Source organism: Schistocerca nitens, chromosome 11, assembly GCF_023898315.1.
Source record: "Schistocerca nitens isolate TAMUIC-IGC-003100 chromosome 11, iqSchNite1.1, whole genome shotgun sequence".
Lineage (NCBI taxonomy): Eukaryota > Metazoa > Arthropoda > Insecta > Orthoptera > Acrididae > Schistocerca > Schistocerca nitens.
This window is the reverse complement of record NC_064624.1, coordinates 166,856,964-166,929,052: the sequence shown is the minus strand read 5'-3', so window position 1 is coordinate 166,929,052 and position 72,089 is coordinate 166,856,964.

The window sequence follows — 72,089 nt, the reverse complement described above, 5'->3', positions numbered from 1 at the left end:
TGCCACCCGCTGCACCGAGCGTCGCTTCCTTGCGCGCCTTCCTGCGTTCCGCTACAAATTTCACAGCGTACCGACTCGTCTGTGTACACCAATGTACGCGTGAAGCCTCATTGAACTTCCGACTTTGCGTACTACGCCATGTATATACGTATTATGAAAAGTAACGGTCCTATAATATTCGGCCGGGCCGGGCGCGAAGGTTCTTTTACGTCTGAAGACTTCTCAAAATCGGTTCAAATAGCTCTGAGCACTATCGGACTTGACATCTGAGGGCATGAGTCCCCTAGAACTACTTAAACCTAACTAACCTAAGGACATCACACACATCCATGACCGAGGCAGGACTAGAACCTGCGACCGTAGCAGTCGCGCGGTTCCGGACTGAAGCGCCTAGAACCGCTCGACCACAGCGGCCGGCCGGGGTTTGCATTTTCTGTCACCAGAGACGCCGCACAGAACACGTTTTGCAACCATAGTTTCAGCACGGGAAGCGGCTATTGTCTTAGCGTTGACTGAGTACAGAGAAATTCGCCGCAATTTATTGTCTCCGTGTGTGGAAACAGTGCAGCAGACATCGCCAGCTTCTCCGGCAGCACGACGGCAGTAATACGGTCCCGAAAAAAAAAACTAAGAAAACGAGGCGGTGGAGTTTCTCGTCCTCATCTCGGTCTGTTACTCAAGTGTAATTCGGCACGGACACGGACAACGTCTGACGCAAGAATGCCTTTGTGAGCAATCCCGTTCCCAGCTGTAACGGAATCCTCAGCGGCAATTTATAAACACCGCCTGATTTTAATTGTTCGTTAATCTGACGCTGATGAATTGCACACCAGCGAACTCGAAAGAAATGCGATTCCAAACATGATTTGGTGAAGGTTTTTTTCTTTTCTATTGGTAAATCGGGAGACTGTGTTTTCTCTGGGTTAAGGGAGAGAAGGCAATGCGCTTCCAGCCTCTTTCGGCAGCACTGAAACTTAAAACCGGAAGATTTAAACGAGGTGGTCAAATGGCTTCATCGCCCTGTTAGCGAGGCGACCTCAGTTACTAGCGACTCTGGTTTGGAAACGGAGATCGACAGCGAAAGTTTGCTGCCGTCACTGAACACAGAGGCTTCCTTAGTTCCCAGGGAAAGCAGAGCAGGCGGCGAGAGGTGAACGAGTGAGACGTCGATATATGGTGATATCAAGCGACTTCTCTCTCTCTCGACTCTGTGTACATCTATGCACAAGAGTAACATGATGTTGTCGTGTACGTGGCGGGATGAATAAGCATATGTGTCGGAACAAATAGGTGCTATCAGTTACTTATGAGCAGAAGGCAACGTAGCTTCGTATATGACCAATGTTAGCTGCTAAGTACTGCCTCCAGACGCATGTGTGGATACGTTCCAGAACTTTAATGTTCGATTTTTACATCGAAGCGCTGATCGGAACGAAACAGAAGAGACGTAGTATCCGTCATTCACAGAAATGTTCAGAGTACCAGAGACGCTCTCCTACATAAAGTCAGTGTACTAAACAGAAATTAAAGATTTTAATAGTACGCAGTAGTTGTAGCATAGCAGTTGTCTTTGCTGTAATTGTCCTGTGGTTTTCAAACTTTATATTCACTCCAATTCCTAGTAGTTTTCTATTACGGAGAATTAAAACACGGCGGAGTGCGGACTCTAAATTCCGCATGAGCAGCTACTAATCATACATCTCTCCTCTGTCGTCATCAAGTCTAACTGTTAAAGTACGTGGCCAGAAATTGTAAGACGTTGCAGGCCTACTTCGCAGAGGAAGAAGCAGCTAGAACGAAAACATTTTGCCAACAGAGGTTGTGCGATTCGCATGCCGAGCAGAAAATAAAGCGGCGGAAATCTCTACGTTTGACGCTTGTAACCCGCGGTGTTCCAAACGATCGATTACGTGTACCCCAATTTAAAGGTTTCGAAAGCGTCTTAGACCTTGTCTCAGTGATAAGGACGTAAGGACAAGCTCTGTCAATTGTAGGGCCGGCCTATGTGGCGCTGCAGAGTCGGTCGTAATAAACACGACGCGAGGTCCGTGTTATGACGTCACAGTTGTTTATCGCAGAACGAGGCCTGAAGCGAGGTGTTTAGAATTCTAAGTGTAAATTTTCTAAAATAGGTGACTACATCTTCATACGCGTTTCCACGGCGGTGAGGTGTCGGGTCAGCTTAAGCTGCAAGTGCTTGCCGACCATCACGAACACACTTGAAACAAAACTCGTTACGATTTAGCCAGTGACGAAAATTTGGAGACTTTCTTTCAAAAGGGAGAATGTCAAGCCAGTTGACTGCACAAGCTATGCAGCAATCCTGTTTCAGAATCCTTGTATGGGTTGAAAGTAGGGATGTACGTCGGTCGTCAGATCTAAGACTCTACGAATGGCGACGATTTTTGACACGACTGAACGTATTCTCTAACTCATTATTAGGATGTCCTGTGGCATAATAGAGCGTGTCACATGTATAGCTGAAGAAATTGCAAGAAAACTATATGCCTCCCGCCAAACCGATATTTGGTATTGTCACTGTGGAAGCGTTCAACTAAATGAGTCACAGTCCACCATGAAAAGGAATTCATCGAATAAGTAAACGTTTGCTGTCGTCCCACGTAAGAAGAATAGCCATCACAATAACAATGCGAGTTTTGGGGAATTTACGATAACTCAGATACTGCATGGGTAACATTAAAACAACAAGGAGATCAGTTCTTGAAATCAGTACTTTATTCCAGCTACAGATGAGATACAACTGTTAAGTGTCGAAAAAAATTTGCTTCAGACCTCATCACAGCAGGGAGAGAGGCATGCACCGTCTATATATGTATCTGTATGGTCCAAGGTACGAGACGTGGTGTGTGTCCAAAGTGTTACACGGGCCAACGAGCAGCGTATAACGCAGTCAGCCACTGCCAACTAAAACTATCCTTGTCTTCGTTCTCGCGCCCGGCCCTGCTCCTCGAAAGATCTTTTCTTTCATCTGTTGCCAGAGTGGAATCTGTCGAAACAGACAACAGCTCGACACATTGCCACTAAATAAAACAGTTTCTGACGCTGTGTTTTAATTGCATATCGGTACAAAACAGGTGATTCTGACCATTACATTACATCTTCACAATCGATGTGTGGTAACAAAATATACGCTAACTGTACGAACGTAATTAGGATTTAACCTTGACCCGAGAGGAATCTTTCCAGCCGTTATGAGTCTCCAAAAGACTGGAGTCAAATGAGTTACACCTTTTACCGCACAACGCGTATGATGCAGGTGAGCATAATAAACATATCACACGCTTTAATTGGTGCGGATAAAAATGTTTCGACGATATTTATTGACGATTTGTACACCTGTGTTCTGGAAGATTTTCTCACTCACCCTCCTCCTCTTCAGGAGTTTATGTTAACACCAACTGGAGGCATCTGAGACACAAGGCATCCCTGAATGTTTGGAGTGCGAAACAGCACTGTCCGGATGCACTGAAATGACGCAACTGGCCAGCAATAGGAATGTGACTCACAAGCGGGGATGGGCACGCATGTCGTAAGTGGTGGGCTACGGTAGGTTCTGCCGTGGGGAGATATAAAAAAAAAAATGTTTCCGTCCTCATTTACGTCAGAATACCGGTGTTACCCGTGAGAGAGCTAGACTGCCGACATTTCTGACCGCTAGCAGCAACAGCCAGTCGCTGAGGCAGTGACAAAGCTCTGTCGGCTGCACGAAACAGACAACTGACGGGCAGATAAATTCGGCTTCTGCATTACAGGGATCTGCATTTGTGACTGAATGTGCTCAAAACCATTACAGTGTCATTATGCGGATGTGATGCTGGTTGGGTGACTTGGTGTGTCGCGTGCTGGCGTTCCAGTGACGTGGCGGAACATGGGCGGAAGACTCGACTGGCAGTCTTGGCTGACACAGTACGTGTGTAACGTACGTAGAAAGAAGAGGCGTGACGTTAGCAGTGCAGGTTGAGCGAGGTTTCCCATGCACCACCGTTATATATTCCTGACGAAACGTGACAGCTTGCCGTGCTAAAAACATCATAATGCAGTGGTAGACTGTAGGTACGCAAAAGGAAACGAGATACGTGTGATCAAGGCAATACGAAATAAGATGTAAAATATATTTCCTGATTACAAAAAGCCCTCCAGTAACGTACTAAATAGATACATGTTGTTACAGAAGCGAGTGTCACGCTAAGATAGGGCACCAAACATGACCCTACAGAATCGGTATTAATGAAAGGAAGGACTATACACCGTTCGTGCATTGCCGAAGTATTGAAAATGAGACAAAACTTTCACCTGTGGTGGTCCAGTCACAATGACGATATACTTTTATAACGTGATTTAGAAGCGACGACTCAGAGACTGTTGAATGCGGAGATATTAACTCTTGTTTGTATCTCGATATGTATCTAAAATACTTGGACAATAATGTTTGTAACCAAGTAGCCCTCTCTTTTTCTTCCGGTCACAAGCTAACACTATTTTACTTACTTTCACTACACTGAGAGGTGGTAAATGTCGCCTCAAGGCCTCCATCAAGGTGCGCTACTGGACCATAACACCTGCTCCGAGTTCCCGCGTGTTTACTGAGCACAGCAGGTACGGCGTTTACACGGGACACAACACTCAGACGACGAACATTTCGGAAACCGTTTTTACCTAGTCACGTTTACATGTTGAACCCTAGTCGGTTCTTTTAGTCCTAACTAGCCTCCACGTTTCGAGAATCACAATTTTTAAACGCATGGCCTCTGCGGTGCAGCTGTCCTCGCTGCAGCGAACGTATCAGTGTCTTCCTAATGCGAGGAGGAGACGTTAACAAATAACGGAGAGAGTGGATTTCCTACTGACGCCAGCGAAATAGGGAGGTGGATGATGATGATGATGATGATGATGAGATTGCACATAAGGGGATATTGGAAAGTGTTATCCACGTCCGTTAAAGCGTTGGCTGCTGCTTTATTGAGAGACGGAAATTACGCTCGTCGTGCAGGAAGAGCTAGCCGATAGCTGGTCTAAGAGATTCCTCACAAAAGTTTAGGCGTTCAGGGGTGGCCAGAAAACACGTGATCGAGTAAGGCCGCATCCGTACCGCTGTGCCCAGGGTCGCGGGACGCCACGCCGTGTCGCCGAGTGGGTGGCTGGCTGTGGCCGCAGCTTCCGGTCTCCTGAACACTTTCTCACACACCGCCTGGACTCGAAGAATACAGACGTGCAATATCAATAACGTTTGTTTCATTTACAGATTTTTAACAACTTCCATGCAAAAAAATCGCAGGCATTACTTTACAGCACGCCCCCGTAGATGAATCTGAGTCAGAGAGACAAAAATACGGAGACATCAAGTCCTCTTGCTATCCTCTAACATACCTACGGCACAAGAATAATACTATACGGAAACAAAAACACGTCATCTATTTCTCCTAGCCAGAGTCTGACTATATGACATATATATATATATATATATATATATATATATATATATATATATATATATATATATATATATTTTTAACTACACTGCCTCACGTCTCAACGTAGGTCAGCTACAAGAATTTAATAAGCTACCCGCTGAAAGTTTCCATGTTCATACTGAGGCACCAGTGTGTACAATAAAACAAACACAACGTTTACACGATCCACAAAACTAGCAAGGTGAAAATTTTGACAAACGTGTTAGACACGCATCGATTTTTTTATATTGGTGTTACTTTTACACCCTTGGTCTCTAAATGACATTTACCCTGGTTGAATCGAACTTTGCAGTAATGTCATAATAATTTTTTTGATAGTTGGACGACAGTGGAATCTTACGGAGGTGGAGCATACGGCACAAGAGCGGTGTCCAAAACTCACAAATACCTCAGTCGATGCGTTCGAAGCCGCCTTATTAACCCCCACAGCACCACCGCACCCTGATTACGAGCGTTTTGTAAATAAATGAACTGGTCACTGGTGGAAGATTATTCGACGCAGGGTTTCCGAGTCCACGAATCGCTGCAAAACCTCCGACTGAGGAGAGGCACATAAACACTCATGTACCCTCGGTTGGCTTCTGCGACGTCACCAGCCACCGGATGCGTACGAGAGCCTTTCCCTTTGCCATTCGGTGGCTGTGGTCGCGGCAATTTAGAAATTATCCAGCGGTGCACGATACAGGACTGCTATGTATCAGATCGATTTCTGTGGTGCAGCAAAAATATAACAATTTCAGTATCTTCCAATTAAATAAAAAGAATAAGTGCAATGTTTTCAGCTAAATGCAATAAATACGAGAGTTGGAACTTAAATTGAGGCAACTATTTATTCACAACCTATACAAAAGAGTTACATGTTTGCACCTGTTACTGTCCTTCAGAATAGTCACCAGCCTTGTGTAGAACCCGTTGCCAGCAATGTGCAAGCCGTAGCAGAGCCTGTTCTGTTGATGGTGCAAATGGAGCGGTCTGAAGATATGGTGATTCTCGTTATCCTCCACGGCGGACCGTCAATGCACGATATTACTGATCGTTTTTGGAGCATCACCTGCGACCAGCTTTGCGAAAAAAGCGGCGACACTTTCTGCGCAAGCCACACATCATTTTGCACGACAATGCGCGGGCGCATACAGCGCAAGGTGCGGCTGCTCTGTTCCGTCCATGAGACTGGGAAGTACTATACCATCCACCGTACTCCCCAGACTTAAGTCGTTGTGACTTTGATTTTATTCCGAAGATGAAGGAACCACTTCGTGACATTCGCCTCAGAACTATTCCAGAGATTCGACAGGCAGTAGACCGCTCCATTCGCACCATCAACAGAAGAGACTCTGCTGACGGTATACTACGCCTTCCACATCGCTGGCAACGGGTTCTACACAACGCTGGTGACTACTTTGAAGGACAGTAACAGGTGCAAACATGTAACTCTTTTGTGTCGGTTGTGAATAACCAGTCGCCACTATTTGGGTTCCAACCCTCGTAATTTCTCGTCCATTGCAGTAGTCATACATCTTCACACTGCATCAAATAACTTTGTCCACATTAACCAACATTTTTGGAAGCAAGAGGGAACGTGACAATGTGGGCATTTCTTAACGCGGTTGAGCGTCTCCGTGCGAGCAAATATCGATTGTGGAGCTGCAAGTCTTTCATCGGTAACCACATTTCCAGAATCGATATAACAGTGTCAACATGACCAACCAGTAGCTGTTTTGTGAGATAGATCTATGGAATCCGCCTAAACAAATCGTACTGTGCGTCATCCACAGAAACGATTTCTGGATTACTTACACTTAGGTACGTGAGTGTCTTCCTGAGATGTTAAGGATTCAAATGGTAACAAATAATTGTAGCATAAGAGACGTGTTTGGCTCTTACTGGCACATGGTTTTCAAATAATTGCAGATACCTCTTTCTGTTACGGCTTTGTGCTATCGACTATCAAACGCGATAGAAGAACGACATCATACTTGACAAGAGGTTATAATAATGATAGCTTTTCTTGTTTCGCAATGTCAACAAGACGAGTTTGGGTCTGTTGCTACATACGACAGCACTGTTGAAGAGATCACCGCACCATTTCCGTACAGGAAATTTAAATGTCACAGCAGTTCCAAAAAAACAATGGCTCTGAGCACTATGGGACTTAACATCTGAGGTCATCAGTTCCCTAAGAACTACTTAAACCTAACTAACCCATCACACACATCCATGCTCGAGGCAGGATTCGAACCTGCGACCGTAACAGTAACGGGGTTCCGGACTGAAGCGCCTAGACCCGCACGGCCACCGTGACCGGCTGTCACAGCAGTGTAAACACGTCGTCTACAGGGCTCGCGTGACCCTTTTGCTGAATCAGAGCGATTGATAATATTATAGTTGGCAGCTGTAACCAGGAGAGTTAAAAGCGATCGGGCCGCGCGGGATTAGCCGAGCGGTCTCAGGCGCTGCAGTCATGGACTGCGCGGCTGGCCCCGGCGGAGGTTCGAGTCCTCCCTCGGGCATGGATGTGTGTGCATGCCCTTAGGATAATTTAGGTTAAGTAGTGTGTAAGCTGAGAGACTGATGACCTTAGCAGTCAAGTCTGATAACTTTTCACACACATTTGAACATTTTTTAACAAAACCGATCGAAGACATTTCCGCCGTTTGCTTTTTCAAGCTGTATCGGGCCTACATTAGAACAAAAATATGAGACACACTGGAAAGTAAAATTTTTAAAAACAGTTTTTCCATAAACGCACGAAACTTTCAGAGTAGTCATTGTATTACTTTAAGGAGCAGAATGTCAGGGCAGAGACACTCGCTTACAGGGGTAGCATATGCGGCAGTGCAGGATCGTTAATAATGAATGAGTCGCGAGTGTCGATGTTATGACGTCACCATAGTGTATCAGCAAGAGGCGTCCCCCGAGACCAGAATATACGTAACGGAACTGAAGCGAAGGGAACAGTTAATCCTGGGAGGCGCGCCATATTTCCAACGTTTTCCGTCGTTTTGTACTTGGCTTACCTAAGTATAACATTTCAAACTAGTGTTTTAGGCAAAAATATTTACATTACTGTTATCAACGCAAAACCGAGGGATACAGATATTTTTTTATATCATAAGGAGGCTTTACATTTTCTGTCATCTGAGGACCATATTTCGCAACAATATATTCAACCTGGACAGCGGCTGTTGTCTTAACGTCGAGTGACCACAGAGCAATTGGCAGAATTTATTAGGTATCCATGTGGGGAAACAGCGCCGCAGACATCGACACCTTACGTGGTAGCAAGGCACCACTGATAGGGTCCCGGAAAAAAAGGCGATGATCATTTTTGAAATTATCTTCATTTGTTACTCAAGTTTGGGGGCAAGAATACGGATAATGTCTGACGCAAGAAAGCCGTCGCGAACAACTCGGTTCCCGGTTGTAACGGAACTTTCGGCCTACAGCTGTTTTCGCGGCAATTTATAAACACCGCGTCATTTTAATTGCCGGTCTATTTGATGCTGACGAATTACACAGCAGTGAACTGGAAAGAAACGTGATTACGATGACGAGATGGGGGCCATTTCTTAGCTGTAGTTTATTCGAAAGAACGTAACATTTCTTATTGTCTTTTCTGTGGATTAAAGGAGGCAACACTATACACTTTCAGTCTGTTCCCCTAAGTAATGAAAGTAAAAGGCAGAACATTTGACGAGTCGGTCCAATCACTTCATCGCCACGTTAGTACGGGCGACCCAGTTTGATAGCGTCTCTGGTTTGGAAACAGAGATTCAGCCGTGGGCAAAAGTCTGCGGCCGTTACCACCTAGAGGCGCGCCCTTACTTCCCAGACACAGCAGTACACACAGCGAGAGCTGAATAACAAACCCAAAAATAAATGTGACGAAGCTACTACAATGATTCTATCATTTTTTTCCTGGTCTCAATGTATATCTACGGCACAACAGTAACGTAATTTCGATGACGTTGTGGTCTACGTGGAGAAAAGGTTAAACATAATCTGTGGGAACAAATGGGCGCTCAGTGCCTTACGACCTGCTAACAACGTAGCTTCATTTGTTACCAATACTGAGTAAACTGGAAGCTGCTAAATATCGCCTCCAGAACGGTATGAGGATACTCTCCAAACCAGCAGCTGCAACATTCGATATTCACATCGAAGCATCGGTCTGAACGAAACAAAAGTAGAATGCGTCGTTCACAGAAATGATCTGAGTACCGGAGAGGCTTTCCTACGTAGTCTACCAAAGACAAATTAAAGCCTGACAACGTTTCAAGCATGATGGAAGCAGCGTCGCAGACGTCGACACCTTCTTTGCCAGCACGGCTGCAGTCGGCTGGTCCAGAAAGAGGCGATGGAGAGATTCGTCCGAACCTTGATTTGTTATTCACGTTTAATACTGCGTCTGTCACAACAATGTCGCTGCTATGCACTCCGGTCCCATTTGTAACGGAATTTTCGGCACAGGTCTGTTTTCACGTCTTTGTAATTGTTCGTTTACGTACTGATGAAGAAACGAAAACCTCTGAAGTAATCACGATAAAGAGTTTACGAAACATTTAGCATTTAAAAGAGAACGATTATGGAAATTACTATAGCTTAAATAAGTTAGTATCATTTTCTAGCGAAGAATACGATGGGTAGTTTCTGTTGGAACGAACGACGACTTTTGCGATTCGCTTTCCACGTCTGCATTCGAGTTTTAACCGCTGTTTCACTGCAATAAAACATTACCACTCCATGTTAACAAACCGCTGCTCGAAGCTCACATAACGTATGTGACTGCCGACATGACAATTAACAAGTAAGAAGACGATAATCTTTTATATCTCGCCCACTACTATTGCGGATTTACTGAAATGCTTTAATATGCGGACGTGTTTAATACAGCACACTATCGTTTGCTGCAGGGAGGTGGAACTGTTATGCAAGCACGACGCCAGAAGTGATTAGTGGAAGTCAGTAGCATTTTTCATTGAAGAATACGACGCGTAATTTCGATTCGACAGAACGATAACTTTTGCGAGTTTGTGTGTGGAAGGCCTAACTTTAAATGTGCGCTTATATAGACGAAATGCAGTTACGGGTACCCCACAGACGTTATTTATCGTTTAAAGGTTTACCCATTTCTAACGCCGAAAAATGTAAAGTTTGACTGGTGGTTGTGCATTTACTCTCATTTTTTCCGTTTTCATTTTCTCCATAAAACCGCCATTATTAGCGAGAAAGTTCTAAACTGCCGATATTGTGGAGCGCCAGCGATAACAATCACTCCCTGAGACAGCGACAAAGCCCTGTGGGCCGCAGGAGACAGAGAATAAACGGAAACTCAGCTTCTATATTTCTACGATTTGCAAGCGCGATTAAATGCATTCAGAGACAGTGCCGTGTCATAATGGGAGTCCGACGCTGGTTTCCCGATTTTGTGAAACCCGTGGCGGCGTTCGGGTGGCGTGGCGGAACATAGGCGGACATCTCTTCTGGAATTCATTCAGTGACGCATGTGAAGAAAGGCAGCCCTAAGCAGTGGTGTCTGAGCGATGTTTTGTCACCCAGCACCGTTACACGTGCCAGACGTCACGTGACAAGGGTGCTGCCCACAATCTCACGAGCTCCGTACTTATTCTTCGATAAAATGAAAGTCCTTAAAACGGGAGACCGAGCGAGGACGACTCTCCAAACCCTTGTCCGGCCATCCTGATTTAGGTTTTCCGTATTTTCCTGAATCGCTACAGGCAAATGCCGAGATGGTTGCTGTGAAAGGACACGGCCGACTTCCTTCCCCATCCTTCGCTAATCCGATGGCACAGATTGCGTCGCTGTTTGGTCCCCTCCCCCCATCCAACTAACTAAAACGGTAAAATAATGGAATGCAGTGGTAGTGTTATTTCCGTTCAAAATATAGTACGAAAACCGGCATCGGTGAGCAGGTTTCGGGAATCGATATGATAGCGTTTACATGACGAACCAGAAGCGGTAGTGGCAGACCGGTTTATGGGAAGCAGATTCGTTGGCCGTATGTAGAGCTGTTAAAGAACGTTTTATGTTTTGTTTGACACAATGAAAGCGATTATTAACATACCATTTCTTTTTCAAAGTGGAAACACAGAGAAGCAAATGCTGCATTTTTACGTTTAACATTTGTCCTCAGTTCGACATGTATAATTTTCTATAAAAAGATATCAGAATTTCCGTGTCTATGTTATGTACACGGTCCTCGATCGTTGTGTGGCAGAACTGCGTCCGCAGACATACTCTTTTTGGCGCTGTTTATTCCGTTTCAACGTCTCATTCCCTATATCAAAGCGTAACACCGCAAATCGAATACTGCCATCTATCGGCCATCGACAACACTGCGTCTTCTGTAATTTCTTTGGCAGTTAACTTCTGCAACACGGGGCGCCATAAGAAGGCGTCTTTCTATACCGCCGGTTCCGATCGGAATCGCGCCCTTTCAAGAAATAGAAACAGAACATCTGTACATCGAAATCTCTTGTTGTGGGCCACGAGGTAAAGCTGTAGCCTATCTGTATGAAAGAAGATGAAATGAGACACTGTGAGCGGACAAGACTGCGACGACAGAGAATGTCGTATAACGCAGTCAGGACGCGCAGAATAAATTTCAGACTGTCTTCGTTCTCAGGAAAGCGTTGGTCAGCGCTTTCAAATAGGTAGTAGCATATTAAGACATGAATTAAGTTCATGTTTTGTACTTTTTTTGTAATAGAATCCAAATAAATACATTATATGTTCCGTCATATTCGAACACTACCAGGAGATATATATATAACTTTTTTTTTTTTTTTTTTTTTTTTTTTGAGAGGAAGCATTTGATTTCACTGATAGGTGCAAGTCTAGTCCCTATGAAGTATACTTTTCAAGTACTTAAAATAATACGATGCATTATTTTTTATTCAGTTCTTCAGTAAAGAGGCACACTCGTGGCATGGAGTGACAGGAGTCAGCAGCCGTCAGATGCGACGCTGGGAGAAACGTTACCTGCATGGAGAATGAGCTAAACTAACAACCGGCGGCAGAATTCAGAGAAAGCGGTCGCGAATCAGTGTGTTGCGAGTGGCCGACTGTCTGGCGGATCTTGGAACGGAAACAGCAGCGGGAGGCAAAGGCCGGGCAAGTTCTGTTACGTAGGAGGACTATCCAGAAATTTGTGGGTGGAGATATCGCACCGTGTGGACAGATTAAAATCGGCGTAGCTGATCAGTGATTGGGACACATTACTGGAATGCATCTTACAACTGGCAGGAGACGCGAAATGATGCTCTGCTTGGAGTTTCGGACATTAATCCGCTAGCTTGAGTAGGAAGGGACTCCAACGTTTCTCTTAATCAGATATACGGATTGACATCTGTCTCATACGTGGAAGATCGCATTTTGCATATACATTGTAAAGATATGTTTCGCACCTAATACTGCTAAAGATGTACCCGGTAAAAGTGGGCCAAGTTTGAAAGGTACACGTAATTTACTGGACACTTACTGTGTGTAGAAAGAGGAAAGGCGGCAGCTAGCGAATAAGTATCCGACAAAAATTGAATGTAAAATTGTTTATGATCATACTGCTCGTAAAAAAGTATTATACAGCGCGTTTAAATTGAGTGAATTGATGCCGAGAAAATATACTGGAGATGAAAGGTGAGTAAATATACAAGTGGTCGATAAAGACGATTAAATGATTAGATACAGCGAAACACGTCCCGCTTTGACTACGGAGACAGGGGTGCCATGTGACGTCAGACGTCAGTGTGGGCTGCTGCTACGTCTGTAGACGCGCCTCAGCCGCTGTGGCCGCCGTTAAGACTTCACGGACGACTCAGCTGTCACTACAGCCCTATGATGGCGGACTTCTGTAGCCAAGTCTTTGTATTTTGTGCCTATTTCTCGCTGTTGCCGCCAAAATTGCAGCATTCATTCACACTATGCAGTACGTAATTCGGTTCGCCCTTTTACTAAATATTCAGTTCATAAAGTTAAATATGAATTACATGTAGAGGTAATTGTCAGATCGTGCCTGTGTCGGAAAAGGAAATGTTCAGGCTGGAGGAAATGTGTCCCGGATGATGGCATGACAGACGCAAGACTGCCATCTCGTGTGAGCATTTTGCTCATTCGTTAAGAAAAATACGAGTAGTACTAGTAATAGCTTCGTCATGAATTACAGGCTCAGTTACGTGTAGTTCCTAAGAAATAGTGTAATTCAGTAGTGTGTAATATGAAAGTTGGCAAGGACGATAACTTTAGTGGGTTTGTCTGTGGAGGGCGCAAATTAAAACCTGGGTTTGTGTAATTGCTGTTAACTCAATCAGCAGGCCGGTGTGGCCGAGCGGCTCTAAGTCCCATAACGCTCAGACCCATTTTTATTAACTCAATCGCATCACGAAAGTTTTTGTTCAAAATTGTCTTCGCATTAAACTACCAGAAACGTACTGTTTGATTCCTATTTGCCCCGTTCGTTACTTCTTTCTGTTTTCATTCCTTTAAAAGAAGACCAATTACTCCGGAGAAAGTCTGAATACAACTGCCATCATTCCGTGGCGCCTACAGCAACAATCGACCGCTGATGCAGCGACAGAGCTCTTGTGTTTTGCAGGAGACGGAGAACAAACGGAAAGATAAATTCGGCTCCTACATTACTATGATCTGCATTTGCGATTAATGTCTGAATGTGCTTACAATCAGTACAGTGTCACTACGCGAATCTGGTGCTGGTTTCGTGATTTTGTGGATGGTGTGCTGGCTTTCCGGAGACGTGGCGGAATATAGGTGGACAACCTGGCTGGGTGTCATTCAGTGACATATGTGTAACGAACAAATGAGGTAAATAATTTAAACAGTCCTGTTCGAGGGAGGTTTGCCATCCAGCACCGTTGTACAGGGTGTGGAGAAATAATTTGACCAAAAATGCAGGGCGGAAGGACAGCACGAAACAGAGGAATGTGTGTATGGCAACTAAGAGTCGTAAATGCGTATTTTCAGCGCTACAGAAACGGAACTGAAATCTGACATACGGAGGTCATTGTTCGAAAAGACAGGTAATTTACAGAAAATGTATAGGTGAACAGAATGTTTGGACTAACCAAGCGTCATGATAAGAACAAGATAAATTTAATCCCTCACTAACACCTGTATCGTATTTGGCTGACGAACCAGATAGTACTTCTTCGCAAATGAGGACAATCAGATGTCCATGCTTCTTGTTTGGATACATGGGCGTATCCAGCGAGGGGCAGGGGCTGGGGGCAGCTGCCCCCTAGAAGATATTCGCAGTTTTTCACAGGTTTGCTGTTTTATTTAATAAGAAGTGCCGTATGTTGTCTCGAGTCCTTGTTTCCTGAGACTGGTATGACCTGCAGCCCCCCCCCCCCCCTAGTTCAGATCCTGGGTACGCCCTTGTTTGGATATATCTTAAAAGGTCAAAATGAGTGAAAAATGAGCCACCACTTAATTAACATGAGTATGTACAGAAAATGCTGTAACTGATCACCGTTTTCATGCTGGCATACCGCCTTAAATATTTAACAGCGACCTGCATTTTCTGTACTCAGATTCCTTCATTTGATACTGTCTTTGTGACCTACACTTTTGCCCAAATTGTTTTTCCCCGCCCTGTATATGCCAAACAGTGCGTTACAAATGTTGTTCGATTTCCCAGGAGTCCAGTACACTTTATCTTTGGTAGAAAGTGCCAACAACGGCAAAATGGCGGAATTCGTTGGTGGAGATTTGTAACTTTACAATTCAGTAGACAGTAACTACTTAAAAGGAAATGTGACATGTTTATCGAAGCGCTAGGGAAGTAGACGTGACATACGTTTCTTGATTACAGAGAGTGCGTCCTCCAGTAAAGAGTGTCTGCCACGCTGTTATGACGCAACGTACGAGACCCCACAGAATCGGCGTTACTGAGAGCGTGCACCGTTGGTCAGTAGCCGAAGCGTTCGAAATTAAACAACACATTTAAATGGGTCGATCACATTGCATTTATCATCGTGAATGAAGACGAAATAAATTTATAGCGTCTATCTGCATCGACATCTGCATCGACATGATTATTCTGCAATTCACACTTAAGTGCCTGGCAGAGGGTTCATCGAACCATTTTCATACTACTTCTCTACCATTCCACTCTCGAATGGCGCTTGGGAAAAAGGAACACCTAAATCTTTCCTTTCGATCTCTGATTTCTCTTATTTTATTATGATGAACATTTCTCCCTACGTAGGTGGGTGTCAACAAAATATTTACGCATTCGGAAGAGAAAGTTGGTGACTGAAATTTCGTAAATAGATCTCGCCACAAAGAAAACCGCCTTCGTTTCAGTGGGTGCCAGTCCAACTCGCGTATCATATCAGTGACACTCTCACCCCTATTGCGCGATAACACGAAACGAGATGCCCTCCTTTGCACTTTTTGGATGTCCTCCGTCAATCCTACCTGGTGAGGATCCCATACCGTGCAGCAATATTCCAGCAGAGGACGGACAACGGTAATGTAGGCTGTCTCTTCAGTGGGTTTGTCGCACCTTCTGCCAACATAGCGCAGTCTTTGTTTCGCCTTCCCCACAATATTATTTATGTGATCTTTCCAATTTAAGTTACTCGTAATTGTAATTCCTAGGTATTTAGTCGACTTGACAGCCCTTAGATTTGTGCGATTTATCGTATACACAGAATTTATAGGATTTCTTTTAGCACCCATGTGGATGACCTCTCACTTTTCTTTGTGTAGTGCCAATTGCCACTTTTCGCACCATACAGAAATTCTCTCTAGATGATTTTGTAATTGGAATTGATCATCTGATTATTTTACTAGATGGTAAATTACAGCGTCATCTGCAAACAATCTAAGGGGCCTGCTCAGATTATCACCTACATCATTTGTCTAAATCAGGAACGGCACAGGGCCTATGACCTACCTTGCAGAACGTCAGATATCACTTCTGTTCTACTCTATGATTTACCGTCTATCACTACGAACTGTGACCTCTCTGAGAGTAAATCACGAATCCAGTCACATAACTGAGACGATAGTGCATACGCACGCAATTTGATTAATAGTCGGTATCAAAAGCTTTCAGGAAATCTAGGAATATGGAATCGATCTGAGATTCCTTGTCGACAGCACTCATTACTTCATGGGAATAAAGAGCGTACTGTGTTGCACAAGAACGATATTTTCTGGATCCGTGATGGTTATGTATCAATAAGTCATTTTCTTCAAGGTGATTCATAATGTTCGAGTACAGTATGTGATCCAAAATCCTACTGCAAATTGATGTGGAAGTGAGGTTTCAGAGACTGATGAATACAGTGTTAGTTCGAAATATATCTACGACACAAGGGCGATACTCCAGGGAACCAAGTAGCTCAAAATGGTTCACAAGGCTCTAAGCATATGGGACTTAACATCTGAGGTCATCAGTCCCCTAGACTTAGAACTACTTCAACCTAACTAACCTAAGTACATCACACAAATCCATGCTCGAGGCAGGATTCGAACCAGCGACCGTAGCAGCAACGCGGTTCCGGGCTGAAGCGTGTACCAAGTAGCCCTTATTTCTTCTCCTGACCAGAGGCAAACAGTATTCTACTTATTAACTGTTTTGACAATACTGAAACGTGGTGAATATTGCTTCTAGCCCTCCATCAAGGTGGGCTAAGAGAATCTGGTACTTGCTGCGAGTTTCCATATTTGTATTGAGCAGTAAAAATGAAGGGCGCGAAAGAGACTGCGACTACGCGGGACACAACATTAAGATGACCAAAATTTCGGAAACCAATTTCCTGTAGTCATGTTTACATGTTAAAGCTTAATCGTTTCCACTAGCGGGAACGCACGTCTGCGGTACGTTGCAAGCTTCATACGTTTTACACCCAGGGTCTCTGCTGAGCAACTGTCGAGGATGAAACAAACTTAGTGGTGTTTTCGTATTGTGAAAAGAGGAAGTCAACAAGTACTGTAGAGTACGAATTCCTTACGGAAGCCAGTGAAAATATAAGATGGAGGAGTGTGAGGAGCAGATCACACGTGAAAGGATGTTCGGAAGCCTTATCCAGGCCCATTAGAGCGTTCGTGGCTGCTTTATTAACCGGCCAGGATTACGCTCGTTGTCGAAAGAAATGCGGGGCGGGCGCTGGTGGAAGCGTTTTGCATCTGAAGAGATTGAGCGTTTAGGGAAGGCAGGAAAACTTCTGGTCGAGTAAAGACACATTCACACCGCCGTACACGGAGTAAGGGGATGTTTTTGTCACAAGTCACTGTTGTGTGCCGGAGCCTCTGCCACTAAGCGAGAGGCTAGCTGTGGTTGTAAGGACATTTCCAGCATCGACATCGCAGTTTTTCCCTGTAAGACTGAACTGCTATTGGCAGATCGATTTGCAAAGACGGCCCTGTGTGGATTGCGTTAACAGACCTGCTATTTTACTGTCACAGAAACGATTTGAAGATCGCGTGCACCTCCCTAAATATGTATATTATTGACAAAACAGAGATTCGAATACTAGATGATAATTGTATCGTAACATACGTCCCGTAGACGTGCTTGTCCCATAGTGGGCAATGATTTAGAAAGAGTACGTAGACATACAAATCGCACTGACTTGTGGGACAACTTTGCCGTGTCGACTGTCAAAACACGACTGATAGCACGTTTGGTAAGAGGAAATCAAAATAATAACTTTTGTTTTACGTGATAGTCAAGAAATTTGTGAGAATGTTTTAATATATCGCAAGCATATGAGGGACACTACGGCAGAATTTCGAGACTGGCCGAAGCTACGAAACATGGTTTGTGTCCAAAGTCTTACACAGGCCGACGACCGGCATATAACGCATTCACTCACCGTCAATAAAGCTTTTGTGGCGTTCGATCTCGCGACCGGCTCTGCCCAGCAAACACGACAAAAGAATATGGATGAGACACATTTTTTGTTTCAATTTTCTATCGTCTTGTCAGTGAATTACTGTTTGACTTGAACGTGTCTCTTTGTCCTCACAGGTGCAGTGTGTGAAGGTCCTGGATAGATATTTTTTTATCTGTTGCCAGTTACGAATGGAATCTGTCGAAACAGAGAAGCAACCGATGGACACACTGCGTTTAAATTCCGCATCGGCACAAAGCAGGTGACATTGTCGACTACTTTTAATACATCTTCACAATCGATGTCTGTTGACAACATACACGCTGATAATGCGTATATGATTAAGACTTGGCCGGGACTCGAGACGAATCTTTCTAGCCGTTACAAGTCTCCATAACCTTGGAGGGTAAATACGTAACATCTCTTACAACGCAACGCGTGTGATCCAGGAGAGCATAATAAAACAGAATCTCGTGCATTAACTGACCCGGATAAAAATGTTTTGACGGTGTTTTTTGACGATTTCTATACGTGTTTCCTGCAAGGCTTTCTCACACAACCTCCTCCTCCTCCTCCTCAGAAGTTTAGGATACCATCAGCTGGAGGCAGCTGCAACAGAAGGCCAGCCATGAATGTGCGGACTGCGAGACAGCACTGTCCGGATGCTTTAAAATGGAGCAGCTGGCCAGCGACCAGGCGTGTGATTCACGAGTTGGAATGGATACGCATCTCGCAAATGGCGGGCGACGCGACGTACTGCTGAGGGTAGATTTAAAAAAAATTTCCCGTTTTCACTCACGTCATAAAACAGCCATCACTCGCGAGAGAGTCGAACCGCCGACCTTTCGGAGCGCCAGCAGCGACAGTCAGTCGCTGAGGCAGTGGCAAAGCTCTGTCGGCCGTAGGAGATGGCGAACTGACGGAAGAATATATTCGGCTTAACTATGTATAATATTTCGCACTTGTGTTTTAAGCAAAAGTATTGACAGTACTGTTATCGACGCAAAACCGAGGGTTGCAGACTTCTGTATTTCATGCAATGGCTTCGTTATGAACGCAAAACCGAGGGATCCAGACTTCTTTATTTCAGACAAAGGCTTCCCGTATCCTGTCATGAGAGAGGGCGCACAGATCAGGTTTCGCAACTGTAGTTTCAACCTGGACAGCGGCTGCACTCCAGAGTAATTCGTCGAATCATTGACGCCCCGACGTGGGGAAACAGCGTCGCAGACATCGACATCTTCCCTGGCAGCACGATGACAGTGATACGGTCCCCCCCCCCTCCCCCCCAAAAAAAGGTAGATGGGCCTTTATAATATAATCCTGAATCGCTACTCAAGTTTAACTCGGCAAGAACACGGACAGCGTCTGACGCAAGAATGCCGTCGCGAGCAACTCCGTTCCCTGTTGTAACGAAATTTTCAGCCCACAGCAGGTTTCGCGGCAATTTATAAACACCACGTCATTTTAATTGTCCGTTTATCTCATGCTGAAGAACTACAAACCGGTGAACGAGAAAGAATTGCGATTACGATGATCAATTGAAGGCTTTTCTTAACTGTAGTTTACTCGGAAGACCGTAATATTTCTTACCGTGTTTCCTATGGGTTAAGGGAGACAACACTATGCTCTTTCAGTGAATTCCACTAAGCAATGAAAGTAGAGAAACAGAAGATTTACCCACAACTGGGAAATCGCTTCATCGCCTCACTAGTAAAGGCCACCTCATTTCATGGCAGCTGTGGTTTGGAAACTGGGTTTCAGCTGTGGGCAAAAGTTTGCTACCGAAACTAACTAGAGACGGTCCTTGCTTCCGAAATGAAGCATTGCGTAAGCCGATAAGTGAATAACGTGCACACAAATGAATGAGCGGACCTCATATATAATGATTTAATCCTTTTTTTTTCCCTTTCTGGTCTCAATGAATAACTGCGGCACAAGACTAACAAACCGTGTGTCACGTCGTGATCCACGTGGAGGAGCGGTTAAGGATAATCTGTCGGAACAAAGGCGTGCTATTCTTAAGACCAGAAGACAGCGCATCTTCATTTGTTACCCACCTTGATTAGACTGAAAGCTGCTACATATTGCCTCGGGAATCGTAGGTGGATAAACTCCAAAACAGTAACTGCAAGTCTCATATTTGCTTCTAAGTATCATTCAGAGCGAAACAAAAGTAGGATACGTCATTCACAGAAATATTCTGAGTAGATGGGACGCTTTCCTATGTAAAGACAGTGTATTAAAGATAAATTAAACATTTTATTAGTACACAGTAGTTTTAGCTTAGTAAGTCTGTTTGCCGCAATTGGGACAAGTTTTTCAAAGATTAGCTACTAGACAATGCGTGCCAATTTGTAGTACAGTTTCCTAATATGGACTTTTCGGACACGTCGGAGAGCGACCACCAAACTTCGTACAAGCACCTAGTACTGATAAATCTCTTCTGTATTGTCATCAAGGCAACTTTCATGCTGATATGACGCGTGGCTGGGATGCGTAAGAAATCACAGCACTACATCGCAGAGGAGGAAGCAAACCACAACGAAAAGTCTTTGGCAACAAAGGATGTGCATTCGACTGTCGATGTATATAATAAAGAGAAGGAAATTTGTGCGTTTGGCACTTGTAACCCCCGTTTTCCTAACGATCGATTAGATGTACTCCATATATATGTTTTTGAGAGTATATTAAAGCTTAACAGAAAAAGAAGTACATCATTTAAATACTAAATATATATATTTTGCAATACTAATCACTTCATCTTCAGTATGAAGACTGTAAGGCCGAGCTCTGTCGATGGCAGGGGCTGCACGTGTGGCGCTGCAGAGTCGGCCTTCATAAACAGGGCGAGTGTGTCCGTGTCATGACGTCACGGTTGTGTATCGCGCAACGAGGCCTGCCGCGATGGGTATAGAATATGTGGAAATTTTCTAAAGCAGGTGTCTACATCCGCATATTATGTTTCCAGGGCTGCGCTGACGGCAGTGAAGTATCGGCACCGCTTGGTATGCAAGTGATTGCAGACCGTCACAACGCACGTGGAACAAAAGTCGTTAGAGTTGGCCCAGTGACGGAGCACTGAGGAACGTTTGAAACCTGTCTTTCAAAAGGGAGAATTGTAACTCGAACGCCTCCACAAGCTACGCAGCAAACCTGTTTCAAAATCCTTGTATTGGTTTGTAGTAGGAATTCGCGTCGGTCGTCAGATCTAAAATGATTTTGAGACGACAGGTTGTTAATCTCTAACTCCATGAGTAACGTATTCGGCACATCACGCTTCATAAGTCGATGCTGTGTCGACGTCTGTACTGGATTAAGCAGAGGTCATAATACGCACATCACGGATGTTACTTCTTAGAGCATAACAACACACGTCACACGTACTCCAGAGAAAACGGCCAGAAAACTATATGCTTCCCGCCAGGCCGATATTTGTTCTTCTGTAGAAGCGGCGAGTTAAATGAGCCACAGTCCAACAAGAACAGGAATTCCATCGTTTGTGAAAATAAAGAATTGTCGGGACAGTGTGTGAAACGTCTGCTGTCGTTCCACCTGGCTAAACGCAACAAGGATAGATACCGGATTAGCACTGCGAGTCTTGGGGAAATTAGCTTATCTGAATTGCTACATGAGTGACACTAATACGACAAGGAGGTCACATGTTGAAATCACTGCTTGATACTGCAACTGTGTGAACCGCTTGGTTTCGAACCTCATCACGTCAAGGATAGATGCATGTGCCGTCTACAAGTGTATCTCTATGGTCTAAGGTATGAAACGTGTTGTGTGTCCAAAGTTCCACACGCGCCAACGAGCTGCGTACAACGCAATCAGGCGCCGTAAAATAAAGCTTTGGTGGCGTTCGTTCTCGCGTTCGGCGCCGCCCAGCGACATGACACAACAATATCGGTGATGTAAGTTGATTTTTTATTTTTGTTGCCTTTCCAGTAAATTAGTTGTTACTCTCAATGAGGTATTCCACATGTGCAGTGTGTAAAGGCCGACGATAGATCTTTTTCCTTATCCGTTACCAGATACGAATGCAGTTTGTAGAAACACAAAGACAGCAGCTGGACACATTGCCACGAAGTAAGACAGGTTCTCACACTGCGATTATATTCCGCATCGATACGAAACAGACGACGCTGTCAACTTCTTTATTGTAGCTTCACAATCGATGGGTGGTGACAACAAATCGGCTAATCCTATGTACTTGCTTAAGGTTTCGCCTTGACTCGAAGGAATTTTTCTAGCCATCATACGTCTTCCAAACCATGGAGAGTAAATACGTTCCACCCCTTACCGCTGCGCATATTACGCACGACGCGTGTCATCCAAGGAGCATAAGTGGCTTGGGTAAGAACATTTCGATGGTATTTTTGACGATATCAATACGTGTTTTCCGGTAGATTTTCTCACAGAATCGACTCCTCAGGAATGTAGAGTAACATCAGCTGGAGACAGCTGTGACCGAAAGCCACCGACGAGCGTGCGGAATGCGAAACAGAACAACTCGAATGCGTTACAAAGGTACAACTGCCAGCGACTAGGAGTGTGATTCACATATGGGAATGGACACGCATCTCGCAACTGGAGGGCTACGCGAGGTTGTGCTGTGCGTAAATATTAAAAACTAAGTCGCTGCGTCCATTAGGACTTCACTATGGTTTCCATGACGAACACGTGCATATAAATTTCTCTGCCGTTTTCGTTTATTTCGGAAAACCGCCATTACTCGCAGGAGACTAGAAATTGCCATTGTTCCGCGCTGCTACAGCAACAATCAGTCGCTTAGGCAGCGACAAAGCTCTGTCGGTTGCAGGAGACGGAAGATTGACGGAAAAAGAAATTCGCACCATACATCACTACTGTTTACATTTGTGATTAACGTTTAAATATGCTCACATTCGGTACAGTGTAATTACGCTGATCTGCTGCTGGTTTCGTGGTTTTGTGAGTCGCTTGCAGGCGTTCCAGTGACGTGGCTAATTGGATTGGCGTGGGAGTCATTCAATGACATACGTGCAGCGTCCGTAAAAAATGAAAAATTTAAGCAGTGCTGATTCAGCGAAGTTTGCCATCCAGCCTCGTTATACAGGGCGCATAGGAGCAATTTGACCTAAATAGTGTGGCGTGGAAAGGCAGCATGAAACACAGAAATATGAGTATAGCAACGACGCATCGCAACTGCACATTGTCGGCGGTACCGGAACGTAATTAATATCTCAGACACGGGCATCTTGGCTCTAAATGATAGTTGATCTACGGAAAATTTATACGTAAACAGGTTGTTTGGACTAAACAACCGTAACGATGAGAAGAAGATACATTTAAAGCATCGTACTTAGCTGACGTACCACAGAGCACGGTTTTAGAGGTTAAGACAGTGAGATGTCCATGTTTCATGTTTCAGTATGTCTTTAAAGTGTCAAAATTAATGAAAAACGAGCCACCACTTAATGAAGAAGAGTGTGTGTAGCAAATGTTGAAAATAACCACAGTCGTCATGTTGGCAAAGCGCCATAAATATTCTACTGCGACCTCAATTTGCAATATTGAAATTCCTTCGTTTGATGCTGTCTTCCTGCTCTACATTTTTGGTCAAATTGTTTTTCCGCACCCTGTTTGTAGCAGACGTGAGACAACAGGGTGATGGTCGAATTCTCAGCAATTCAATACACTTCGTCTTTGGTAGAAAGTGCTAAATACGGCAAAATGACGGAAAGCGTTCGCAGTGATGTGCACCTTTAATATCCAGTAGACGATAACTATGATACGTTTAAGAAAGGCGCTAAGATAATGTCGTAAAATACGTTACTTGATTACAAAATGTCCTCTAGTAAAGTAGTAAATGTATAAGTGTCGTGACAAGAGTGTCAGTGACGTTATTATGGGGCAACTCATGAGACGCCACAGACTGTTGGTCAATTGCCATAGCACTGAAAACGAAGCATTATTTTTAACTGCGTTGGATCACGTTCTTACCATCACGGTTAGTAATCACGGTACTCTTTCATATCGTCTGTGATTCGGTAGACTCAGAGACTGTTAAGTACGGTGACATTAACTTCTCTTTGTATCTCAATATATGCCTAAAACATATGGGCGATGATATGTAGAAGCCGGTCGGAGTGTCCGAGCGGTTCTACGCGCTTCAGTCTGGAGCCGCGCGACCGCTACGGTCGCAGGTTCGAATCCTGCCTCGGGCATGGATGTGTGTGTTGTCCTTAGGTTAGTTAGGTTTAAGTAGTTCTAAGTTCTAGCGGACTGATGACCTCAGAAGTTAAGTCCCATAGCGCTCAGAGCCATTTGAACCATTTTCTTTGATATATGGAACCACGCAGCCGTCGACCAGAATTTAGTGTTTGCTGCGTATTTCCATGTGGCCTGTTTACTGAGGAGGCAAAGTGAACGGCACGACAGATTCGACGTTTGCACGGGACACAACATTCAGAAGACGGAAATTTCGGAAATCGCTTTTTTCTAGTCATCGTTACCTTAATAGGTTCTGCTAGTCTGAAGGAGCCTCCATGTTGCGATCTCCATAATTTTTAGGCGCATGATGTCTGCAGTGCAACTGCGCTTGATACAGCGAACTTGTCGGTGTTTTTCTAATATCGAGAGGATAGGTTAACAAATGGTGCAGGGTATGTATTTCTAATGGACGCCTCTGAAAATATAAGGAGGAGGAGGAAGAGATTGCACATGAAAGGGTGTTCAAAAGTGTTCACGCCCTTTAAAGCGTTCGTAGGTGCTTTATTGAGTGACCAAAGTTACGTTTACTGGTGCACGGTTATGAATGAAGTGTAGATACAGGTTGCGAACCTATTTCTTTTGCGGCTTTGTGGTATCGACTATTCAGACACGATGGAGAATGGACGGCATACTTGACAAAGAGATTACAAAAATGATAACGTGTTTCCACATCGTCAACAAGACGCGTACGGGCCTGTTTTTATATACGACCAAAATGTGGAGGAGACCACTGCACCATTTCGGGAAAGAAGATGTCGCAGCGATGTAAACATGTCGTCTGCGCGGCTCGCGCGATCCTTTTCCGGAATCAGCAGACAGAGCGATTATACAGTTGGCAACTGTAACCGGGAGAGTTGAAACCAGTCGGAAACATGTCCGCCGTTTGCGGTTTCAAGGTGAATTATGTGTGTACTAGAGCAAAAATGAGACAAATTAAGATGTGAAAAAATTGTTTCTTCAGTACTTTAATAATAAGAATGTGAGGCCAGGGTCACTCGATTACAGGGGTGGCGTGTTTGGCAGGGCAGGTTCGTTCGTAGTGAGTGAGTCGCGAGTGTCGAAGTTACGACGTCTCCACAGTGTATCAGCAAGAGACGCCCTCCCGAGACCTGAATATGTGTAACACACCTGAAGCGAAGGGAACAGTTAATTCTGCCAAGCGAGCCATATTTATAACTGTTTCCGTAGTATTCTTCTTGCCTCATCCAAGTGTAATACTTCGCCAAGCGCTTTACGCAAAAATCTTTAGAGTACTGTTATCAACGAAAAATCGAGGAATACAGACATTCTTTTACATAAAAAACGGGCTTCACATTTCTCTGTTAACAGAGAGGCCGCAAAGATCAGATTTCGCAAAAATAAATTCAACCTGTACAGATGCTGTTGTACAGAGCAATTTGTCGAATCATTTGCGTCCCGACGTGGGGGACCAGCGTCGCACATTTCGACACCTTCTCTGGTAGCGTGAGGATAGTGATACGGTGCCGAAAAAAAGGCGATGGACATTTTCAAAATAATCTAGACCTGTTACTAAAGCTTAACTCCCAAGAACACGGGCAGCGTCTGACGCAAGAATGTCGTCGCGAGCAACTCCGTTCCCAGCTGTAACGGAATTTTCGGTCCAAAGCCGTTTCCGCGGCAATTTATAAGCACAGCGTCATTGCAATTGTCCATTTATATAATACTGACGTATTACAGAGCGGTAAACTGGAAAGAACTGCTATTACGATGATGAGGTGAAGGCTTTTCGTAGGTGTAGTTTCATCGTAAAAAAGTAACATTTCTTGTCGTGTTTGCTGTGAATGTTGTTTCGGTCTATTCCCCTAAGCAGTGGTAGTATATTTAAAAATACAGAAGATGTAACCCGAGGTGGCAAATCACTTCATCGTCCCGCTAGTAGGGAGACCTCCGGGTTGAAAACGGAGATTTAGCCGTTGAGAAAAGTTTGCTACCGTTACTAACTAGAGACGCTTCCTTAGTTCTGAGACAAAGAAGTACACATTGCGAGAGGTGAATGACACACACAGAAACGAATGACGTCGTTAAACATACTGACACGAAGCGACTGTTTTTCTTTCGTGGTGGTTCCACATGCAGGGACGGTGAAGTATAATCTGTCGGAACAACGAGGTGCTATAGTTTCTCCTGACCAGAAGAGAAGGTGGCTTCAAATGTTACCAATTCTGAGTAAACTGGAAGCACCGAAATACTGCCTCCATAACCACATCTGCACTGGCTCCAAATCTTTAATAGCAGCTGGATGTTTCGATGTTTACATCGAAGCATCGATCTGAACGAAACAAGAGTCGTAGTATAGAAATGTTCTGAGTACGGGAAACGCTTTACTACAAAAATTCATCGTATCACTGACAAATTAACAATTCTAATAGAACAGAATAACTCTTGTTTCCCGTAATCGGGTCACAGTTTTCAAAGATTACGTACATGTACGATTCCCGCCAATGCTAGTACAGTTTTCTAGTATGGACTATTTAACCGCAGCAGAGAGTGCAGAACACTTTTGGTAAAAGCAGATATTAATTTTATATTTCTTCTGGGTCGTCATCAAGGCAACTTTAATACTGATACGTGGCCGGAAAGTGTAAGATATTGCAGCACTATATCGCGGATGAAGGTGAAACTACAAAGTTAACACTTTGGCAGCAGAAGTTGCGCGATACGATTGTTGTGGTAGAAAACGAGGCGATGGAAATTTGTGGGTGTGGCACTTGTAACCCGCCGTGTTCCAAACGACCGGCTACTTATACGCTATTTATTTGTTATAAAAGTTTATTAAAGCTGTAGCAGCACAAAAAGTACGCCTTTTAAACAGGTAAACTTGATAATAGGAGGAATCTTTCAAAACACTAAACGTATCATCTTAGTGAGAAGAGTATAATGGCAAGATCTGGCGACAGTATGGGCTGAACACGTGGGGTTTGAGAGTTGGTCGTAATAAACAGGACGCGAGTGCCAATGTTGTAACGTCCCGGTTGTCTGTCATGGAACGCGACGCGCATGGAACACAACTACATTCCCTAAAGTAGGTGTCTACACCTGCATACGCGTTTTCACGGCTCGGTTGACAGTGGTGAGTTGTCGGTACTGCTTAAGATGCAAGTGCTTGCCGACCACGACAGATACGCGTGAAACAAAAGTCGTTGCAGTTTGCCCACTGACGGAGCGCTGAGGAATGTCTGGACAGTCTCTTTCCAAAGAGAGAATTTCAAGCCAAGCGACCGCACACGCTACGCGGCCAACGTATTCCAAAATCCTTGGATTGGATGGAAGTAGGGATGTAGGCTATGTCGGTCGTCACATCTAAAACTCTACGAATGGCGAAGATATTTGACACGACAGAAAGTTAATCTCTGACCCACTATTATGAATTTACTCTACAAGTAACGTTTTCTGGTACATCTCGCTACTTATCTCGATATTGTGTCGATATCTGTACTGGATGAAACACAAGTCATAGCTCTTTATTCCGTGTAAAAATCGGAGATTACGGATGCTACTTCTTGAAGAATAATGCCACACGTGAGGTGGCTATGTGCTTCCCGCCAAACCGATATTCAGTCTTCCGCGGAAGCGGCCAGCTAAATGAGGCGCAGTGCAGCAAGAACAGGAATTCCTCGAATTGTTGCAGTTTTGTCGTTTGTTAAAATAAAGAGTTGTCAGGACAGTGTTTGAAAAGTTTGCTGTCGTTCCACCTGGCCAAACGTAACAAGGATAGTTATCGCATTAACACTGCGAATCTTGGGTAAATTAGGTTAATTCAAATACAACAAAAGGAGATGTTGAAGTCAGTGTTTGATTGCAGGCATTGATAATGTAATTGTCTAGTCCACTGGGTTTCGAACATCAGCACAGCAGGGGTAGAGGCAGGCGCCGAGCATATGTGTATCTGTATGGTCGAACGTATGGAACGTGGTGTGTGTCCACAGCTTCACACTCGCCAGCGGGGGGCGGACGGCGCAGTCGAGCACCGTAAAATGAAGCTTTCACTGTCTTCGATGTCGCGATCGGCCCTGATCAGCGGCAAGACACAATAACATCGCTGACGCAAGCTTTTTCCTGTTTACCGCCTCTTCGGTGGATTGACTGTTGACTTGAATGCGCCGTGTCTCCTCTCATGTGCAGTGTGTAAAGGCCCTCAGCGGATCGTTTTCCATCTGTTACCATTTAACGAATGCAGTTTGTAGGAACAGAAGGTGAACAGCTGGACACATTGCCACGAAGTAACACAGATTCTCACACTGGGTTTAAATTCCACATTGATAAAAAACAAACGATGCTGTCAACTGTTTTATTACATGTTTACAAGCCAGTGGCTGGTAACATATCCGATAATTCTAAGTACACGATTAAGAGTTCGCCTTGACTCTAGAGGAATTCTTCTAGGCATTACACGTCTTCAAAACCATGGAGTGTAGACACGTCCCACCCCTTTCCGCTACGCCTATTCCGCAAAACGAATACCCAGGTGAGCATAAAAAAACGGCATCACACGAGTTAACTGGCTTGGATAAAAACGTTTCGACGGTATTTTTAGACGATTTCTATGCGTGTTTTCCGGAAGTATTTCTCACACAATCGCCTCCTTCTCAGTAGTGTAGGGTAACATCAGCTGGAGGCAGCTGTGGCAAGAAGGCCAGGCCATCCATGAATGTGCGGAGTCCGAAACAACACAGTCCGTATGCTTACAATGGCACAACTGGCCAGCGACCAGGAGAGTGAGTCACACGTGGGAAAGGACACGTGTTTCTCGCAACTGGAGGGATACGCGAGGTTCTGCTGCGGGTAGAAATTAAAAATTAAATCGGTGCATCAAGTACGGATTCACTCTGATTTCGACGATGAACATTTGTTTCCCGTTTTCATTTACTTCAGAAACCGTCAAATCTCGCGGGAGAGCTAAAACCGCCAACGTTCCGCGATGTTGACAGTAACAGCAACAGTCGCTCGGGCAGCGCCAGAGCTCTCTCAGTTGCAGGAGGCGGAAGATTAACGAAAAAATAAATGCAGCTTGAACATTACCACTATCTGCATTTGTGATTAACGTCGAAATGTGGTTCAAAAATGGTTCAAATGGCTCTGAGCACTATGGGACTTCTGTGGCCATCAGTCCCCTACAACATAGAACTACTTAAACCTAACTAACCTAAGGACATCACACACATCCATGCCCGAGGCAGGATTCGAACCTGCGACCGTAGCGGTCACGCGGTTCCAGACTGAAGCGCCTAGAACCGCACGGCCACACCGGCCGGCCGTCGAAATGTGCTCGTAATCAGTACAGTTAAGTTATGCGGATCTGATGCTGGTTTCGTGATTTTATGTGTCGCGTGGTTGCGTTCCAGTGACGTGGCGGAATATAGGCGGACGATGGACGTTGGAGTCGCTCAATGACATGTGTGTAGCGTATGTGAAAAAGTGAATAATTTAAGCGGTGTTGGCTGAGCGACGTTTGCCTTCCAGCAACGTTATACGGGGTGAAAGAAAACAATTTGACCAAACGTGCAGGGTGGAGTGACAGTGGGAAACATAGAAATTTGAGTAACGCAACTAAGGGTCGCAAATGCGTATTTTCCGCGCTACAGGAACGTAATTAAAATCTGACATAGGGACGTCTTCACTCAAAATGAATGGTAATTGACAGAAAATCTACCAGGAACACAGACTTTCGACTAACCAGTCTTCAGGATGAGGACAAGAAAAAGTTAAAACACCACATATACGTTTATCATACTTAGCCGACCTACCAGACAGTACTTCTTTAGAAATGCAGACAGTAATATGTCCATGTTTAATGTTTCAAGATGTGTAAGAAAGGTCAAAGTAAATGAAAAGTGAGCCACTACTTAATTAACGTAAGTATGTCGTAGCAAATAACGATAGTCGACTTATCACCAGTCCATAGAACGCGCTGGAAACGGCAAAATGACGGAATGCGTTGGTAGCGCGATATACAACTTTAAAATTTAGTACACGGTAAGTACGTGAAAGAAAATGCGGTACGTTTAACCAAGGTGCTACTATGTAAGATGTGAAATACGTTTCTTGATTACAAAAAGTCCTCGACCGAAGTAGTGAATGTATAAATGTCGTGACAAAAGCGTCTGTCACATTATTATGGGGCAACATATTATGAGCCTCTACAGCATCGGTATTAATGAAACGAGAGACAATGCACGACTGGGCAGTTCCCAATGCACTGAAAATGAAACACAACTTTTATTGGCGCGGTTGCATTGCTCCTATCATCGCGACTAGAGACGAAATAATTTCATAGCGTGTGTAATGTGAAAGTGAAGACTCAGAGACCGGTGAATAGTGTGACATCAACTGCTCTCTGTACCTCGATGTATACCTGCGACACAGTAACCTACGGAGCCCAGCTGCCCTCATTTGTTCTATTTCTGTGCGGTTTTGACTGTACTGAAATTTAGCTGAAGTCCTCTATGTAGGTATCTAACACCTGCTGCAAGCTTCCATGTTTGTATTGAGCAGTCAAAATGAACGGTACGGCAAACGCGAATCTCAACGTTCAGATGAAATTTTGGAAACCGTTTTTCACTAATCATGTACTTACATGTTAAACATTAATCGTCTTTGCTAGGGTCAACAAACGTCGACGTCCCGAGCTTCATAATTTTTACACGCATGGTTTCTGCAGTCCAGCTGTCCTTGACGAAGCGAACTTATCAGTCTCTGTGTAATATGAACAGGAGACATCAACAAATAGTGCAGAGTACGGATTACTGACAGACGCCAGTGGAGTCACGGTGTGGTGGAAGGCGAGGAAGGGACTGCGGGCAGATGGATGTTCAAAAGCCTCGTGCTCGGGCAGTGAAGCGTTCATAGCTGACTTATTAAGCGATCAAGATTACGCTCGTTGTGGAAAGAAGTGCGCGATGGGCACTGCTGCAAACACATTTCACCAAAAGGCGTTAGGCGTTTAGGCACGGCGACAAAACTTCTCAAAGACCAAAGACCCATTCAGACCGCTGTGCACAGAGTTAGGGGGTGTCTCGTCAACGGCCACTGTTTGCCGTGGCTCTTGGCCCTAAGCGAGAGGCTGGCTGCGGTCATAAGCACATTTCCAGGATCGATATCACAGAGTTTGCGTAATAAGACGGAACAGCTATTGGCAGATCGGTTTGCTAAGACGGCCCTATGTGCCACGCAGTAGCAGTCCTACTATTTGACAGAATGAGATTTTCACTCTGCAGCGGCGTGTGCGCTGATATGAAACTTCCTGGCAGATTAAAACTGTGTGCCCGACCGAGACTCGAACTCGGGACCTTTGCCTTCCGCGAAAGACAAAGGTCGCGAGTTCGTGTCTCGGTCGGGCACACAGTTTTAATCTGCCAGGAAGCTACTATTTGACTGTCACAGAAACAGACTGAGTACCAGATACGGTTCCCTACGTCTTTATTTTACTGAGAAAACGGAGATTCGAATACTAGATAATAATTCTATCATCGCAAATGTCACGCAGATGGGTTTCTCTCATATTGGGCAATGACTTCGAGATAGTCTCGTAGATATACAAATCGCGCCGATTTGTGGTACAGCTTTGCGATGTCGACTGTTGAAACACGACGAATGGTACGTTTAATAAGAGGAAATAAAAATGACAAATTTCTTTTCTTAGTTATCAAAAAAATTGCGGGTTTGTTTTAACATATAGCAAGAATGTGAAACCGACTACGGTAGAATTTCGAGATGTGAGACGCTGCAGGAATAATACTAGCATGTTGCCAACAGAGAGCACGTGATCCGTTTGTCGAGGCGAACACAAAGCCACGAGGAGCGTAAAGTCTTGCGCTTGTAGGCCGGTGAGTTAAAACACGATCGGACAGATATCTACGATTTGCACGCTTTCAAAGTGTGTTTGTATCTATACTAACAAAAAGAGTCGTGTTAAATGTGGAAAAAAATAATCTGTCCAGAAAAGCGTGATCTTTATAGTGTACTTAATGTATTATTCTAGTGAGAAGCTAGAAGGCCCTGCTCACTCGATTCCAGGGCTAGGATATGTGGCAGTGCAGAACTGTTCGTAATGAATGAGACGCGAGTCTGGATGTTAGGACGTCACCATAGGGTATCAGCAAGAGACGCCTGCCGTTGCCTTTAGTTAATGAAGTACTATCCAAGAAAATAAAAATAAAAATAAACTGCACAGATACTCACTAAACTCTTGATAGTGCGAGAGAAAATAATAAAAACTTTTTCTTTTCGCGTCGGAATGGAAAATGCCATAATGAGGACAAAATATCAGGCAGTCAGCTCCTAGAAAACGAGTAAGGCCAGAATAATTACATGTAGGCGACAGAGTTGGAAACGGTTACATGCAAACGGCTGAGATGTTTTTAGAATGTATCGAAGCTAGAGCCAGACGAAAAGTAAGGCCTCGACATTCCTTAACTTCCTACAACGACGGAGCTGCTCGGATGCTAAATGTATTGTCTTAGTGTGGCCAATAATAGACCAAGCTCTGTCGCTTCCAGAATACTTGCGAACTATAATAGCCAGTTTTTTAGGCTAGCAAATTCGTCTCAGATGCTGGTTTGACGGCGGTGAGTTTTCTGCTCTGCTAATGGTGCATTTGCTTGCCGAGGGCCAAAAAAACACATGGGAAAACGGTGAAGATATTACGAAACCTGAATATGTTTAGGACGACATTGCGAGAAAACAGTTAGTAATAAATGTAAATATTCGCTGCAGTGTTTTAGGCAAAATTAATTACGTTATTTATATTCAGGTACAACCAAGGGACATCAGTTCCGTGAACAGACAGGCCGCAGAGATGACAATGTGCGGCAGCGACTTCTACCGCCACGCCGGCTGTTGTCTTTTAGCGTCGAGGAGCTACAAAGGATCTCCGAGACCTGATAACGTTTCAAGCATGGTGGAAGCAGCGTCGCAGACATCGTCACCTTGTTTACCGTTTTAGTGAGTTTGACGGGGGAGGGAACCAAACAGCCAGGTCGTCGGATTAAGGAAGGACGGGGAAGGAAGTCGGCAGTGCCCTTTCAAAGAAACCATCTCGGCATTGACCTGAAGCGATTCAGGGAAATACGGAAAACCTAAACGAGGATGGCCGCATGCGGGTTTTAACCGTGGTCCTCCCGAATGCGAGTCCAGTGTGCTAACCGGCGCATCACCTCGTTCCGTCTACCGTTTTAAGCACATTCATTTTATCGAGGAATGAGTGCGGAGCTCTTGAGATTGCGGGCAGCACGTCATGTGTAACGGTGCCGGATGACAAAACATCGCTCCAACAACACTGCTCACGTTTGCTTTTTCTCACATACGTCACTGAATGACTTGTAGAAGAGATGTCCGCCTATGTTACTCCACGCCACTCGAACGCCAGCACGGGTTCCACAAAATCGTAAAAGCTGCGTCGGATTCACAAGGACACGGTAGTGACTTTGAACGCATTTAATCGCGATCGCAGACCGTAGAAATATAGAAGGTTGGGTTTATTTTTCCGTTAATTCTCCGTCTCCTGCGGCCCACAGAGCTTTGTCGATGCTTAGGCGACTGATTGTTGCTGCTGGCGCTCCACAATATCGGCAGTTCATAACATTCTCGCGAATGATGGCGGTTTTATGGAGAAAATGAAAAGGGGAAAAAATTATAACAAATGCACAATCACCAGTCAAACTTTACGTTTATCCAAGTTGTAAGCGAGTAAACATTTAAACTGTAAATTACCTCGGTGGGGCATGCCTAACTGTATGTAGTCTATATAAACCAGCATTTAAAGTTAGGTCTTCTACACACAAACTCGAAAAGGTATCGTTCTGTCCAATCGAAATTACGCGTCGTATTCTTCAATGTAAAATGCTACTGACTTCTACTAATGACTTGTGGTGTCATACTTGCATAACACTTCCACCTTTCGACAGCAAACGATTGTGTACTACTTTACACACTCTGTCCGCACATAAAAGCACTTCAATATTTCGCAGTAGTAATGGGCGAACTATAAAGATTTATCGCTTCTTAATTATCATGTCGGCATTCTCATACGTAATGTGAGCTTCGAGCACCGGTTTGTTAACATGCGGTGATAACGTTTTATTGCTGTGAAATAGCGGTTAAAACTCGATTGCAGACGTGGAAAGTGAATCGCAAAAGTCGTCGTTCGTTCCAACAGAAACTACCTACCGTATTGATCACTAGAAAATGATATTAACTGATAAAAGGCACAATAATCTACATAATCGTTCTCTTTCCAAAGCTAATTGGTTTGTAGGCTCATCATCGTAGAATGAGGAAAGACAGGAACTAACGAATAAGTACCCGACAAAAAATGAATGTAAAATTGTTAATAATCATTCTGGACGTAACAAAGTATTATAAAGATGGTTTAAATTGGTTATATTGATACCTACAAAATATACTGGTGTTCGAATGTGACGATATGCTCGATAAGGCGAAATAAATGATTAGATACAGCGAGACACGTCGCGCGTGCTCCAGGGAGACAGGGGTGCCGTGTGACGTCACACGTCCGTCTGGGCCGCTGCTACGTCTGTAGCGGACATCAGCCGCTGTGGCCGCCATTAAGACTTGACGGACGTCTCAGCTGTCACTACGGCTCTATGACGGCAGACATCTGTAGCCGAGTCTTAGTATTTTGTGCTCGTTGTTCTTTGTTGCCGCCAAAATTGCAGCATTCATTCACACTATGCAGTACGTAATTCGGTTCGCCCTTTTACTAAATGTTCAGTTTATAAAGTTCAATATGAATTACATGCACAGGTAATTGTAAGATCATTCCTGTGTCGCAAAAGGAATTGCTGTGGCTGGAGGAATTATTTCCTGGATGATTGCAAGACAGACGCAAGACTGCTGTCTCGTGTGAGCATTTTGCTCATTCCTTCCCTAAGAAAAATACGAGAGTGGTAGTAGAAATAGTCAACTTCGTCATGAATTACTGGCTCGGTTATGTGTAGTTCATAAGAAATAGTGTAATTTAGTTGTGTGTAAAATGAAACTTGGCAAGGACGATAACTATAGTGAGTTTGTCTGTGGAGGGCCCAACTTAAAACTTGGGCTTGTGTAATTGCTGTTAACAGAATCGCATCACGAAGCTCATCGATCAAAATTGTCACCGCATTAAACTAAGAGAAACGTACTGTTTGATTCCTAGTGGCCCCGTCTGTTACTTCTTTCTTTTCATTGCTTTAATAGAAGCCCAGTTACTCCGGAGTAACTCTGAACGTAACTACCTTCATTCTGTGGCGCCAACAGCAACAATCGACCGCTGATGCAGCGACAGAGCTCTGTGGACTGCAGTAGACGGAGAATTAACGGAAAGATAAACTCGGCTTCTACATTACTATGATCTGCATTTGCGATTAATGTCTGAATGTGCTTACAATCAGTACAGTGTCAGTATGCGAATCTGGAACTGGTTTCGTGATTTTGTGGATCGCGTGCAGGCTTTCCAGAGACGTGGCGGAACATAGGAGGACAACCTGGCTGGGTGTCGTTCAGTGACATACTTGTAACGAACGTATGAAGTGAATAACTTAAACAGTGCTGTTTGAGCTAGTTTTGCCATCCAGCACCGATATACAGGGCGTGCAGAAACCATTTGACCAAGATTGCAGGGCGGAAGGACAGCATGTAGCATAGGAATTTGTGTATGGCAACTAAAAGTCGTAAATGTATATTTTCAGTGGTGCAGGAACGTAATTGAAGTCTGACATACGGTGGTCCTTGTTCAAAATGATAGGTAATTTACAGAAAATGTATACGTAAACAGAACGTTCGGACTAACCAGTCACGATTATAACAAGATAAATTTAAAACATCACTAACACGTGTATCGTATTTAGTTGACGAACGAGATAGTACTTCTTCATGAATGAGGACACCCACATGTCAATGTTTCTTGTTTGAATATATCTCAAAAAGGTCAAAATTAGTGAAAAATTAGGCACCACTTAGTTAACATGAGTATGTATAGAAAATGTTCAAACTGACCACCGTTTTCATGCTGGCATAGTGGTTTAAGGATTTAATTGCGACCTGTATTTTCTATACTCAGATTCCTTCATTTGATACTGTCTTCGTCAGACTGGTTTTCCGCGCCCTGTGTACGCCAGACGATGCATTACACTCTGTTGTTCGAATTCTCACGAGTCCAGTGCACTTAATCTTTGGTAGAAAGTGCTAAGAACGGCAAAATGGCGGGAATACGTTGGTAGCGACTAGTAATTTTAAAATTCAGTAGACAGTAACTACGTAAAAGGAATGTGACACTTATAACGAAGCACTACTGAATTAGACGTGAAATACGTTTCGTGATTACAAAAAGTCCTCTAGTAGAGTGGTGGACGCAGAAATGTCGTGACAAGAGTGTCTGTCACGCTACTGTAGGGCAACGCGTGAGGCCCCACAGAACAGGTATTAGTGAAAGCAAGCACCGTTGGTCGGTTGCCAAAGCGTTTAAAATTAAAGACGAAATAAATTTATACCGTCTATGATGTTGAAGTAATGTTTCGGAGCAGCATGAATACGGTGACATTGATTACTCTTTCTTAGTTCGATATACACTCCCGGAAATGGAAAAAAGAACACATTGACACCGGTGTGTCAGACCCACCATACTTGCTCCGGACACTGCGAGAGGGCTGTACAAGCAATGATCACACGCACGGCACAGCGGACACACCAGGAACCGCGGTGTTGGCCGTCGAATGGCGCTAGCTGCGCAGCATTTGTGCACCGCCGCCGTCAGTGTCAGCCAGTTTGCCGTGGCATACGGAGCTCCATCGCAGTCTTTAACACTGGTAGCATGCCGCGACAGCGTGGACGTGAACCGTATGTGCAGTTGACGGACTTTGAGCGAGGGCGTATAGTGGGCATGCGGGAGGCCGGGTGGACGTACCGCCGAATTGCTCAACACGTGGGGCGTGAGGTCTCCACAGTACATCGATGTTGTCGCCAGTGGTCGGCGGAAGGTGCACGTGCCCGTCGACCTGGGACCGGACCGCAGCGACGCACGGATGCACGCCAAGACCGTAGGATCCTACGCAGTGCCGTAGGGGACCGCACCGCCACTTCCCAGCAAATTAGGGACACTGTTGCTCCTGGGGTATCGGCGAGCACCATTCGCAACCGTCTCCATGAAGCTGGGCTACGGTCCCGCACACCGTTAGGCCGTCTTCCGCTCACGCCCCAACATCGTGCAGCCCGCCTCCAGTGGTGTCGCGACAGGCGTGAATGGAGGGACGAATGGAGACGTGTCGTCTTCAGCGATGAGAGTCGCTTCTGCCTTGGTGCCAATGATGGTCGTATGCGTGTTTGGCGCCGTGCAGGTGAACGCCACAATCAGGACTGCATACGACCGAGGCACACAGGGCCAACACCCGGCATCATGGTGTGGGGAGCGATCTGCTACACTGGCCGTACACCACTGGTGATCGTCGAGGGGACACTGAATAGTGCACGGTACATCCAAACCGTCATCGAACCCATCGTTCTACCATTCCTAGACCGGCAAGGGAACTTGCTGTTCCAACAGGACAATGCACGTCCGCATGTATCCCATGCCACCCAACGTGCTCTAGAAGGTGTAAGTCAACTACCCTGGCCAGCAAGATCTCCGGATCTGTCCCCCATTGAGCATGTTTGGGACTGGATGAAGCGTCGTCTCACGCGGTCTGCACGTCCAGCACGAACGCTGATCCAACTGAGGCGCCAGGTGGAAATGGCATGGCAAGCCGTTCCACAGGGCTACATCCAACATCTCTACGATCGTCTCCATGGGAGAATAGCAGCCTGCATTGCTGCGAAAGGTGGATATACACTGTACTAGTGCCGACATTGTGCATGCTCTGTTGCCTGTGTCTATGTGCCTGTGGTTCTGTCAGTGTGATCATGTGATGTATCTGACCCCAGGAATGTGTCAATAAAGTTTCCCCTTCCTGGGACAATGAATTCACGGTGTTCTTATTTCAATTTCCAGGAGTGTATATCTACGACACAAGGACGATACTCTATGGAACCAAGTAGCCCCTACTCCTTCTCCGGACCAGAGGCAAACACTATTCTACTTCTTAACTGTTTTGATTATACTGAAATGTTGTGAATATTGCTTCTAGCCCTGCATCAAGGTGGGCTAACAGAATCGGATACCTGCTGCGAGTTTCCATGTTTCTACTGAGCAGTCAAGACGAACGGCGCGACACAGACGGCGACCACGCGGGACACAACATTGGGATGACCAAAACTTCGGAAACCACTTTTCTGTAGTCGTGTTTACATCTTAAACCTTAATCGATTCTACTAGCCGGAACGAACGTCTGCAGCACGTTCCAAGATTCATACGTTTCAGACCCATGGTCTCCGCTGAGCAAACTATCGACAATGAAACGAACTTAGTGGTGTTTTCGTATTGCAAAACGAAGAGGTCAACAAGTAATGTAGAGAACGAATCCCTTACGGACGCCAGTGAAAATATAAGTTGGAAGAGTATGATGAGGTCAGACGTAAGGGGATGTTCGAAAGTCTTATCCAGGCCCACTACATCGTTAGCGGCTCCTCTGTAACCGACCAGGATTACGCTGGTTGTCGAAAGAAATACGAGGCGGGCACTGGTGGAAGCGTTTTGCACCTGAAAAGATTAGGCGTTTAGGGATGGCTAGAAAACTTGTGATAGGGTAATCAATGAGTGTTGTGTGATGGAGCCTATGCCCCTAAGCGAGAGGTTGGCTGTGGTTATAAGGACATTTGCAGCATCGATATTGCAGTGTTTCCGTGATAAGACAGAACTGCTACTGGCCGATCGATTTGCAATGACGGCCCTATGTGGAATGTATTAACAGTCCTACTATTTTACTGTCAAAGAGACGATTTGAAGACATCACGCACATCCCTAAATATGTATATTACCAACAAATCAGAGATTCAAACAGTAGATGTGCTTGTCCCACACTGGGGAATGATTTAGAAAGAGTACATAGATATACAAATCGCACTGACTTGTGGGACAACTCTGCGATGCGACACAAGGGACAGCTCATTCAATAAGAGGACATCAAAATGATAACTTTTGTTTCACGTGATAATAAAAAAAAATTGTCAGAGTGCTTTAATAAATGCCAGGAATATGAAGGACACTACGGCAGAATTTAGAGGTCGGCCGAAGGTACGGAGAATAGTGTGAGTCCAAAGTTTTACACTGGCCAACGAGCGGCAAATAACGCATTCAGGCACCGTGAATGAAGCTTTGGTGGCGTTCGATCACGCGACCGGCTCTGCCCAGCAAAAGGACAAAAGAATATGGATGACACAAAGTTTTTATTCTAATTTTCTACCGCCGTTTGTCTTGAACGTGATCTTTGTTCTCATAGATGCAGCGTGCGAAGGTCCTGGATAGATCTTTTTTTTCAGTTGCCAGTTACTAATGGAACATGTATAAGCAGAGAAGCAACTGCTGGACACATTGCCCCAAGGAAGGAAACAGTTTCTCACACGGCGTTTAAATTCCGCATCGGCACAAAACACATGATATTTGTTTTTATTACATTTTCACAATCGATGCCTGTTTACAAAATACACGTTGATAATACATATATGATTAAGATTTCGCCTCGACTCAAGACGAATCTTTCTAGCGGTTGCCGTCTTCATAATCTTGGAGCGTAAAAATACGTTACACCTCTTACCACGCATCGCGTGTCATCTAGGTGAGCATAATAAAGCAGAATCACATGTGTTACCTGGCACGGATAAATATGTTTTGACGGTATTTTTTGACGATTTCCATCCGTGTTTTCTTGAAGATTTTCTCACAAAACCCCCTCCCCCCCCTCCTCACAAGTTTGGGATACCATCAGCTGGAGGCAGCTGTGACAGAAGGCCACCCATGAAAGTGCGGACTGCGAAATAGCAGTGTCCGGATGCATTAAAACAGTGCAACTAGCCAGCGACTAGGAGTGTGATTATGGCATGTGGGAATGGTTACGCATCTCGTAAATGGCAGGCGACGCGACGTTCTTCTGTGGGCATTTTCGAAAAACTTTTCCCGCTTTCCTTTAGGCCAGGAAACCGCCGTCACTCGCGAGGGAGTGGAACTGCCGACATTTAGGAGCGCCAGCAGCGACAGTCAGCAGCTGAGGCAGTGGCAAAGCTCTGTCGGCCGCAGGGACGGAGAACTGACGGAAAAATGTATTCGGCTTAACTGTGTATAGATGAGTGGCAGGGGTAAAATACAGGGAGCGAAATCTATTTACAATTTGTACAGAAACCAGATGGCAGTTATAAGAGTCGAGGGGAATGAATGGGAAGCAGTGGTTGGGAAGGGAGTGAGACAGGGTTGTAGCCTATCCCCGATGTTATTCAATCTGTATATTGAGCAAGCAGTGAAGGAAACAAAAGAAAAATTCGGAGTAGGTATTAAAATCCATGGAGAAGAAATAAAAACTTTGAGGTTCGCCGATGACAGTGTAATTCTGTCAGAGACAGCAAAGAACTTGGAAGAGCACTTGAGCGGAATGGACAGTGTCTTTAAAGGAGAATATAAGATGAATGTCAACAAAAGCAAAACGAGGGTAATGGAATGTAGTCGAATTAAGTCGGGTGATGCTGAGGGAATTACATAAGGAAATGAGACACTTAAAGTAGTAAAGGAGTTTTGCTATTTAGGGAGCAAAATAACTGATGAAGGTCGAAGTAGAGAAGATATAAAATGTAGACTGGCAATGGCAAGGAAAGCGTTTCTGAAGAAGAGAAATTTGTTAACATCGAGTTTAGATTTAAATGTCAGGAAGTCGTTTCTGAAAGTATTTGTATGGAGTGTAGCCATGTATGGAAGTGAAACATGGACGATAAACAGTTTGGACAAGAAGAGAATAGAAGCTTTCGAAATGTGGTGCTACAGAAGAATGCTCAAGCTTAGATGGGTAGATCACATAACTAATGAGGTACTGAATAGAATTGGGGAGAAGAGGAATTTGTGGCACAACTTGACAAGAAGAGGGGACCGGTTGGTAGGACATATTCTGAGGCATCAGGGGATCACAAATTTAGCATTGGATGGCAGCGCGGAGGGTAAAAATCGTAGAGGGAGACCAAGAGATGAATACACTAAGCAGATTCAGAAGGACGTATGTTGCAATAAGTACTGGGAGATGAAGAAGCTTGCCCAGGATAGGGTAGCATGGAGAGCTGCATGAAACCAGTCTCATAACTGAAGACCAGCAACAACTTTGTACAATATTTCGCACTTGTGTTTTAGGCAAAAATAATTAAAGTACTGTTATCAACGCTAAACTGAGGGATGCAAACTTTTTTATTTCATACAAAGGCTTTACGTATTCTGCCATCAAAGGGGCCGCACAGATCAGATTTTGCGACAGTAATTACAACCTGGACGGCATCTGTAGTCCAGAGCAACTCGTCGAATCATTTACGTCCCGGCGCGGGGAAACAGAGTCGCGGACATCGGCATGTTCCCTGGCAGAACGACGGGAGTAACACGATAGATTTTATAGGCTACGATGTCTCTGTCCGCGAAGCTTTCCAATCCAGACACTGTTGATACACCTGTACCTCCTCGGACGATAGCTACAGTTAACCAACCGTTCCCATGTGTAAATGTGTCATTCACATCAATGCTGAAATTCAGTCTGCATCCACAAAACACAGATGGTCCATCCAGCAGTGCGTGTGCTGAAACAGGTTTCATAGTATTCTTCTTCTTGTCCGCAGCAGATGTTGTCATTTCGACGTCTTCCACTGCCTTGTATATTGTTTGTCTCGTTAACACAGCGCTCGCCGGCCTGTGTTATCTCCATGTTATAACTACATGGCAAACTCGCCGGCACGGCCCTAGTAATATTAAGGGCCGTGCTCGTGAGGCGCTGCCAAGTGCGTTGCGCAACCGCGCGGCTGGCGCGGAAAGCGCGCGGCCGCCATTAACGTAGCAAACTCTATGCGTTGCAGGGGGGGGCTGCGCCCCCCCCTGACCCCCCCTGCCAAAAAAAAACTTCCTGCATAACGCGTTCGCCCGGGCTACGCTACAGGTCAATTTATTTATGAAAATACAGTGTACAATCTCCAACAAATTTAACATACAAACTCCTTTTCCTTTACACCAAATATACACACTTTCATTTACATTAATCTTACGTCTATTACGAGTATACAGGACGAAAGGTGAAGGTGACATGTATGCTGATTTGCCGAAATCCTTATTTGCTAATTCCGTAACGTGATAGGTTTTATAAGCTATGATGTCTCTGTCCACAAAGCTTTCCAATCCAGACACACTTGATACACCTGTTCCACCTCGTACAATGGCTACAGTTAACCAGCCGTTCCCATGAACACGGACAGCGTCCGACGCAGGAATGCCGTTGCGAGCAACTCCCTTCCCAGTTGTAACGGAATTCTCGGCCCACAGCAGGTTTCGTGGCAATTTATAAACACCGCGTCATTTTAGTTGTTCGTTTATCTCGTACTGACGAATGACAGAGGTGTGACGCGGAGAGAAATGCGATTACAATGATGAGCTGCAGGCTTCTCTTAGCTGCGGCGTAATCGGAGGAGCGTAACATTTCTTATCGTGTTTTCTGTGGATTAAGGACAACACTGTGCTCTTTCATCCTGCAAGTTTTGATATTTACTTCGAAGCATCGTTCTGAACGAAACAAAAGTAGTAGGCGACATTCCCTGAAATGTTCAGAGTACCTGTGACGCTACCTATGTAGAGTCAGGCAGATGAAAGATTCTAACAGTGCACAGTAGTTTCGACTCGGTGACTCCGTTTGCCCTAATTGGGACATGGTTTCCAAGGAATTGCATTACATATACGGCGTGTGCCAATTTGTAGTACAGATTCCTAGTAGTATGGACATTTCGGACACGTCGAGTAGCGGACACCAAACTTCGTACGAGAACCCTGAAATGAAAAATTTCTTCTCTATTGTCATCAAGGCGACTGAGCTGATACGTGGCTGGAATGTGTAAGAAATCACAGTACTACTTCGCAGAGGAGGAAGCAAACTACAAGGAAAACTCTTTGGCAACAAAGGCTATGCGATTCGATTGTCGATGCAGAAAACAAAGCTACGGTAATTTGTGCGTTTGGAACTTGTAATCTCTGTTTTCCCAGCGATCGATTAGATGTACGCCATTTATATGTTTTGATAGTATATTAAAGCAGTAGCAGTACACCATTTAGATGCTAAAACTTCATAATAGGACAAATCTTTTGCAATACTAAACGCATCGTCTTAGTAAGAAGACTGTAAGGCCGAGCTCTGTGGAAGGCAGGGCCTGCACGTGTGGCGCTGCAGAGTCGGCCGTAATAAAGAGGGCGAGTGTGTCCGTGTTGTGACGTCACGGTTGTGTACCACGTAACGAGGCCTGCCGCGATGGGTACAGAATGTGCGTACATTTTCCAAAGTACGTGTCTCTACATCTGCATATTGTGCGTTTCCCGGGATGGATGGGCGGCAGTGAATTATCAGCACTGCTTACTATGCAAGTGCTTGCAGACCGTCTCAAACACACGTGAAACAAAAGTCGTTGCAGTCTACCCGGTGGCGGAACACTGAGGAATGTTTGGACACACTCTTTAAATAGGGAGAATTTTAACCCAACTGACTCCACAAGCTACGCACCAAACATGTTTCAAAATCGTTGTGATGCGTGTCGTCAGGTCTAAAACGCTACGAATGGCGAAGATTATGAGACGACAGGATGTTGATCTCTAACTCGGTATATTAATGTCTTCCATGAGTGACATATTCGGTAGATCACGCTTCATATCTCGATACTGTGTCGGTATCTGTACTGGATTATGCAGGGATCATAGCCTCGTATTCTGTGTAAATTCGGACATCACGGATGTTCTTAAACGTGTGTGATACTAATACAACAAGGAGATCAGTTGTTGAAATCAGTCCTTGATTCTACCTATAAATACTGCAGAATGAAGTTTTTATAAATACTGCAACTGCCTTGGTTTCGAACCTCAACACAGTAAGGATAGATGCACGTGCCTTAATATGTGTATCTCTATGGCCTAAGGTATGAAACGTGGTGTGCCGGCCGGAGTGGCCGAGCGGTTCTAGGCGCTACAGACTGGAACCGCGCGACCGCTACGGTCGCAGGTTCGAATCCTGCCGCGGGCATGGATGTGTGTAATGTCCTTAGGTTACTTAGGTTTAAGTAGTTCTCAAGTTCTAGGGGACTTATGACCTCAACAGTTGAGTCCCATAGTGCTCAGAGCCACTTGAACCATTTTGAAACGTGGTGTGTGTCCGCATGCGCCAAAGAGCAGCGTATAACGCAGTCAGGCACCGTAAAATAAAGCCTTGGTGACTTTTGTTCTCGCAATCATTGCTCACCGGCGACATGACAGAGTAATATCGCGGACAGAAGATTTTTTGTTTTTTGTTTTTATCGCCTTTCCAGTAAATTAGTTGTGACCTTCACTGCGGTTCTCGTCTTCACATATGCAGTGTGTAAAAGCCGACGATAGATCTTTCTTCTTATCCGTTACTAGTTACGAACGCAATCTGTAGAAACGGAAGGACAACAGCTGGACACATTGTACGAAGTAAAACACGTTATGACACTGCGATTATAATCCGCGTCGATACGAAACACACGTCGCTGTCAACTTCTTTATTATGTCTTGACAATCGATGAGTGGTGACTACATATCTGCTAATCCTATGTACGTGTTTAAGGTTTCGCCTTGACTCGAGAGGAATTTTTCTAGCCATCATACGTCTTCAAAACCGTGGAGCTCCATCCCTTATCGCTACGCATACTCCGCACAGCGCACGTCATGCAAGTGAGCATAATAAAAGTATCACATGCGGTAATTGGCTTGGATAAAAACGTTTCGACGGTACTTTTTGACGATTAGTATACGTGTTTTCCGGAAGATTTACTCACAGAATCTCCTCCTTCTCAGGAGTGTAGGGTAAGACCAGCTAGAGGCAGCTGAGACAGAAGGCTATCCATGTAGGTGCGGAGTGCGAAACAGCACACTCCGAATGCATTACAATGGTACAACTACGAGCGGCTAGGAGTGTGATTCACGTGCGGGAATGGACACGCATCTCGCAATTGGCGGGCAACGCAAGATTCTGCTGTTCCTAAATATTAAAAATTAAGTCGCTGTGCCAATTAGGGATTCACTATCGTTTCGATGACGAACACTTGCATATATATTTTCCTCCCGTGTTCGTTTATCTCAGAAAACCGCCACTACTCGCGGAAGAGCTAAAATTTACACCGATCCTCGTGGTAGCAGCAACAATCAGTTACTGAGGCAGCGACAAAGCTCTGTCGGTTGCAGGAGAAAGGAAGACTAGCAGAGAAAGAAATTCAGCTTCTACATTACCACTGTTTACATTTGTGATTAACTTTTAAATTCGCTCACACTCTGTACAGTGTAATTATGAGTATCTGATGCTGGTTTCACGGTTTGTGTGTCGCGTGCCAGCGTTCCAGTGACGTAGCAAAATATAGGTGGACGATCGGCGTGGGAGTCATTGAATGACATATGTGCAGTGTACGTAAAAAATTAAAAATTTAAGCAGTGCAGATTCAGCGAAGTTTGCCATCCCGCATCGTTGTACAGGGTACATAGAAAATATATGATGAAAAGTGTAGCCTGGAAACGCTGCATGAAACACAGAAATTAGAGAATAGCATTTAGGCGTCGCAATTGCATATTTTCGGCGTTACCGAAATGTTATTAAAATCTCCCACACGGGCATCTTGGCACCAGATGATGGTTAATTTACCGAAAATGTATACCTATGAAATGATCGATAAAAATAAATGATTAATTGCAGCGGATACAAGAAGACTTGGTCGCCAAGTGACGTCACACGTCAGTGTGGTCTGCTGCCGCCTCTAAACGCCCCTCAGCCGCTGTCGTCACCATTAAGACGTCACGGAAGACTCAGCTGTCACGACAGCCCTGTGATGGCAGACATCTATAGCCAAGTCTTTCTATTTTTTTGCTTGTTTATCGTTGTTGCCGAGAAAACCGCCGCATTCATTCACGTAATTCAGTTTGGAAGGTCACATATGAATTACATGTAGAGGTAATGACAAAATCATTCATGTGTGGCAACAGGAAATGCTCTGGCTGGAGGTATTGTTTCCTGGGTGATAGCGTGCTAGACACAAGACTACTATCTCATGTGAGCGTTACGTAAGGAAGATACAACAGTAGGAATAGTAACAGTCAACTTCGTTATGAATTACTCGCTTAATTATGTGTAGCTCATAAGAAATAGTCTGATTCAGTTGTGTGAAATGAAATGTGGCAAGGACGATAACTTTTAGTGAGTTTGTCCGTTGCGAGCGTAACTTTAAACTTTGATTTTTTTAATAGATAAAACTGTTTATCTTTTAAAATTGTCGTCGCATTAAACTAAAAGAAAAGTGCTGTCTGACTGCTAGCCGCCGCGTTCGTTACTTCTTTCTGTTTTCATTTCTTTAATAGAATCGCAGTTCCTGTAGAGAAAGTCAAAATGTAACTGCCATCTTTCCGTGGCGCCTACAGCAACAATCGACCGCTGATGCACCGACAGAGCTCTGTGGTCTGCGAGATATGGAGAATTAACGGAGAGATAAACTCGGCTTCTATATTACTACGATCTGCATTTGCAGAACGTGTATACGTAAACAGAATATTTGAAGAACAGGATAAATTTAAAGTATCACACGTGTATCGGACTTGGCTGACGCACCATGTTTTATTTTTAAGTATCTCATAAAAGAGCCAAAATGAATGACGGATAAGCAGCCACTTAATTAACATAATTATCTGTAGCGAATGTTCAAACCGACCACCGTTGTCATGCTGACATAGCGCCTAAAATATTCACGTGCGGCCTCTGGCTCCTATATTGAGATTCTTTCATTTGATGCCGTCCTTGTGCCCTACACTTTTGGTCAAATTGTGTTTCCGCACCCTGCATATGCCAGTCGAGGCGTGACAGACGGTTGGTCGAATTCTCTAGGGTCCAGTACACTTAATCTTTGATGGAAAGTGTGAAAAACGGCAAAATGACGGAATGCGTTGGAAGCAATTTGTAACTTTAAAATTCAGTGGATGATAAGTATGATACGTTTAACAAAGGCGCTAACGAAATAGATGTGAACTACGTTTCTTGATTACAAAATGTCCTCAGGTAAAGTAGTAAATGTACAAGCGTCGTGACAAGAGTATCAGTCGCGCTATTATGGGGCAACACGTGACACCGCACAGAGTCAATATTAATGAAAGTAAGGACTACGCACCGTCGGTCAACTGCCAAAGCATTGAAAACGAAGCAAAATTTTAACTGCGTTGGTCACATTGTTACCACAACGTGAGTAATGGCGGTACTTTTTTTTTATCGCCTGTGATTCGGTATTGATGACTCAGAGGCTGTCGAATACGGCGATATTAACTTCTCCTTGTATTTCAATAAACATCTGAAACATGTGGACAACAACCTATGGAACCACGTAGACCTCGACCAGAATTTAATATTTTCTGTGATTTAACACCTAGCCTGGTTACTGAGCAGGTAAGGTGGACGGTACGACAGATATGACGTTTACACGGGACACAACATTCACAAGACGAAACTTGGGGCAACTGCTTTTCTCTAGTCATGTTTGCATATGAAACGTTAGTCCGAAGAAGCCTCTATTTTGCGAGCTTCATAACATTTACGCACATAGCCTCTGCAATGCAACTATCCTCGGTACAGCGAACTTTTCGGTGTTTCCCTAATATCGAGAGGAGACATTAACAAATGGTGGAGGGTACGGACTTGTTACGGACGCCAGTGAAAACATGGGGAGCAGGAGGAGGTTGCACATAAACGGATGTTCAAAAGTATCCACGTCCGTTGAAGCGTTGGAAGGTGCTGTATTGAGCGAAAAAAGTTACGTTTACTGGTGCACGGTTGTGAACTAAGTGTAGATACAGGTTGCGCACTTATTTCTTTTGCGGCTTTGTGGTACCCACTATTCAAACACGATAGAGACTGGACAGCATACTTGACAACAGGTTACTAAAAGGATAACTTTACGCGTTTCCACATTGTCAAGAAGACGAGTACTGGACTGTTTTTATACACGGCCGGAATGTACAGGAGACCACAGCACCACTTCCGGAAAGAAGACGTCACAGCGATGTAAACATGTCGTCTACTCGGCTCGCGCGATCCTTTTGCACAATCACCAGACAGAGAGATTAATAATTATATTAGTTGGCAGCTGTAGCTAGCAGAGTTGAAACCAGTCGGAAAGATGTCCGCCGTTTACGTTTTCAAGGTATATCAAGCGCATAGTAGAGCAAAAATGAGACACATTGAAATGGAAAAAAAATGTTTCTTCAGTACTTTAGTAATAAGAATGTGAGGCCAGGGTCACTCGATTACAGGCGTGGCGTGTTTGCCAGTGCAGGATCGTCCGTAATGAATGACTCGCGAGTGTCGATGTTGCGACGTCTCCATAGTGTATCAGCAAGAGACGCCCTCCCCAGACATGAGTATGTCTAACACAACTGAAGCGAAGGGAACAGTCAATTCTGGGAAGCGCGCCATATTTCTAACATTTTCCCTCGTTTGCCACTTGCCTCATCTAAGTGTAATACTTTGGCTAGCGTTTTACGTAAAAATATTTATAGTACTGTTACCGACAAAAAAAAAAGGAATACAGACTTTTGTATAAGAAAAGGGCTTCACATTTTTCTGTCGTCAGAGGTGCCGCAAAAACCAGATTTCCCAAAAAAAAATTCAATATGTGCAGCGGCTACTCTACGGAGCAGTTGGTCGAATCATTTGCGTCCGGACGTGGGGGAGCAGCGTCGCAGACGTCGACACCTCGTCTGGCAGCACGACGACAGTGATGCGGAGCCGAAGTAAAGGAGACGAATCTTTCTAAAGTAATCCTGAACAGATACAAAAGTTTAACTCGGCAAGAGCACGGACAGCGTCTGACGCAAGAATGCCGTCGCGAGCCACTCCGTTCCCCGTTGTAACGGAATTTTAGGCGCACAGCTGTTTTCGCAACAGTATATTGTAAACACTGCGTCATTTGAATTGTCAGTTTATCTGATTCTGACGAATTACAGGGCGGTGAACTGGAAGGAACTGCGATTACGATGAGAAGTTGAAGGTTTTTCTTAGCTGTAGATTAATCGGAAGAACGTAAGATTTCTTATCGTATCTTCTGTGGATTAGGGGAGACCACACTACGCTGATTCAGTCTATTCACCTATGCGATGAAATAAAAAAAATTAAACAGATTTGCTACCGACGCTTCCTTCTTTCCCAAACAGAGCAGGGCACACAGCGAGAGGTGAATAACGTACACAGAAATGAATGACTTCGTTAAAAATACTGATATCAGCTGTCTTTTTTTTTCCTTTCTGCTCTCACTATAAAGCTACGGCGCAAGAGTAACACACACTGTGTGACGTGGTGGTTGTACGTGCAGGAACGGTAAAGTATAATCTGCCGGAACCAAGAGGTGCTACCAGTTTCTTCTGACCAGAAGACAAAGTAGCTTCAAATGTTACCAATACTGACTAAACTGAAAGCAGAAAAATACTTCCTCCGAAACCACATCTTCACTGGCTCCAAAACTTTAATAGCAACTGGAAGTTTCGATGTTTACGTCGAGGCATCGGTCTGAAAGAAACAGAAGTGCCATAGCATGCATTGTTCATGCAAATCTCCTGAGTACAACAGACGCTTTGTTACGCCAAAGTCAGTGTATTAATGACAAATTAAAACTTCTAGTAGTAGACAGTGGTTCTAGTACAGCAACTGTGTTTCCCGTAATTTGGTCACACTTTTCAAAGATTACGTACATGTATGACTGGCGCCAGTTTCTACTACAGTCTTCTAGTAAGGACCATTTAAACACGACGGAGAATGCACAACGCATTTTGTAGAAGCAGATATTAATGAGTAATTTACTCTGTGTCGTCATCAAGGCAACTCTGATATTGATTTGATACGTGGCCGGAATGTGTGAGACGTCACAGAACTACTTTGCGGAGGAAGATGCAACTACAACGATAACACGGAGGAATCTTTTGGAACACTGAACGTATCATCTTGGTGAACAGAGGATAAGGTAGGGGCTGCGTATGTGGGTTGTGACAATCTCTCGCAATAAACAGGACGGGAGTGTAGAGGTTATAACGTCACGGTTGTGTATCATGGAACGCCATGTATATGGAACATATGTAAATTTTCCACAGTATGTCTACACATCTGCATATGCGTTTCTAGGGCTGGGCTGACAGCGGTGAGTTCCCGCGCTTGCCGACCATCAGAAAGACACGTGAAACAAAAGTCGTTACTGTTTGCCCACTGACGGATCACTCAGGAATGTTTGGACACTCTTTCAAAAGGGAGAATTTCAACCCAAATGACAACAGCACACGCTACGCGGCAAACATTTCCCAAAATCCTTGGATTGGATGAAAGCAGGGATGTTGGCTGTGTCGGTCGTCATTTCTGAAACTCTACGAATGGCGAAAATTTTTGACACGGCAGAACGTTAATCTCTAACCCGCTATTATGAATTTACTATACAAGCAACGTTTTTTGGTACATCACGCTTCTTATCTCGAAATTGCTTCGTCATCTGTACTAGGTCAAGCACAAGTCGTAGGTTTTTATTCCGTATTAAAATAGGACATTACGGATGTCACTTCTTAAAGCATAATGCCACACATGAGACGCAGTCGTAAGGAAGTGGCCAGAAAACTATATGCTTCCCGCCAACGGATTCTGTGGAAGCGGCCAGCTAAATGAGCCACAGTCCAACAAGAAAAGGAATTGGTCGCATTGCTGTAAGTCTGCCATTTGTGAAAATAAGGAGGTGGCAGGACATTGTTTGAAACGTTTGCTGTCGTTCCACGTGGCCAAACGTAACAGGGATAGTTACCGCATTAACGTCGCGAATGTTTGCAAAAGTAGGTTAACTGAATTAGTAGATGTGTCACACTAATACAAAAAGATCAGTTGTTGAAGTCAGTACTTGATTCCAGTTGCAGGTAATGTAACCGTCTAATGTATTTGGTTTCGAACCTCAACACGGCAAGGATAGATGAATGCTCCGTGTATATGTGTATCTCTACGGCCGAACACATGAAACCGTGGTGTGTGTGCACAGTTTCACATACGCCAATGGCGAGCATATAACGCAGTCAGGCACCGTAAACCAAAGTTGTGGCCTTCGTTCTCGCGATGGGCGCTACCCAGCAACACGACGAAATAACACCGCTGACGCAAGATTTTTCCTTTTCTTTGCCTTTTCAGTGAATTACTTGTTGATTTGAATGTGGTCGTCGTCCTCTCGTGTGCAGTGTGTAAAGGCCCTCGAAGAATCCTTTTTCATCTGTTACCATTTAACGAATGCAATTTGTAGTAACAGAAGGCGAACGGCTAGGCACGTAGGCAGGAAGTAATACAGGCTCTCACACTGAGTTTTAATTTCACATCGATACAAAGCCGACGATGTTGTCCACTTTTTAATTACGTCATCATAAACGATGTCTGGCGAGAACATATTCGCTAATTCTACGTACCCGGCTAAGACTTGGCCTTGACTCTAGAGCAATTTTTCTATCCATTATACGTCATCAAAACCGTGGAGTGTAAATTCGTTCCAGCTCTTACCGCTTCGCATATTCCGCACAACGCGTGTCATCCACGTCAGCATAATAAAACAGCATCATTGAGTTATTTGGCTTGGATAGAAACGTTTTGACAGTGCTTTTTTTACGGTTTTCTTTACATGTTTACCGGGAGATTTTTTCACTCAATCGCCTCCTTCTCGGGAGTGTAGGGTAAAATCAGCTGGAGGCAGCTGTGACAGGAGGCCATCCACGAATGTGCGGAATGCGAAACAGCACAGTCCAGATGCGTTACAGTGGTACAACTGGCCAGCGACTACGGCTGTGATTCACATGTGGGGAAGGACACACACCTACGCGAGTTCTTGCTGTGGGTAGACATGCGTCGTGTAGGGATTCACTCTCATTTCGACGATGAACACTTGCATCTGAATTTTTCTCCCGTTTTCGCTTATTTCACAAAACCGACATTACTCGCGGGAGAGATAAAACTGCCAACATTCCGCGGTGCTGGCAGCAACAATCGGTCTCTGACGCAGCGACAAAGCTCTGTCGGTTGCAGGAGACGGAAAATTAACAGAAAAATAAATCCAGCTTCTACATTACTACTATATGTATTTGTGACTAACGTCTAAATGTGCTGACAATCAGTACGGAGTAATTATGCAGATCTGATGCTGGTTTCGTGATTTTGTGTGTCGCGTGCTGGCTTTCCACTGACGTGACGCAATGTGGGCGGAAGACCGGGGTGGGAGTCATTCAGTGAAGTATGTGTAGCGTACGTTAAAAGTGAACAAATTAAGCAGTGCTGGTTTCGCCATCCTGCATCGTTATACAGGGACCGGAGAAACGATTTGACCAAAAGTGTAGCGCGCAAAGACAGTGTGAAACATAGTGAGTACTACTCGGGGTCGCAAATTTGTATTTTCGGCGCTACAGGAACGTAACTGAAATCTGACATGTGGACGTCTCTACTCAAAATGAAAGACAGTTCACAGAAAATGTAAGTGTAAGCACAGTCTATGGACGAACCAGTCTCAGGAAGGTAACAAGGAAAACTCAAAGCATCACATACACGTGTATAATACTTAGCCGACGTTCCACACAACACTTCTTTAGACAATCACATGTGCATGTTTTATATTTCAAGATGTCTTCAAAAGGGCAAAGTAAAGGAAACGTGATCCACCACTTACTTAGCGTTAAGTATGTCGCAGCAAATGTTCAAACTGCCCACCGTTTTTATGCTAGCATAGCGCTATAAATATTCAACAGCGATCTCTAGTTCCTATACTCGGATTGCTTTTTTCAGTGCTGTCTTTCTGCCCTACACTTTGGGTCAGACTGTTTTTTTTTTTTTTTTTTTTTCACACACTGTACATGTGAGACAAGACGAGGCAGAATGATGGTCAACTTCTCAGGAGTCCATAGATAGTGCTGGAAACGGCAAAATGACGGAATGCGTTGGTACTGGTAGATAACTTTAAAATTTATTAGAAAAAGTGCGATACGTTTAACCAAGGCGCTAGACTGTAAGATACGTTTCTTGGTCGCAAAAAGTCCTCGGCTGAAGTAGTGAATCTACAAATGTCATCACAATAGCCTCCGTCACGTTACTGTGGAGCAACATATGAGCCCCTACAGCATCGGTATTCACGAAACGAGAGAGTGCACCGGTCAGTTCCCGAAGCACTGAAAATTAAACATGATTTTTAACTGTGTTGGTCCCATTGCTCCTATCGTCGTAAGTAAAGTATTTTTACGGCTTCTGTGACGTGGAAGTGATGACAGAGACCGATGAATACCGTCATATCAACTCCCCCCACACGTTAACCTATGGAGCCCTCATTTCTTCTTCTGATCAGAGGCAAACCACATTCAATTTATTTACGTTTTTGACTGTACTCAAACGTGGTGAATTTTGCCTCTAGTCCTCCGTCAAGGTATCTGACACCTGCTGCGATTTTCCATGTTTGTATTCGGCAGTCAAGATAAACGGTACGACAGAGACGACGACTACACGGGAAACAGCAGTCAGGTGAGGAAAATTTCGGAAACCATTTTTCTCTAATGATGAGGTTGCACGTTAAACATTAATCGGCTCTGATAGGATGAACAAACGTCGATGTCCAGAGGTTCATAATTTTTACACACATCTCTCTGCAATGGAGCTGCCCTTGACGAAGCGAACTTGTCATTTTGTGTAATATGAAGAGGAAACATTAACAAGTAGTGGAGAGTACGGAATCCTGGAAGACGCCAGTGGAGTCGTGATACGGGGGAAGGTGAGGAGCAGATTGCACGTAAAGGGATGTCCAAAAGCCTCGTGCACGGCCACTGAAGCGTACGTAGCTGATTCATTAAACAATCAGCATTACGCTCGTCGCGGAAAGAAGCGCGAGATGGGCACTGCTGCAAACACATTTCACCGAAAAGCGTTTGGCGTTTACGAACGGCGGCAAAACTACTCAAAGACTGAGGACCCATTCAGACCGCTGTGCACAGCGTCAGGGGGTGTCTTGTCTCCGGCCACTGTTTGCCGTGGCCCTCGCCACTAAGCGAGGGGCTGGCTGTGGCTATTAGCACATTTCCAGGATCCATATCGCAGTGTTTGCGTGATAAGGCAGAACTGCTATTGGCAGATCGGTTTGCAAATACTGCCCTACGTACTATGTAGTAGCAGTCCTACTATTTGGCGGTATATTGATAATTTTTACTTATCGACCGTCTGACAGCAACTGAATAAAACACAATTTTAGTGGCATGCGCGTTTCGCCTTTATTTTCTGCAAGACATCATCAGTGGCAGGTTGCGTGGACAATTTCTTACATATTACGCTCCTGTTGCATTTTCGGTGTTCTTCTTCTTACGAATGCGAATTTGCGGTTTTTTTCCCACATTCCACAGCACTATGAACTGAACGCTTGTTTCAATGGAATGTTTTGGTTTCTGTTGCCGACTGTCAGACGGTCCATAAGTAAAAATTATCAATATACCGTAATATTACACGCAACTGAGGAAGACAGGACTACAAAAGTTGAAGATGTCTACTATTTGACGTTCACAGAAACGGACTGGGTACCAGATACGCTTCCTAATGTAGGTATATTACGGAGAAATCGAAGATTCGAATACTAGAGAACGATTCTGTCATCGCAAATGTCCCGCAGACGTGTTTGTCCCATATTGGGCAATGAATGACTTCGAGAGAGTATCTAGGAATACAAATCGCACCGATGTGTGGTACAGCTCTGCGACGCCGTCTGTTGAAACACGACGAATGGCACGTTTAACAAGAGGGTATACATAATGACAACTTTTATTTTCGTGGTTTTTCAAAAAACATTGCGGAATTGTTTTAATATATACCAATAATGTGAAACAGACTACGTTAGAATTTTGAAAGCATAAGGAGTATAAAGTTTGCGCTTGTAGCCCGGTGACTTAAAAACGATCGGCCAGACATCCGCCATTTACACGCTTTCAAAGAGGGTTAACACATACACTAGTAAAAAAAGTGTCGTACTAAACGGAAACAATCACCTCTTCAGAAAATCATGCATCTGGGAAAACATATCAAGCAGTCAGCCCTTACAACACAAGTAAGGCCTGAATAAATACATGTGAGCGACAGAGTTGCAAACGGTTACGTACACACCACTGAGATGTTTCTAGAGTGTACTAAAGCCAGATACAAACAAAAAGTATGCTCTTGAAATTCCTTAACTTCCTAAAACGACGGAACTTTTCGAGTGCCAAATCTATTTTGTTACTGTGGCCAATAACAGACCTAGCTGTGTCGATTCCAGAATACATAATGTCATAGGCAGCTTTCCAGGTAAGCAAATTCGTCTCTGGTTTTACGGTGGTGAGTTTCCTGCTCTGCTAATGGTGCAATTTGCTTGCCCACGGCCAACACCACGTGTGAAAACAGGGAGGGTATTACGAAACCTGAATATGCTTTGGACGATAATGCGATAAAACAGTTAGAAATAAATGTAAATATTCGCTGTAGTATTTTAGGTAAAATTAGTTGCGTTATTTATATTGAGATAAAACCAAGGTACATCAGTTCCGTGGAAAGGCAGGCCGCAAGAGATGGGAACGTAGAGCAGAAACTTGCACCGGCACCGCGGCTACAGTCTTTCCTTGAGGAGCTGCAGAGGATTTCCCCGACTTGGTTGCGATTCGAGCATGGGGGGGGGGGGGGGGGAAGCAGCGCCGCAGACATCGACGCCTTCTTTGGCAGCACGGCTGCAGCCGGCTGGTGCAGAGAGAGGCGATGGAGAGATTCGTCCGAATCTAACGCGCCAAACACGCCGAAAGCATTTGTGTCCAGAATGCCGCTGCGACACACTCCGTTCGCAGTTGTAACGAAATTTTCGGCGCAGTACTGCTTTCGCGACATTTCAAAAATTCACCTCTTTGTAATTGTTCGTTTATGTACTGCTGAAGAAACGAAAACCTCTGAACTAATTACGATGATGAGTCTACGAAACATTTAGGTTTGGAAATAGAACGATTATGGAATTTATTGTCGATTATATCAGTTAGTATCATTTCCTGGTGACGAATACGATAGATTGTTACTTTCCACGTCTGCATACGAGTTTTAGCCGCTGTTTCAGAGCAATAAATCATTGTCTCTCCACGTGAACAAATCGCTGCTCGACACTCAGTCATGTGAATGCCAACAAGATAAGTAAGAAGGAAGAAGACGTTGAATCTTTATAGCTCGTCCATTAGTATTGCGAAAATATTGAAATGCTTTCAAATGTGAACAGAGTGTGTAATATAGCACACAATAGTTTGCTGTAGGGAGGTGGAAGTGTTATGCAAGCATGACGCCACAAGTGATTACTGGAAGTCAGTAGTATTTGTCATTGAAGAATACGATGCGTAATTTCGATTGGACAGAATGATAACTTTGGCGAGTTTGTGTCTGAAAGGCCTAACTCTAAACGTGGGTTTATATAGATTAAATACAGTCATGTGCGCTCGACCGGCGTTATTTATCGCTTCTAACTCCGATGAATGTAAAGTTTGACTGATGGCTGTGCATTTACTATCATTTTTCCGTTTTCTTTTTCTGCATCAAACCGCCATTATTCGCGAGAAGGTTAAAACTGCCGACATTGTGGAGCGCCAGCACCAGCAATAGGTACCTGAGGCAACGACAATGCCCTGTGGGCTGCAGCAGACGCAGAATTAACGGAAGAATAAACTCAACTTCTACATTTCTACGATCTGCAAGTGCGATTAAAAGTGCTCAACGTCAGTACGTGTCGTCATGCGAATCCGACGATTTTGTGTAATCCCTTTTGGTGGTCAGTCAGTGACGCGTGTGAAAAAACGCAAACGTAAGCAGTGGCGGCGGAGGGGGGTTTCGCCGTCCTGCACTGTCACACATTATCAGACATGACACGACAAGGGTGCTGACCGCAGTCTCAATTCTTCGATAAAATGAAAGTGCTTAAAAGCGTAAAATGATGGAATGCTGTGGTAGTGTTTTTTTGCTTCGACATACAGCAAGAAATGCGGCATCGGTGACCATGTTTCCGGAGTCGATATGATAGCGTTTACATGACGAACCAGAAGCGGTAGCGGCAGATCGGTTTATGAAAAGCACATTCGTTAGCCGTTTGTACAACTGTTAAATAACGATTTATATTTTGTTTGACACAATGAAAGCGATTATTAACATACCGTTTCTTTTTCGTCGCGGGAACACAGAGAAACAAAGATTTTACTTTTACGCTTAACATTTCTCCTCCATCCGACATTTATAATTTTCTGCAAAGAGATATCACAATTTCCGTGTCCATTATTATATACAAGGTCCTTGATCGTTGGATGACAGAATGGCGCCCGTACACATCTTTTTCGCGCTGTTTATTCCGTTTCAACGTCTTATTCCTTATATCAAAGCTTAACACGGCAAGTCGCATGCTGCCATCGGTCGGCCATCGGCTACACTGCGTCCTCTGTAACTCGTTTCGCAGTTACCTTCTTCTGCAACATCGGGCGCCATCAGAACGTCTTTAGATAGCGCTCTTTGGCGTGCGAATCACGCACTTCCGACAAATAAAAACAGAACATTCGTTCATAAAAATCTCTTGTAGTGGGCAACGAGAGAGGGCTGTACGCTATTTGTGTGAAAGAAGGTAAATTGAGACAACTGTGAGCCGACAAGACTGCCACATCAGAGAAACAGGCAGTTGCGATTTCAAATCCGCCTCCACACAGCACCAGAGAATATCGTATAACGCAGTCAGGGGCCGTAGAATAAATTTCAGACTGTTTTCGTTCTCGAGCGAAGCGTTGCTCAGCGCTTTCAAATTAGTAGTAGCATATTAAAACATGAAATAAGTTTATATTTTGTATTTCTTTTGAAAAGAATGGAAATAAATAAAGTTTTTTTTTTCGTCACGTTCCAACACTACCAGGAACATCTTTTCTGTTTTCCAGATAGGAACAAAATTGATTTCAATGTCAGGTGCAAGTATATTCCCTGCGTAGCGTACTTTTCAACTATTTAATATAATACGTGGCCTTAATTTCTCTCTAGTTCTTCAGTGACAGGGCACAATTCCTGGCATGGAGAACAAGGGACATAAGCAGTTAGGTGCGGCGCTGGAAGATACATCATGTGAATGGAGAAAGAGCTAAAGTAACAACCGGCGGCAGTCTTCAGAGAAAGCGGTCGCGAATCAGGTGTTGAGTGCGACGGACTACCTGGCGGATCTTGAAACGGAAAATCTGAACATCAACAGTAGCGGGAGGCAAAGGCCGGGCAAGTTCTGTTAGGCAGGAAGAGTATCCAGCAATCTGTGGGCGGCGATATACCACTGTGTGGACAGATTAAAGTTGTGTAACTGATCAGTGAGTGGGACAGGATACCGGCAGCAGACGCAGCAATATGCTGTGCTCACAGTTTTGGAAATTAGTTCGCTGGCTTGAGTAGGGAGAGACTCCAATGTTTCTCTTAACCAGGTACACGGATTGACATGTGTCTTTTTTCGTGGAAGATCAAAACTTGCATATGAATTATAAAGATATGTTATGCGCCTAATACTACTAAAGATGTACCCGGCAATAGTGGGGCAACTTTGAAATGTACAAGCAGAAATGCTTGACGTTTACTGAGTGTAGAATGAGGAAAGTCGGCAACAAACGAATAACCAGACAAAAATTGAATGTAAAATTGTTAATAATCACGCCGCTCGTAAAAAAGTATTATACAGAGCGTTTAATAGATTATAGTGATACCGAGAAAATACACAGGTGTTCAAGGGTGAGAAACTATCGAAATGCTCGATAAAGATAAATAAATGATTGGATACAGCGAGACACGTGGCGCGTGCTCTACGGAGACAGGGGTGCGACGTGGCGCCTCAGCCGCTGTGGCCGCCATTAAGACTTGAGGAACGACTCAGCTGTCACTGCAGCCCTATGATGGCGGACATCTGTAGCCAAGTCTTAGTATTTTGTTCTTGTTTATCACGGTTGCTCAAAAAATTGAAACATTTATTCACACTATGCAGTATGTAATTCGGCTCACCCTGTTACTAAATGTTCAGTTTATAAAGAAAGATATAAATTACATGAAGGGCATTTCTGCTCTGGCTGGAGCAATTGTCTCCTCCACGATTGCATGATAGACGTAACACTTCTATCACGTGTGAGCATTTTCCTCATTCTTTACCTAAGAAAAATACGAGACTAGTAAAATTAATAGTCAACTTCGTCATGAATTACACGCTCAGTTGTGCGTAGTTCGTAGGAACGTGGCAGGGACGATATCTTTAGTGAGATTGTCTGTGGTGGACGCAACATAAAACCTGCGTTTCTGTAATTGCTGGTAACTCAATCGCATGACGAACATTATCGTTCAAAATTGTCAACGCGTTAAATTAACAGAAACGTACTGTTTGACTGCCAGTTGCCGCTTTCGTTACTCCTTCCTGTTTTGCTTTCTTCAATAGAATCCCAGTTACTCCGGAGAAAGCCTGAATCTAACTGCCATCATTCCGTGGCGCCAACACCAACAATCGACCGCTGATGAACCGACAGAGCTCTGTGGTCTGCAGCAGACGCAGAATTAACGGAAAGATAAACTCGGCTTCCGCATACTACGATCTGCGTTTGCGATTAACGTCTGAGTGTGCTTACAATCAGTACGGTGTCACTAAGCGAATCTGGTGCTGGTTTCGTGATTTTGTGGATCGCGTGCTGGCTTTCCAGTGACGTGGCGGAATATAGGCGGTCAACCTGGCTGGGTGTCATTCAGTGAGATACGTGTAGCGTCTGTAAAAAGCGAATAATTTAAGCGGTGCTGGCTGAGCGATGTTTGCCATCCAGGAATGTTATACAGGGTGCGGAAAAACAATTTGACCAAAAGTGCAGGGCGGAAAGACAGTACGAATCATAGGAATTAGAGTGCCGCAAGTAAGAGCCGCAAATGCGTAATTTCGGCGCTACAGGAGTGTAATTAAAATCTGACATGGAGACCACTTTACCCAAAATGAAAGGTAATTTATAGAAAATGTACGGCTGAACACAGTCTTTGGACTAACCAGTCTTCAGGATGAGAACAAGAAAACTAAAACATCACTTACACGTTCATCATACTTAGGAGACGTACCACACAATATTTCCTTAGAAATGAGGACAATCGCGTGTCCATATTTAATACTTGAAGATGTCTTGAAAAGGTCAAAGTAAATGAAAAATGAGTCACCACTTAATTAAGTAAGCGTGTCGTAGCAAGTGACATAATGATAGTCGAACTGTCACGACTCCATAGAAAGTGCTGGAAACGACAAAATGACGAAACGCGTTGGTAGCGATGTACAACTATAAAATTTAGTGGACGGCAAGTACGTGAAAGAAAATTCGAAACGTTTAAGCAAGTAGTAGATGTATAAATGTGGTGAGAAAAGCGTCTGGCACATTATTATGGGGCAACATATTATGAGCCCCTACAGCGTCGGTATTAATGGAACGAGAGAGACAATGCACCATTGGTCAGTTCCCTATGGACTGAAAATGAAACACAACTTTTAATGGCGTTGGTCGCATTGCTCCTATCATAGAGACGAACTAATTTTATAGTTTCTGTGATGTGGAAGTGATGACTCAGAGACCGATGAATAGTCTGATATCTGCTGCTCTCCGTATCTCGATATATCCCTGGGACACAGTAACCTATGAGACCAAATTTCCCTGATTTGTTCTCCTGGCAGAGGCGAACTATATTCTATTTACGGTTTTGACTGTACTGAAATGTCGTGAAATTTGCCTCACGTCCTCCATGTAGGTATCTGATACCTGCAGCAAGTTTCCATGTTTGTACTGAGCAGTCGGGATGAACGATACGACAGAGATGACGACTACACGGGAAACAACATTCAGATAAGGAAAATTTCGGAAACCGTTTTAATCATGTGGTTACATGTTAAACAGTAATCGGTTTTGCTAGAGTGAGCAAACGTCGATGTCCCGAGCTTCATAATTTTTACACGCGTGGTCTCTGCAATGCAGCTGTCCTCGACGAAGCAAACTTATCAGTCTTTGCGTAATACGAGGTGGAGACATTAACAGATGGTTTAGAGTACGGATTCCTGGCAGACGCCAGTGGAGTCGTGATGTGGTGGAGGGTGAAGAGGAGATTGGAAGTAGAGGAACGTTCAAAAGTCACGTGCTCGGCCATTGAAGCGTTCGTAGGTGGTTTCTTGAGCGATCAGGATTACGCTCGTTGTGGAAAGAAGCGCGAGATGGGCACTGCTGCAAACACATTTCGCCAAAAAGCTTTGGGCGTTTAGGCACGGCGACAAAACTTGTCAAACAGTAAAAACACAGTCACACCGCTGTGCACAGAGTCACGGGGTGTCTTGTCTCCGGCCACTGTTTGCCGTGGCCCTCGCCACTAAGCGACAGGCTGGCTGTGGTCATAAGCGCATTTCCAGGATCCATATCGCAGAGGTCGCGTGATGAGACGGAACTGCTATCAGCAGATCCGTTTGCAGAGACTGCTCTATGTAATGAATAGTAGCTGTCCTACTATTTGACGTTCACAGAAACGGACTGAGTACCAGATACCCTTCCCTACGCAAGTATGTTACTGAGAAATCGGAGATTCGAATAGTAGAGAACAATTGTATCATCGCAAATGTCGTGGCAGTTGTGTTTGTCCCATATTGGGCAATCGCTTCGAGAGAGTGTGTACATATACAAATCGCGCCGATCTGTGGTGCGGCTTTGCGATGTCGCCTGTTGAACCACAACGAATGGTACGTTTAAGAAGAGGAAATAAATATGACAACATTTGTTTTCGTGGTCATTCAAATAAATCGCGGGATTGTTTTCATATATACCAAGAATGTGGAACCGACTACGGTGGAATTTGGAGATATAAGACGCTGCAGGAATAAAATCAGCATGTTGGCAACAGACGTCACGTAATCCGTTGGTCGAGGCGAACACAAAGCCGTGAGGAGTACAAGTTTTGCGCTTGTAGCCCAGTGAGTTAAACACGATCGGACAGATCTCCGCCGATTACAAGCTTTCCAAGTGTGTTAATACCTGTAGTAAAAGAGAAGTTGTATTAAATGGAAAAAATCGTCTGTCCAGAAATGCATGGCTCTTTTGAGAGTAGTTGCCGTGTTATTCTAGTGAGAAGCAAAAAGGCCGGGCTCGCCCGATTTCAGGGCTAGCATATGTGGCAGTGCGCAACCGTTCATAATGAATGAGACGCGAGTGTGGATGTTATGACGTCACTGTGCTGTACGAGCAAGTAACGCCGGCCGTGGTCTCTAGTTAATGAAGTACTGTCGCAAAGAGACTGCACAGCTACGCACTAAGCTCTCGATAACACGAGATACAATAATAACAACAACTCATTCTCTATCCATTATCATCACGACAATTGTAACACGCTTTTAGTATGTGGCCGGAATAGGTAAAGAGCCACAGCACCGCGTCGCAATGGAAGGTGCCAAATTAAGGAGAACATGTCAAGCAGTCAGCTCCTAAAAGACAAGTTTAAAAAGAATAATTATATGTAAGCGACAGAGTTGCAGACGGTAAGATAAACACCTCTGAGATGATTTTAGAATGTATTGAAGCTAGAGCCAAACAAAAAGTATGCCCTTGAAATTCCTTAACTTCCTAAAACGACGGTCTTTTTCGAGTGCCACATGTCTTCTCTTAGTGTGGCCAACAACAGGCCAAGCTGTGTCGGCTATAGAATAGATGTAAACCTTCACAAGTTGCTTTCTCGGTAAGCAAATTTGTCTCCGATGCTGGTTTGACGACGGTGAGTTTCCTGCACTGCTAATGGCGCGTTTGATTGCCGGCGGCCACAAACACATGTGAAAACAGTGAGGGTATTAGGAAACCTGAATATGCTTAGGACGATAATGCGAGAAGACAGTAATAAATGTAAATATTCGCCGTAGTGTTTTGGCAACATTATTTACGTTGTATATATTCAGGTAAAACCAAGGAACATCTGTTCCGTGAAAAGACAGGCCGCAGAGACGAGAGTGTACAGCAGTAACTTGTACCGTCACGGCGGCTACTGCCTTAGCGCTGGGAAGCTGCAGAGGCTCTCCTAGAATTGATAACTTTTAACCCGTGGTGGAAGCAGCGTCGCAGACATCGACACCTTGTTTTCCAGCACGGCAGCAGTCGGCTGGTTCAGAAAGAGGAGACGGACACATTCGTCCGAAGCTCGGTTTGTTATTCACGGCTAATCCGGCGAAGAACGCCGAAAGCGTGTGTCAGGGCAATGTCGCTGCGATACACTCCGTTCCCATTTGTAACGAACGTTTCGGCACGGTTCCAAGTCTCTGTAATTGTTCGTTTACGTATTGCTGAAGAAACAAAAGCCTCTGAACTAATTACGATGGTGAGTTAACGAAACATTCAGCTTTGCGAAGACAACGGCTATGGAAATTACTCTCGCTTATATAAGTTAATATCATTTTCTAGCGACCAGTATCATGGGTAGTTTCTGTTGGAACGAACGACGACTTTTGCGATTCGGTTTCTACGTCTGCATACGAGTTTCAGCCGCTGTTTCAGAGCGATAAAACATTATCAATCCCTGTTAACAGGGAGCTCACACAACGTTTGTGAATGCCGACATGATAATTAAGCAGTAACAAGACAAAAAATCTTTTTAGCTCGTCAATTACTATTGCGAAAATATTGAAATGCTTTTATATGCGGACAGTGTTTAATATAGCAGACAATCGTTTGCTACAGGGAGGTGGAACTGTCACGCAAGCACGACGCCACAAGTGATTAGTGGAAGTGAGTAGTATTTTTCATTGAGGAATGCGATGCGTAATTTCGATTGGACAGAATGATAACTTTTGCGAGTTTGTGTGTGGAAGGCCTAACTCTAAATGAGGGTTTAAATGGACTACATACAGTTATGTGTGCCCCACCGACGTTGTTTATCGTTTATATATGACGATAGTATCTGTTCCCGAAAGAACAGTTACCGTTCATGACCTTGCAGCTTTGCTAGAAATGATAAGTAAATGGACACCCTATCCAGGCGTTGATTTACTTCACTGGGGACATGTTGAAAATGTGTGCCCCGGAGATCCGGGGTTCGAGTCCCGGTCGGGGCACACATTTTCAACATGTCCCCAATGTAGTATATCAACGCCTGTTGCAGCTAGGGTGTCCATTTACTTATCATTTCATTTAGTTTATCGTTTACATGTAAAGTTTGATTGGTGGTTGTGCATTTACTATAATTTCTCCGTTTTCATTTTCTCCATAAAACCGCCATTGTCAGCGAGCAAGTGATAAACTGCCGACATTGTGGAGCGCCAGCAGCAACAATAGGTCGCTGGGGCAGCGACAAAGCACTGTGGGCTGCTGCAGACGCAGAATTAACGGAAAAATAAACTCAGCTTTATCTTTCTACGATGTGCAAGCGCGATTAAAAGTGCCCAACGTCAGTACCGTGTCATTATGCGAATGCGACGCCGGTTTTACGATTTTGTGTAACCCGTGCTGGCGTTCGAGTGGCGTCCCTTTTGGTAGTCGGTCAGCGACGTGTGTGAAAAAACGCAAACGTGAGCAGTGGCGGTTGGGCGGGGTTTTGTCATCCTGCACTGTTACACATTATCAGACATGACCGCAGTCTCAATTCTTCGATAAAATGAAAGTGCTTAAAACCGTAAAATGATGGAATGCTGTGGTAGTGTTTTTTTCGCTTCAAATTACAGTACGAAACCCGGCATCGGTAACGAGGTTTCGGGAGTCGATGTGATAGCGTTTACATGACGAACCAGAAGCGGTAGCGGCAGTTCGGTTTATGAATAGCACATTCGTTAGCCGTGTGTAGAACTGTTAAATAACGTTTATATTTTGTTTGACAGAATGGAAGCGATTATTAACATACCGTTACTTTCTCGAAACGGAAACACAAGAGATTCAAATATTTTATTCTTACGCTAAACATTCTCCTCCGTTCGACATTTATAATTTACTATAAAAAGGTATCAGAATTTCAGTGTCCATAAACTCTGAATGTAATTGCCATCATTCCGTGGCGCCAGCAGCAACAATCGACCGCTGATGCAGCGACAGAGCTCTGTGGTCTGCGGGAGACGGGGAATTAACGGAAAGATAAACTCGGCTTCTACATTACTATGATCTGCATTTGCGATTAATGTCTGAATGTGCTTACAACCAGTACAGTGTCACTATGCGAATCTCGTACTCGTTTCGTGATTTTGTAGATCGCGTGCTGGCTTTCCAGAGACGTGGCGGAACATTGGGGCACAACCTGGCTGGGTGTCATTCAGTGACGTATGTGTAACGAACGTATGAAGCGACTAATTTAAACAGTGCTGTTTGAGCGAGGTTTGCCATCCAGCACCGATATACAAGGCGTGGAGAAACAGTTTGACCAAAAATGCAGGGCGGAAGGACAGCATGAAACATAGGAATTTGTGTATGGCAACTAAGGGTCGTAAATGCATATTTTCAGCGCTACGGGAACGTAATTGAAATCTGCCATACCGAGGCCCTTGCTCAAAATGAGAGTTATTTTACAGAAAACGTATACGTAAACAGAATGTTTGGACTAACCAGTCGTCACGATGAGAACAAGATAAATTTCAAGCGTCACAAACACGTGTATCGCATTTAGCTGACGAACGAGACAGTACTTCTTCAGAAATGAGGACAATCACATGCCCATGTTTCTTGTTTGAGTATATTTAAAAAAAGTGAAAATGAGTGAAAAATGAGCGACCACTTAATTAACAGGAGTATGTATAGAGAATGTTCTAACTGACCACCGTTTCCATGCTGCCGTACCACCTTAAATATTTAACTGCGACCTGTATTTTCTATACTCAGATTCCTTCGTTTGACACTCTCTTTGTGCCCTACACTTTTGGTCAAATAGTTTTTCCGCCCTGTAAATGCCAGACGATACGTTACAGAATGTTGTTCGAATTCTAAGGAGTCCAGTACACTTAATCGTTCGTAGGATGTTCTAACAATGGCAAGATGTCAGAATGCGTTGGTAGCGATTTGTAACTTTAAAGTTCAGTAGACAGTAACTATGTTAAAGGAAATGTGACACGTATAACGAGGCACTACGGAATTAGACGTGTAATATGTTTTCTGATTACAAAAAGTTCTCTAGTGGAGCGGTAACCGCATAAATGTCGTGACAAGCGTGTGTGTCACGCTATTATGGAGCAACGTATGAGACGCCACAGAATCGGTATTAGTGAAAGCATTCACCGTCGCTCAGTTGCCAAGGCGTTCAAAATTAAACAAAACACTTAACTGGGTGTATGACATTGGAACTAATGGCTCTGAGCACTATGGGACTTAACTTCTAAGGTCATCAGTCCCCTAGAACTTAGAACTACTTAAACCTAACTAACCTAAGGACATCACACACATCCATGCCCAAGGCAGGATTCGAACCTGCGACCGTAGCGGCCGCGCGGTTCCAGACTGTAGCGCCTTTAACCACTTGGCCACCACGGCCGGCCATTGGAACTATCATCGTGAATGAAGACGAAATAAATTTATAGTGTCTATGATGTGGAAGTGTGGATTCAGAGACTGATGAATACGGTGAAATTAATTCCTCTATTTCTTTTCTTTTTTTTTTTTTTTTGTTCGATAAATATGTACGACACTATGGAACCAAGTAGCACCTATTCCTTCTCCCGACCAGAGGCAAACACTATTCCACTTATTAACTGTTTTGACAATACTGAAATGTGGTGAATATTGCTTCTAGCCCTGCACCAAGGTGGGCTAAGAGAATCGGATACCTGCCGCGAGTTTCCATGTTTGTACTGGGCAGTCAAGATGAAAGGCGCGACAGAGGCATCGACTACGCGGGACACAACATTTAGATGACCAAAATTTCGGAAACCAATTTTCTGTTGTGATGGTTACATGTGAGACCTTAATAGATTCCACTAGCCGGAACGACCGCCTGCGGTGCGTTCCAAGCTTCATACGTTTCACACCTATGGTCTCCGCTGAGCAACTGTCAACGATGGAACAAACTTGGCGGTGTTTCCGTATTGTGAAAGGAAGACGTCAACATGTAATGTAGAGTACGAATTCCTTACGGAGGTCAGTGAAAATATAGGATGGAGAAGTGTGAGGAGCAGATCACACGTAAAGGGATGTTGAAAAGTCTTATCCAGGCCCATTAAAGCGTTCGAGGCTGCTTTATTAATAGACGGGAATTACGCTCGTTGTCGAAAGAAATACGAAGCGGGCACTGGTGGAAGCGTTTTGCACCTGAAAAGATTAGGCGTTTAGATATGGGCAGGAGACTTGGAGTAAATTCACATTCCCACCGCTGTACGCAGGGTTAGGGGATGTTTTTGTTCCCAGCCACTGTTGTGAGCTTGAGCCTTTGCCACTAAGCGAGAGGCGGCTGTGGTTGTAGGGACACATCCAGCATCGACATCGCAGATGTGGAATGTAGTTGCAGTCCTACCATTTTACTGTCACAAAACGATTTGAAGGCCGCATACACCTCCCGAAATATGTATATAACCGACAAATCAGAGATTCGAATACTAGATAATAATTGTATCATAACGAATTTCCCGCAGATGTGCTTGTCCCACACTGGGCAATCATTTAGAAAGAGTACCTAGGTATACAAATCGCACTGAGTCGTGGGACAACTTTGCGATGTCGACTATCGAAACACGAGTGATAGCACGTTTAATAAGAGACAATCAAAAAACTGACTTTTGTTTTACGTGATAATCAAAACAATTTGCAAGATTGTTTTAATATATGGCAAGAATATGAAGGACACCACGGCAGAGTTTCGAGATTGGCCGAAGGTACGGAACACGGTTTGTGTCCAAAATTTTACACAGGCCGACGTGCAGCGTGTAACGCATTTAGGCCCCGTGAACAAAGCTCTTGTGGAGTTGGTTCTCGCGACCGGCTCTGCCCAGCAACAGGAAAGTAGAATATGGATGAGACAAGTTTTTTTGTTTTAATCTTCTACCGCCTTGTCAGTGAATTACTGTATGGCTTGAACGTGTTCTTTGTCCTCACAGGTGCAGTGTGTAAAGGTTCTGGATAGATATATTTTAATCTGTTTCCAGTTACGAATGGAATCTGTCGATACACACCGCGTTTAAATTCCGCATCGGCACAAAGCAGGTGACATTGTCGACAATTTTTTATGCATCTTCACAATCGATGTCTGTTGACAATATAGACGCTGATAATGCGTATAAGAATTGGGTGTGACTCAAGACGAATCTTTCTAGCCGTTACAAGTCTTGATAACCTTGAAGCGTAAATACGTAACAACTCTTACCACACAAAGCGTGTGATCTGGGTGGGCATAATAAAACAGAATCTCATGCATTAACTGACCCGGATAAAAATGTTTTGACGGTGTGTTTTGACGATTTCTGTACGTGTTTTCTGGAAGATTTTCTCACACAACCTCCTCCTCCTCAGAAATTTAGGATACCATCAGCTGGAGGCAGCTGTGACAGAAGGCCGGCCATGAATGTGCGGACTGCGAAGCAGCACTGTCGGCATGCATTAAAAAAGGTGCAACTGGCCATCGACTATGCGTGTGATTCACATGTTGGAACGGACACGCTTCTCGTGAATGGCGGGCGACGCGACATCCTGCTGTGGGTAGATTTTAAGAAAGGCCAGATAACAGCCGTCACTCGCGAGAGAGTCGAACTGCCATCAGTGGCAAAGCTCTGTAGGCCGCAGGGGACGCAGAACTGGCGGAGAAATGTGTTCGGCTTAACTATGTATAATATGTCGCACTTGGGTTCTAAGCAAAAATATTGGCAACACTGTTAACGACGCAAAACCGAGACAAACAGACTATTTTATTTCATACAAGGGTTTTACGTATTCTGTCATCAGAGAGGCCGCACAGATCAGATTTCGCAACTGTAGTTTCAACCTGGACAGCGGCTGCACTCCACAGTAATTCGTCGAATCATTGACGCCCCGACGTGGGGAAACAGCGTCGCAGACATCGACATCTTCCCTGGCAGCACGACGACAATGATACGGTCACCGAAAGAAGAGCCATGCAACTTTATAAGATAATCCTGAATCGCTACTCGAGTTTAACTCGGCGAGAACACGGACAGCGTCTGACGCAAGAATGCCGTCGCGAGCAATTCCATTCCCAGTTGTAACGGAATTTTCGGCCCACAGCAGGTTTCGTGGCAATTTATAAACGTCATTTTAGTTGTCCGTTTATCTCATAGCGAAGAGCTATAGAGCGGTTAACGAGAAAGAAATGCGATTACGATGATGAAGTGAAGTCTTTTCTGAACTGTAGTTTAATCGGAAGACCGTAATATTTCTTGTCGTGTTTTCTATGGGTTAAGGGAGACAACACTATGGTCTTTCAGTGAATTCCCCTAGGCAATGAAAGTAAAAAAAACAGATTTACCCAGAGTTGGGAAATCGCTTCATCGCCTCACTAGTAAAGGCGACCTCATTTCATGGCAGATGTGGTTTGGAAACTGAGTTTCAGCTGTGGGCAAAAGTTTTCTACCGAAACTAACTAGAGACGCTCCTTACTTCCCAAATAAAGCATCGCATACGGCGAGAACTGAATAACAGGCACAGAAGTGAAAGAGAGGAACTCGTATATAATGATTTCATCATTTTTTTCCTTTCTGGTCTCAATATACACCTGCGGCACAGCCTGAGCAAAACGCGTGTGACTTTGTGGTCCACGTGTAGGAACGGTCAAGCATAGTCTGTCGGAACAAAGAGGTGCTATCAGTTTCTTAAGACCAGAAGACAAAACAGCTTCATTTGTCACCAATCCTGATTAGACTGAAAGCTGCTACATGTAGCATCTGGAACCGTACGTGGGTAAACTCCAAAGCAGTTTCGATATTTACTTCGAAGCGTCGGTCGGAACGAAAGAAAAGTAGTATGCGCCATTCACAGAAATATTCAGAGTACGTTATAGTGCTACAACGATGAAAAATAATATTACGACAATGTCAAACCTTATTTTCATAAAATAAAGAATACCTGACGATATTAAAATTGTAATTATAATTTAATTATTATAATTTTTGAGCTCAGTGAATCAAAGACTTTCTATTGCACGGAATAAACTAGCATTGTTTGTACTACGAAACTATATATGATTCTTAAGTGAGAACTAATTCTATGTAAGACATTTTGTCTGGGCGGGTTTTGTGCTCGTACTGGTCGGTAGAGAAAGAAAAGTTTCTTAATCGATGTATGTAATGTGAATGTATAAAGGCTATAAAAAGGAGAGAGAGAGATAGAGAGATAATTCTTGCGGACGATGACCATATTGTATAAGAAAAGGTAAATAGAAGTTATTCGAAACAAATATCTCTAAAGCGTATCGTACTGTGGTTTAAAAAGACTGAAAATTTCGGTGTTTAATCTAAACCTGTCCTGAATAACAGCGAAGAACATTTATGTCATCATATATTGTCTTCGTTTGACCACGGTTGTGATTCGCATGTTACTTTTTGTTACGCGACGTGTTAGGAATATTTTCATTATACGCGCAAAAGTGCACGCAGCTTTGATCGAACCTGCATCTTTCGGAAACGATAACTCTTAATCAGCACAATGACGCGAATACGGTCTGAATCGCAACCGTGATCACAAAAGTGTTTCCTGGACCTGATTTTTATAAATGTGTAGACTTGAAAGCGAACAATATTGCACCATCGCTGGCTCGCAACAATTGAAAGGAAACAAAACAGGGACTGAACAACTTTAAATTTTAAGGCCGTCAGCGTTACGAAATCTGAACGACGTAAGTTAATGAATTAAATATTAACAGGAAGAGAATTATTAAATTTTAAAGATTAAATGATAGCAAGAGGTTAAAACATTTTAGAATCATTACGTTTCTTTGCATTAGTAGTTGAGTATCAGATACCATCATATCTATTTAAAAGATAGTGCGTAAATTACATTGCCACCTTTTATAAATATTGGCTGGCTCTGAGCACTATGGGACTTAACTTCTGAGGTCATCGGTCCCCTAGAACTTAGAACTACTTAAACCTAACTAACCTAAGGACATCACACACATCCATGCCCGAGGCAGGATTCGAACCTGCAACCGTAGCGATCGCGCGGTTCCAGACTGTAGCGCCTAGAACCGCTCGGCCACTCCGGCTGGCTATAAATATTGTTCTAGCAATTCAACATGAGACGCTTTCCTGTGTAAAGTCAGTGTATTGGAGACATATTAAACATTTTATTAGT